This window comes from Triticum urartu, chromosome 5A, assembly GCF_056163025.1.
Source record: "Triticum urartu cultivar PI428250 chromosome 5A, HENAU_Tu73, whole genome shotgun sequence".
Taxonomy (NCBI): Eukaryota; Viridiplantae; Streptophyta; class Magnoliopsida; order Poales; family Poaceae; genus Triticum; species Triticum urartu.
The window spans coordinates 275,355,359-275,427,447 of record NC_141877.1 but is presented as its reverse complement, the minus strand read 5'-3'; the positions used below and the strand labels follow the sequence as shown (position 1 = coordinate 275,427,447).

The 72,089-nt window shown below is 46.0% G+C and overlaps 2 protein-coding genes and 1 pseudogene across 2 annotated transcripts; all 3 read right to left on the bottom strand.

Moving 5' to 3' along the window:
• Nucleotides 1-34,156: 34,156 nt before the first annotated feature.
• Nucleotides 34,157-37,761, bottom strand: LOC147971047 (uncharacterized; annotated as a pseudogene).
• A 1,626-nt stretch (nt 37,762-39,387) lies between these two features.
• LOC125508309 (transcription factor E2FA) lies at nt 39,388-44,354 on the bottom strand. Its single transcript, XM_048672968.2, has 14 exons — nt 44,000-44,354; nt 42,720-42,909; nt 42,587-42,643; nt 42,402-42,487; nt 42,239-42,327; nt 42,110-42,164; nt 41,930-41,982; nt 41,813-41,863; nt 41,648-41,696; nt 41,492-41,557; nt 41,329-41,405; nt 41,021-41,234; nt 40,081-40,147; nt 39,388-39,976 (listed from the first exon to the last, which is right to left on the bottom strand). The coding sequence occupies exons 1-14, from the start codon at nt 44,159-44,161 to the stop codon at nt 39,858-39,860; spliced, it is 1,335 nt and encodes a 444-aa protein (XP_048528925.1). The 5' UTR covers nt 44,162-44,354; the 3' UTR covers nt 39,388-39,857.
• An 18,417-nt stretch (nt 44,355-62,771) lies between these two features.
• LOC147971046 (uncharacterized) lies at nt 62,772-64,476 on the bottom strand. The gene is made up of 7 exons (XM_087523798.1): nt 64,462-64,476; nt 64,211-64,266; nt 63,999-64,112; nt 63,565-63,599; nt 63,129-63,307; nt 62,990-63,046; nt 62,772-62,858 (listed from the first exon to the last, which is right to left on the bottom strand). Exons 1-7 carry the CDS (start codon nt 64,474-64,476, stop codon nt 62,772-62,774), a joined length of 543 nt encoding a protein of 180 aa, XP_087379924.1.
• Between the last annotated feature and the right edge of the window lie 7,613 nt (nt 64,477-72,089).

Below are 72,089 nucleotides of genomic sequence, written 5' to 3'. Positions count from 1 at the left end.
ATTGGTTCCTTAATCAAATCTATGAAATTTGGGTGAACTCTAATCATTTTAAGATCTTCGTTGTTGCTACTAGAAATAGCACCCTTGTTCCTAGGAACATGAGTCTTGGGGAACATTGCATAGAAAACAAAAAAAATCTACGCACACGCAAGATCTATCTATGGAGATGCATAGCTATGAGAGAGGAAGAGCATCTACATAGAAGTGTTTATCAACGTGGTTGATGTAGTCGTACACCTTCACGATCCATTCCAATCAAGCACCGAACGCACGGCACCTCCGCGTTCAGCACACGTTCAGCTTGATGATGTCCCCGCCTTCTTGATCCAGCAAGAGGGGTGAAGTAGTAGATGAGTTTCGGTAGCACGACGGCGTGGTGACGGTGATGGTGAAACTATTCCGTAGGGCTTCGCCAAGCACAGCGGTTTAGAGCGGAGAACCAACTAGAGGGAGAGGGGCGCCCCCTCCCATTCTCTCATATATATATATATAGGTGGAACAGGAGGGTAGGCAGACCTAGGCGCACCCCAAGGGGGCCGGCGCCTGCCCTGGGCGTGCCCCCCTTTCCTTTCTTGGCGTGTGGGGAGAAGGCAGGAGGGGAAGCGCCCCCTCCTTTCCTTTCTTAGCATGTGGAAGAGAAGGCAAGAGGGGGACGGCCCTCGTCCTTCCTTCACTAGGGCCAGTGGCCATGAGGTGGGGTGCGCCAGCCTCTTTGTGGGCTGGTGTGCTCCCCTCGTTGGCCTGTTTGGCCCAATAACTCCCTGTGGCCTTCCAGAACCCGTTTCGGTGATCCGATAAATATTCAGTGCATTCCAAAACTCTTCCGGAGACCAAATACTATCATCCTATATATCAATCTTTACCTCCAAGCCATTCTGGGGCTCCTCGTCATGTCCGTGATCACATCCGGGACTCCGAACAACATTCGGTCAGCAACATACATAACTCATATAGTACTATATCGTCAACAAACATTAAGCATGCGGACCCTATGGGTTCGAGAATGATGCAAACATGAACGAGACGCTTCTCTGGTCAATAACCAATAGCTGGACCTAGATACCCATATTGGTTCCTACATATTCTACGAAGATCTTTATTGGTCAAACCTTTATGACAAAATACATAGTTCACGTTGTTTGTCGGTTTGTTACTTGCCCGAGATTTGATCGTCGATATCTCCATACCTAGTTCAATCTCGTTACCGGCAAGTCTATTTACTCGTTCCGTAATACAACATCTTGTAACTAACTCCTTAGTCACTTTGCTTGCAAACTTCTTGTGATGATGTATTACCAGAGGGCCCAGAGATACCTCTTCATCATACGGAGTGACAAATCCCAATCTTAATTCACGCCAACTCAACAGACACCTTCGGATACACTTGTAGAGCACCTTTATGATCACCTAGTTACAAGTGATGTTTGATAGCACACAAGGTATTCCTCTGATATCCTAGAGTTGCATGATCTCATGGTCGAAGGAATATGTATTTGACATTAAGAAAGCAGTGGCAATAAACTAAACGATCATATGCTAAGCTAACAAATAGGTCTTGTCCATCACACCATTCTCCTAATGACATGACCCCGTTATCAAATGACAACTCATGTCTATGGTCAGGAAACCTTAACCATCTTTTTCTCAACGAGCTAGTCCAGTAGAGGTTTACTAGGGACTTGGCATTTGTTTATGTATTCACACATGTATTTAAGTTTCCGATCAATACAATTATAGCATGAACAATAAACCTTTATCATGATTAAGGAAATATAAAAATAACCACTTTATTATTGCCTCTGGGGCATATTTCCAACAGTCTCCCACTTGCACTAGAGTCAATAATCTAGATTACATAGGAATGAATATAACACCCATGGAGTCTCGTGCTGATCATGTTTTACCCATGGAAGAGGTTTAGTCAACGAGTCTGCCACATTCAGATCCGCATGTATTTTACAAATTTCTATGTCTCCATCCTTGACCTTTTCACGAATGGAGTTGAAGCGTCGCTTGATGTGTTTGGTTCTCTTGTGAAACCTGGACTCCTTGGCTAAGGCAATTGCTCAAGTGTTGTCACAAAAGATTGTCATCGGACCCGATGCATTGGGTATTACACCCAGATGGAATATGAACTCCTTCATCCAGACTCCTTCATGCGCTGCTTCCGAAGCAGCTATGTAATCCGCTTCACATGTAGATCCCGCCACGACGCTCTGATTGGAACTGCACCAACTAACAGCTCGACCATTCAATTTAAATATGTATCTGGTTTGTGACTTAGAGTCATCCAGATCTGTGTCGAAGCTAGCATCGACGTAACCCTTTACGATGAGCTCTTCGTCACCTCCATAAACAAGAAACATACCCTTGGTCCTTTTCAGGTACTTTAGGATATTCTTGACCACTATCCAGTGATTCACTCCTAGATTACTTTGGTACCTCCCTGCCAGACTTATGGCAAGGCACACATCAGGTCTGGTACACATTATAGAACCTATGGTTGAGGCATAGGGAATGACTTTCATTCTCTCCCTATCTTCTGGCGTGGTCAAACTTTGAGTTTGATTCAATTTCACACCTTGCAACACGGGTAAGAACCCTTTCTTTGACTGGACCATTTTGAACTTCTTCATAACTTTGTCAAGGTATGTGCTTTGTGAAAGTCCTATTAAGCGTCTTGATCTATCCCTATAGATCTTGATGCCCAATATGTAAGCAGCTTCACCAAGGTCTTTCATTGAAAAATTCTTATTCAAATATCCTTTTATGCTATCCGGAAATTCTATATCATTTCCAATCAGTAATATGTCATCCACATATAATATTAGAAATGCTACAGAGCCCCCACTCACTTTCTTGTAAATACAGGCTTCACTGTAAGTTTGTATAAAACCAAATGCTTTGATCACCTTATCAAAGCGTATATTCCAACTCCGAGATACTTGCACCAATCCATAGATGGATCGTTGGAGCTTGCACACTTTGCTAGCACCTTTAGCATCGACAAAACCTTCTCGTTGCATCATATACAACTCTTCTTTAAGAATCCGTTAAGGAATGCAGTTTTGACGTCCATTTGCCAGATTTCATAATCATAAAATGCGGCAATTGCTAACATGATTCTGATAGACTTAAGCATCACTATGGGTGAGAAAGTCTCATCATAGTCAACTCCATGAACTTGTCGAAAACCTTTGCGATAAGTGAGCTTTGTAGACAGTAATATTACCATCAACGTCCATCTTCCTCTTGAAGATCCATTTAGTCTCAATGGCTTGCCGATCATCGGGCAAGTCCACCAAAGTCCACACTTTGTTCTCATACATGGATCCTATCTTAGATTTCATGGCCTCAAGCCATTTGTTAGAATCTAGCTCATCATAGCTTCTTCATAGTTTGCAAGTTCCCGTTGTCTAACAACATGACTTCTAGGACAGAATTATCATACCACTCTGGTGCGATACGTGTTCTGGTCGACCTACGAGGTTCTGTAGTAACTTGATCTGAAGTTTCATGATCATCATCACTAGCTTCTTCTCTAGTTGGTGTAGGCATCACGGGAACAGTTTTCTCTAATGTGCTACTTTCCAATTCAAGAGAAGGTACAATTATCTCATCAAGTTCTACTTTCCTCCAACTCACTTCTTTCGAGAAAAACTCCTTCTCTAGAAATGACCCATTCTTAGCAACAAAGATCTTGCCTTCGGATCTGTGGTAGAAGGTATAACCAATAGTTTCTTTAGGGTATCCTATGAAGACGCACTTCTCCGCTTGGGGTTCGAGCTTATCAGGTTGAAGCATTTTGACATAAGTGTCGCATCCCCAAACTTTAAGAAATGATAGCTTAGGTTTCTTGCCAAACCATAGTTCATACGGTGTCGTCTCAGCGGATTTAGACGGTGCCCTATTTAAAGTGAATGTGGATGTCTCTAATGCATAACCCGAAAATGATAGCGGCAAATCGGTAAGAGACGTCATAGAATGCACCATATCTAATATAGTACGGTTATGACATTCGGACACACCATTGCGCTATGGTGTTCCAGGTGGCGTGAGTTGTGAAACAATTCCACATTGTCTTAAATGAAGGCCAAACTCGTAACTCAAATATTCACCTCCGCGATCAAACCGTAGAAACTTTATTTTCTTGTTACGATGATTCTCCACTTCACTCTGAAATTCTTTGAACTTTTCAAATGTTTCAGACTTGTGTTTCATCAAGTAGATATACCCATACCTGCTCAAATCATCTATGAAGGTTAGAAAATAATGATACCCGCCGCGTGCTTCAACACTCACCGAACCGCATACATCAGTATGTATTATTCCCAAAAAGTTATTAGCTCTCTCCATTGTTCCAAACAACAGAGTTTTAGTCATCCTACCCATGAGGTATGGTTCACAAGTATCAAATGATTCATAATCAAGTGATTCCAAAAGTCCATCCGCATGGAGTTTCTTCATGCGTTTTACACCAAAATGACCTAAACAGAAGTGCCACAAGTATGTTGCACTATCATTATCAACTTTCCATCTTTTGGCATCAATATTATGAATATGTGTATCACTACGATCGAGGTTCAACAAGAATAGACCATTCATTAAAGGTACATGACCATAAAAGATATTGCTCATATAAATAGAACAACCATTATTTTCTAACTTAAATGAATAACTGTCTCACAATAAAGAAGATCCAGATATAATGTTCATGCTCAACGCTGGCTCCAAATAACAATTATTCATATCTAAAACTAATCCCAAAGGTAGATGTAGAGGTAGCGTGCCGACGGTGACCACATCAACCTTGGAACCATTTCCGACGTGCATCGTCACCTCGTTCTTAACCAATCTTCGTTTATTCCGCAGCTCCTGTTTCGAGTTACAAATATGAGCAACTGAACCAGTATCAAATAACCAAGCGCCACTATGAGCATTAGTAAGGAACACATAAATAAAATGTATATCAAATATACCTTTGTTCACTTTGCCATCCTTCTTATCTACTAGGTATTTGGGGCAGTTTCGCTTCCAGTGACCATTTCCTTTGTAGTGGAAGCACTCAGTTTCAGGCTTGGGTCCAGCTTTTGGCTTCTTCACAGGACCAGCAGCTTGCTTGTCAGTCTTCTTGAACTTCCCTTTGTTTCACTTGCCTTTTTTCTTAAAATTGGTGGTCTTGTTACCATCAACACTTGATGCTCTTTCTTGATCCCTACCTCTGCCGATTTCAGCATCGCGAAGAGCTCGGGAATCATTTTTGTCATCCTTTTCATATTATAGTTCATCACGAACCCTTTGTAGCTTGGTGGCAGTGACTAAAGAACTATGTCAATAACACTATGAACTTGAAGATCAATTCCAAGCTGAGTCAAGTGGTTGTGGTACCCAGACATTTTGAGTATGTGCTCACTGGCAGAACTGTTCTCCTCCATCTTATAGCGAAAGAACTTGTTCGAGACTTCATATCTCTCAACCTGAGCATTAGCTTGAAATATCAACTTCAGCTCTTGGAACATCTCATATGCTCTGGGGCGTTCCACGCCGTAAAGCATGGCACACTGAACTATCGAGTAGTCATCAGATCAAGCTTGCCAAATGTTCATAACATCTGCATCAGCTCCTGCAGCAAGTCTGTCACCTAGTGGTGCATCAAGGACATAATTCTTCTGTGTAGCAATGAGGATAATCCTTATGTTATGGGTTCAGTCCATGTAGTTGCTACCATCATCTTTCAACTTAGCTTTCTCTAGGAACGCATTAAAATTTAAGGGAACGGTAGCACGGGCCATTGATCTACAACATAGATTTGCAAAAACTATTAGACTAAGTTCATGATAAATTTTAGTTCAAATAATCAAATTACTAATGAACTCCCACTTAAATCAATATCCCTCAAGTTGTCTAAGTGATACATAATCCAAATCAACTAACCCATGTCCGATCATCACATGAGATGGGGTAGTCTTCAATGGTGAACATCTCCATGTTGATCATATCTACTATATGACTCACGTTCGACCTTTCGGTCTTTAGTGTTTCGAGACCATGTCTGTACGTGCTAGGCTCGTCAAGTTCAACCCAAGTATTCTGCATGTGCAAAGCTGGCTTACACCCATTATATGTGAACATAGAGTCTATCACACCCGATCATCATGAGGTGCTTCGAAACGATGAAGTTTAGCAACGATGCATACTTAGGAAGAATACTTTTATCTTGAAATTAAGTGAAGGGATCATCTTATAATGCAACCGTCATTCTAAGCAAAATAAGATGCATAAAGGATAAACATCACATGCAATCAAAAATGTGACATGATATGGCCATCATCATCTTGTGCTTTTGATCTCCATCTCCAAAGCAACAGCATGATCTCCATCGTCGCCGGTGAGACAACTTGATCTCCATCGTTGCATTGGGGTCATCTCGCCAACTATTGCTTCTACAACTATTGCTAATGCATAGCGATAAAGTAAAGCAATTACATGGCGCTAAGTGATTGACACACAAGTCATACAATAATTAAAGACAACCCAAAGGCTCCTGCCAGTTGTCGTACTCATCGACATGCAAGTCGTAAACTTATTACAAAACATGATCATCTCATACATCAACATATATCATATCACATCTTGACCATATCACATCATAACATGCCCTGCAAAAACAAGTTAGACGTCCTCTACTTTGTTGTTGCAAGTTTTACGTGGCTGCTACGGGAAACTAGCTAGAACCGTTCTTACCTACGCAAAACCACAATGGTTTCTATTTAACCTTCTGCAAGGACCACCATAGTCAAATTAGATTCAACTAAAGTGGGAGAAACACACACCCACCAGTCACCTTTATGCAAACCAAGTTGCATGTTAGTCGGTGGAACTATTCTCATGTACGTGGACATGTAAGGTTGGTCTGAGCCGCTTCCTCCCACAATGCTGCCGAATCAAAATAAGACATTGGTGGGAAGCAATATGAACATCACTGCCCACAACTCCTTTGTGTTCTACTCGTGCATATCATCTACGCATAGACCTGGCTCTAATACCATTGTTGGGGATCGTTGCATGGAAAACAAAAAAATCTACGCACACGCAATGTCTATCTATGGAGATGCATAGCTACGACAGAGGGAGAGCATCTACATACCCTTGTAGATCGCTAAGCGGAAGCGTTTATCAATGCGGTTGATGTAGTTGATACGTCTCCAACATATCTATATTTTTTGATTGTTCCATGCTATTATATTATTTGTTTTGGATGATAATGGGCTTTATTTTACACCTTTATATTATTTTCGGGACTAACCTATTAACCGGAGGCCCAGCCCAAATTGATGTTTTTTTGCCTATTTCAGTGTTTCGCAGAAAAGGAATATCAAACGGAGTCCGAACGGAATGAAACCTTCGGGAGCGTGATTTTTGGAACAAACGTGATCCAGGGGACTTGGAGTGGACGTCAAGAAACAATCGAGGAGGCCACGAGGCAGGGGGCGCGCCCTCCACCCTCGTGGGCCCCCCGTTGCTCCATCGACCTACTTCTTCCTCCTATATATATTCATATACCCCGCAAACATCCAGGAGCACCACGAAACCCTATTTCCACCGCCGCAACCTTCTGTACCCAAGAGATCCCATCTTGGGGCCTTTTCCGGAGCTCTGCCGGAGGGGGCATTGATCACGGAGGGCCTCTACATCAACTCCATGGCCTCTCCGATGATGCGTGAGTAGTTTACTTTAGACCTTCGGGTCCATAGCTAGTAGCTAGATGGCTTCTTCTCTCTCTTTGGATCTCAATACAAAGTTCTCCTCGATTCTCTTGGAGATCTATTCGATATAATCTTCTTTTGCGGTGTGTTTATCGAGATCCAATGAATTGTGGGTTTATGATCAAGTTTATCTATGAATAATATTTGAATCTTCTTTGAATTCTTTTATGTATGATTGGTTATCTTTGCATGTCTCTTCGAATTATCAGTTTGGTTTGGCCTACTAGATTGATCTTTCTTGCAATGGGAGAAGTGCTTAGCTTTGGGTTCAATCTTGCGGTGCTCGATCCCAGTGACAGAAAGGGAAACGACATGTATTGTATTGTTGCCATCGAGGATAAAAGGATGGGGTTTATATCATATTGCATGAGTTTATCCCTCTACATCATGTCATCTTGCTTAAGGCGTTACTCTGTTCTTATGAACTTAATACTCTAGATGCATGCTAGATAGCGGTCAATGTGTGGAGTAATAGTAGTAGATGCAGGCAGGAGTCGGTCTACGTGTCACGGATGTGATTCCTATATACATGATCATACCTATATATTCTCATAACTATGCTCGATTCTATCAATTGCTCGACAATAATTTGTTCACCCACCGTAATACTTATGCTATCTTGAGAGAAGCCACTAGTGAAACCTATGGCCCCCGGGTCTATTTTCCATCATACAATTTTCCAATCTATTTTATTTTGCAATCTTTACTTTCAATCTATATGATAAAAATACCAAAAATATTTATCTTATCATTATCAGATCTATCAGATCTCACTCTTGCAAGTGGCCGTGAAGGGATTGACAACCCCTTTATCGCGTTGGTTGCGAGGTTCTTATTTGTTTGTGTAGGTACGAGGTGTGTCACGCGTGGTCTCCTACTGGATTGATACCTTGGTTCTCAAAAACTGAGGGAAATACTTACGCTGCTTTGATGCATCACGCTTTCCTCTTCAAGGGAAAACCAACGCATGCTCAAGAGGTAGCAGTAGTCATACACCTTCACGATCCGTTTCGATCAAGCACCGAACTCACGACACCTCCGCGTTTAGCACACGTTCAGCTCGATGACGTCCTTGCCTTTTTGATCCAGCAAGAGGGTCAAAGTATTAGATGAGTTCCGGCAGCACGACGACGTGGTGACGGTGATGATGAAACTATTCTGCAGGGCTTCGCCAAGCACAACGGTTTAGAGAGGAGGAGGATCAAGAGGAAGAGGGGGCGCCGACACACGGCTTGGGATTTGTGGTGTGTGGTGCCCCCTCCCCTCCTTCATATATATAGGTGGAGGAGGAGGGGAGGCAGCCCTAGGCGCACGCCAAGGGGGCTGGCGGCCGCCCTAGGGCGCCTGCCATAGGCGTGCCCCTTACTTTCTTGGCGCGTGGGGAGAAGGCAGGAGGAGAGGCGCCCCACCCCTTTCCTTTCTTAGCATGTGGAAGAGAAGGCAAGAGGGGGCAGCCCACTTCCTTCCTTCCCTAGGGCTGGCGGCCATGAGGTGGGGCGCACCAGCCCCTTTGTGGGCTGGTGTGCTCCCCTCGTTGGCCCGTTTGGCCCAATAACTCCCCGTGGCCTTCCGGAACCACTTCCGGTGATTCGATAAATACCGGTGCATTCCAAAACTCTTCCGGAGACCAAATACTATCATCCTATATATCAATCTTTACCTCCGAACCATTCCGGAGCTCCTCGTCGTCCGTGATCACATCCGGGACTCCGAACAACATTCGGTCACCAACATACATAACTCATATAGTACTACATCATCAACGAACGTTAAGCGTGCGGACCCTACGAGATTGAGACTGATGCAGACATGACCGAGACGCTTCTCCGGTCAATAACCAATAGTGGGACCTGGATACCCATATTGGTTCCTACATATTCTACGAAGATCTTTATCGGTCGAACCTTTATGACAACATATGTAGTTCCCTTTGTCTGTCGGTGTGTTACTTGCCCGAGATTCGATCATCGGTATCTCCATACTGATACGTCCATTTTGCATCATGTTTTCCTATTGTTATTTATAGTGTTTTAATGCATAATAATGCTTTATAGAGTAATTCTGATGCCTTTTCTCTCATAATATGCAAGGTTTACGCAAAGAGGGAGAATGTCGGTAGCTGGAATTCTGGACCTGAAAATGCTACGTCAGAGTCACCTATTCTGCACATCTCCAAATGAGCTAAAAAAATTACGGAGAATTGTTTTGGAATATATGAAAAATACTGGATCAAATAACTACTGAAGGGGGCCCACCAGGTGGGCACAACCCACCTAGGCGCGCCCTAGTGGGTTGTGCTTAGCCCGGCCCACATCCGGTGCCCATCTTCTGGTATATAAGTCATTTTCAACTAGAAAAAATAAGGAGAGGACTTTTGGGACGGAGCGCCACCGTCTCTAGGCGAAACTTGGGCAGGAGCACTTTTGCCCTCCGGTGGAGCCATTCCGTCAGGGAAACTTCCCTCCCGGAGGGGGAAATCATCGTCATCGTCATCACCAACAAACCTCTTATCTTTGGGAGGCCAATCTTCATCAACATCTTCAACAGCACCATCTCCTCTGAAACCCTAGTTCATCTCTTGTGTTCAATCTTTGTACCGGAACCTGAAATTGGTACCTGTTGGTGACTAGTAGTGTCGATTACATCTTGTAGTTGATTACTATATGGTTTATTTGGTGGAAGGTTATATGTTCAGATCCATTATGTTACTTGAGTAGTTACTTTTGTTCTTGAGGTCACGGGAAAATCTTTTTGCAAGTAATCATGTGAACTTGATATGTGTTTGATATTTTGATGATATGTATGTTGTGATTCCCTTAGTGGTGTCATGTGAACGTCGACTACATGGCACTTCACCATACTTGGGCCTAAGGGAATGGATTGTGGAGTAGTTATTAGATGATTGGTTTCTAGAGTGACAGAATCTTAAACCCTAGTTTATGCGCTACTTCGTAAGGGACCGATTTGGATCCAAAAGTTTAATGCTATGGTTAGATTTTATATTAATACGTGTCTCGTAGTTGCGGATGCTTGCGAGGGGGTTAATCATAAGTAGGAGGTTTGTTCAAGTAAGAACAGCACCTAAGCACCGGTCCACCCACATATCAAATTATCAAAGTAGCGAACACGAATCAAACCAAGATGATGAAAGTGACTAGATGAAACTCCCGTGTACCCTCAAGAACCCTTTGCTTATTATTAGAGACTGTTTTGGCATGTCCTTTGCCACAAAAGGATTGGGCTACCTTGCTGCACTTTATTTACCGTTATCGTTACTTGCTCGTTACAAATTACCTTGCTATCAAACTACTTGTTACCGACAATTTCAGTGCTTGCAGAAATTGCCTTGCTGAAAACCACTTGTCATTTCCTTGTGCTCCTCGCTGGGTTCGACACTCTTACTTATCAAATGGACTATGATTGATACCCTAAACTTGTGGGTCATCAAGGCTCTTTTCTGGCGCTGTTGCCGGGGAGTGAAGCGCTCTTGGTAAGTGGAAATTGGTAAGGAAAAATTATTACTACGTGCTGGAATTTATTGTCACTTATTACTATGAAGAACCATCCTTTGAGGGGTTTGTTCGGGGTATCTTCACCTTGACCGGAACCACGATTAGTTTCCCCTCAACCTACTGCACCTATTGAAAATATTGGTTATGAAATTCCTATGGGTATGATAGAACAACTGCTAGCTAATCCTTATGCAGGAGATGGAACTGAACATCCTGATATGCACTTGATATATGTGGATGAAATTTGTGGATTATTTAAGCTTGCAGGTTTATCCGAAGATGAAACTAAGAAGAAGATTTTCCCTTTATCTTTAAAGGGAAAAGCATTGACATGGTATAGGCTATGCGATTATATCAGTTGAAAATGGAATTTCACCAAAAATATTATCTTATGCATCTAGTCCATCATGATCGGAATTACATATATAATGTTTGTCCTCGTGAAGGAGAAAGTGTCGCTCTAGCTTGGGGGAGTCTTAAGTCAATGATATATTCATGCCCCCATCATGAGCTCTCGAGAGAAATTATTATTTAGAACTTTTATGCTCGGCTTTCTCGTGATGATCAATCCATGCTTGATACTTCTTGTGCTGGTTCTTTTATGAAGAAGACTATTGAATTCAGGTGGGATGTCTTAGAGAGAATCAAACGCAACTCTGAAGATTGGAAACTCGACGAAGGTAAAGAGTCAGGTATCAAGCTTGAATTTGATTTGTTAAATATTTTATGAATACCCATGCATTTCAAAAGTTTAGCACTAAATATGGACTTGACTCTGAGATAATAACCTATTTTTGTGAATCATTTTCTACTCATGTTGATCTCCCTAAGGAGAAGTGGTTTAACTATCAGCCCCCTATTAAAGAAGAAATTAAAGAACCTATAATAGCTAAAGATGAAACCATTATTTACAATGTTGATCCAGTTGTGCCTACTACTTATATTGAAAAACCACATTTCCCTGTTAGGATAAAGGAACATGCTAAGGTTTCAACTATGGTTCACAAAAGTAATATTAGAGCACCCAAACCTGCTGAACAAATCGAAGTAGAACCTAGTGTTGCTATGGTTAAAGATCTTTTGGTAGAAAATATTTATGGGCATGTTACTTATTTCTGTGATGAAGCCGCTAGAATTGCCAAACCCGATGAAAAAGATAAACATAGACCTGTTATAGGCATGCCTGTTGTCTCAGCCAAAATAGGAAATCACTTTTATCATGGTTTATGTGATTTAGGTGCTAGTGTGAGTGTTATTCCTTTTACCTTATACCAAGAAATTATGAATGACATAGCACCCGTTGAAATAGAAGATATAGATATAGATGTTACTATTAAACTTGCTAATAGAGACACCATCACACCACTAGGGATTGTTAGAGATGTTGAAGTCTTGTGTGGGAAAATAAAATATCCTACTGATTTTCTAGTTCTTTGTTCCTCACAAGATGACTTTTGTCCCATTATCTTTGGTAGGCCTTTCTTGAACATTGTCAATGCTATAACAAGTATCCTTCAAATTCCCTCCTCCCCTTTGATTAAAATTGAGAACTTCATTCTCAGGGGTACATATAGTAGGTGAAGAACTAGCTGTAGCGATAAGATAGGCAAGCAAGATCTCAAACAAAAGGAGCAAACGAGGAAAGGGTAAACAAAAAATATTTTTGTATTTTTGCAAAAATGTTTTAGAAGTGGGGGAGATGAAAACAAGAGGCAAATGGAAAATAAAGTAACTGCAAGGAGATGAGAGTTTATGCGTGGGAACCTGATAGATGTTGATAATGTCTCCCTAGCAACGGCGCCAGAAATTCTTCCTGATTGCTTGTATCTGCATTGGTAATTCCCCGAAGAGGAGAGGATGATGTAGAACAACAACGGTAAGTGTTTCCCTTAGTTATGAAACCAAGGTTATCAATCCAGTATGAGAACCAAGCAAAACTACGTAAACAGCACCTGCACACAAACAACAAAAACTTGCAACCCAACGCGTAAGAGGGGTTGTCAATCCCTCCTCTATATTGAGATAGATTAAATTGTATGAGTTTGGATAGCAGATCTAGCAAAAACAAATAATAAAATAAAGAAATAAAAAGTGCAGCAAGGTATTTTTGGATTTTTCGATTAATATATCTGAAAATAATATGATAGGAAATAGACCCGGGGGCCATAGATTTTACAAGAGGCTTCTCTCGAGAAAATAGCATACGGTGGGTAAACAAATTACTATTGGGCAAATTGACAGAAGAGCAAATAATTATGATGATATCCAAGGCAATGACCATGTATATAGGCATCACGTCCAAGATTAGTAGACCGACTTCATCCTGCATCTACTACTACTACTCCATACATCGAGCGCTATCCAGCATACATCTAGTGTATTAAGTTCATGGAAAACGGAGTAATGCAATAAAAACAATGGCATGATGTAAACAAGATCTATTCATGTAGGAATAGACCCCATCTTTTTATCCTTAATGGCCATGATACATGTGTGTCATGTCTCCTTCTGTCACTCAGATTGAGCACCGCAAGATCGAACCCATCACAAAGCACCTCTCCCCATGGCAAGAAAAATCAATCTAGTTGACCAAACCAAACCAAAGTTTCGGAGAAGAAATACGAGGCTATAACAGTCATGCATAAAATAGTTCAGCAAAGACTCAAATAATATTCATGGATAGATCTGATCATAAACTCATAATTCATCGCATCCCAACTAGCAAACCGCAAAAAGTCATTACATCAAATAGATCTAGAAAAAAAATAGGTTAGTCCCAAAAAATGATATAAAGTTGCTAGTAAATGAGTATAAAACATCAAAAAATTATACTTTAATAGCATGGAACAATAAAAAATTATAGATACATTGGAGACGTATAAAATGCCATGTCACCAGGCTTGCTAAGCTAAATTACCACTTGTCCCAAAAAAATCAAAGACAAATTCAAATTTAAATTTGCATGTGAAATTATTATTTTTACGAACAACAAAACAAAAATGATCGCATTATTCTATAAATCCCCCTAATCATTTTCATGTTGAAACCAACCTCATTTGAGTCACAAATAAATTCCTAGGGAATTAATAAGTGGTCCAAAAGCAAATAAAATGGAATTTTCAAAATAAATAACTATTTATACAATTCAAATTGACCTCAAACTTTGTGGGCCTCTTGAATATGTTACATAGTATTTATGTGCCAATTGTCACATTTAACAAAAATAATTTAGTTGCTAAATTTAATAGAAAAATAAATATAAAACAGAAAAGATAAAAGAAAAATAAAAGTCCCTGTTGTGCACTTGGGCCTCAAGTGCACAGTGAGCCCCGGCCCACCAGGCGCCCCTATCTCCTCCTACCTCTGTTCACAGAGGCGCGCTCGACGTGCGTGTGACGTCCATGCCGCCGATGCACACGCGGCATCCATCCGCGACTCCCCGCGATGGATAAGGTCTACCCCAAGCCACCTGGACAACCCTAGCACACTTCCCTCCCCTCTCCTCGCACGCTCCACTCAATTCGAGAACACCCGAGCGCTTCCATCATCGTCGACGGGCCGATACCGTGGCCAGTAGCCACCCCACGTCGTCCCACCATGTCCACGAGCTCCGCCTCGCTCCTCTACTCCTACTACGCCGAACGGCTCGAGCTGGGCGCCTCTACATCGCTAAGATCGAGCGCTCCTTCCTTCTTTGGTCGCCGTCGTCTGCCGCTCGATTTGCCCATCGCTGACAAGCTCGAGCCTCCCCGACCCCCCATGAGCTTAGCGATGTTGTCGCTGCTCGAGTGCTCCACTGTTGCCGCCGCTTGTAGCTAGCCCCCCCCCCCCCCCGCGTGCGTGCCTGCCTTCGCCGGCCCGCGCTCACACGTGTGCGCGCCCGGGCTAGGCCTCGCCCCGCCTCTGCTGCTCACCCTCATCGTCCCCTTCTGTTGCTGCTGTCTTGCTACGCTGCTGCTTGAAGTTGCCCCCCGCGCGCCCGCTGACGCCATCCCGTGCCATGTTCCACGCTCGCCGCTACTCCTTGTCGTGGCAGCCGGAGCCCTCTGCTCCCGTGCGCGCCCAGCCACCGGAGGGGCACGGCTTGTGCCCTACCAAGTGGGGCCCGACCCTTGTTTAATTAGCAATAGGTTTAGATTAGGATTTGTTTATTCCTTAGTTATCATATAGTCAATGACATGTGGCCCCACTAGTTTAAATTAGTTTAGACTAATTAATTTGCCCCTATGACACTGACAGGTGGGGCCCATTAACCCCTGATGACTAGTCAACATTGACTCGTCAACTGCTGACGGGGCTAGTTGACTGGGCCCCTAGACCCCACTGTCATACACTTAGGCTAGCCCACTTGTGGGTCTAAAAATTCATCCGCCATATTTTAATATTTGATTTAACTAGATAAAGAAAACTAGTAAATGTTATAAACTTTGTAAAATCGTAGAAAAATATCCGTAACTCGGATGAAAATAATTTATATATGAACGTTGATCAGAAAAATAAGACGAATCTGAATATGACATCCACATACCTGCCACATGCCTCTAGCACTGCAAACATGGAACCTTCCTCTCCGGTTCGTCTATCCGATAGCTACCTAAAGCTGGGAAAATATTAATAGATATTTTCCTGCTACGTCTCTAACGCGTAGCACTGCATTAGGTCACCCCTAACACAACATATTGTCATGTCATGCATTGTGATGCATTTGTTTGCTTTATAGTTATTGCCCCCCCCCCTCTTCTCTTAGGTACACCCCTAGACTGACGCTGCTCCCGAGTACGACTACACTCCTGATGACCAACCCCTTTCAGCAGAGCTTCCAAGCAAGCAAAAACCCCTTGATCATTCCTATATTGCCCATTCTTTCTCTCTCATGCTTGCATTAGAATTTGCTACTATTGTTCGATAGCTCCTGTGTTGATGCATAGCGTGCTTTTGTAACCTGCTATTGTTACTTTACCTGTTATCCGATATGCTTAGTATAGGTTGGTTAGTGATCCATCAGTGACCCCTTATCATTATTGCCCCGCTTTGTTACCGATGACTCGATCAATGAGATCAACGAGCAGAGACCGACACATCACCGGCACCTCCCCCTTAGTTGTACGACTCTGCAGAGCTACGATGAGTGCCGAGGGTGATCGTATCCCACTTACGATGATATCTCTGTAGTGTAGCACCTCATGCGTGGATTACTGAGGGTGATTCCTCATTCACCACTCCCGATGATGACTCTATCGTGCAACACCTCAAGTGTGAACCCTTCGAGGCTGATTCCTACAAGGTCACCTTGAGGGTTACATCGAGTAGGAATCCAGTGAGGGTGATTCCTCAGATTACCACTTGATGTTACGGACACATAGTTACTTTAACCTTCACCTCAGTCCTTTGTTGAAGTCGGGTTGACCCAAGGGGTACCCGCGAGAGTTATGGAAGTCGGGTTGACCATGAGGGCCACGAGATAATGACACGGCACGACTGTCGATGTCAAAACCGGCGGATCTCGGGTAGGGGGTCCCGAACTGTGCGTCTAAGGCGGATGGTAACAGGAGGCAGGGGACACGATGTTTACCCAGGTTTGGGCCCTCTTGATGGAGGTAATATCCTATGTCCTTCTTGATTGTTCTTGATGATATGAGTATTACAAGAGTTGATCTACCACGAGATCAAGGAGGCTAAACCCTATAAGCTAGCCTATGGTATGATTGTCTGTTGTCCTATGGACTAAAACCCCTCCGGTTTATATAGACACCGGAGGGGGCTAGGGTTACACAAGGTCGGTTACAAAGGAGGAGATATACATATCCGTATTACCTAGCTTGCCTTCCACGCGAAGTAGAGTCCCATCCGGACACGGGACGAAGTCTTCAATCTTGTATCTTCATAGTCCGACAGTCCGGCCAAAGGATATAGCCCGGCTGTCTGGAGACCCCCTAATCCAGGACTCCCTCAGTAGCCCCTGAACCAGGCTTCAATGACGATGAGTCCGGCGCGCAATATTGTCTTCGGCATTGCAAGGCGGGTTCTTCTCCAAATCTTGAATATCTGTCAAGTAGTGTCCGGCTCCCATAAATGTTGGAATTCTTGGCTTCTGTGCCCAATAAGGGCCATCTTCCACGCGTCGAGCGAATGTGAGGAGCCAGGGTGTTTTTACATTCGCCCCCTAGCCAGGTAAATAAATGGTCTATTAAAGGGATGGGGATTCTTAGATCCAATCCATACCATCCTCCCACGGCGAGAATCCATCGGAGCGTGCTCGGAAAAAATCCATTCCAACATGGCGGACCACCGCAGCTCCTTCTCCCGCCCCCGTAGCCCTAAGCCCGGTGATTGGGAGAGGTGTTCCATCATGCACAGTCGATTAGTAGAGCTGCAGACTCAGGGATTTCTCCCTCCAGCGTATATGGTCCCCGTCCGAGTCGGGCTCGCCACTTATAATGGCGGGGAGCAAGCGGAGAGCTTCCCCAGCCCCTCTAAGGGGGAGTCGGTATGCCTCGTCCCTTACTTACTAAGGGGACTCGGATTTCCCATCCATCCATTCCTCCGCGGGCTCATGGAGTTCTACGGCCTCCAACTGCATAATTTCACCCCGGCTTCCATACTACACATCGCCGGTTATGCTGCCCTTTGTGAGCTATTTCTGGGTTGCGAGGCTCATTTCGAGTTGTGGAAGAGGTTATGTTGCCTTGTGCCCCGCACACAGAAGGGGTCACTTTATCAGGTGGGCGGAGCCGAAATATGGCGCATCACCGAGACCGGATACCTATCCGGCACTTCGAAGAAGACGTCCGAAGACTGGCCTTCGGAGTGGTTTTATATGGAGGACGTTCCCCTTCCAGACCCTGTTCGGTGGGGTCTTCCTGAGTTCAACAATGCTCCTCTGAAGAAGCACCGAAGCTGGTGCCCACGGAGTCCCCAGGAGGAAGACAACGGAGAAGTCCTTTACCTGATGAACCGGATTAAAGCGCTAGCTCAATCAGGATTGACAATAGTCGAGGTTATGTCAATATGCATAATGCGGGGAGTGCCGCCACTTCAATATCGAGGGCACCCCCTGTGGTGTTTTAACGGGGAAGATGATGCCACCCGCTGCGGGCGTAAGGGACCGGACTCCGCTGTTGCTTTAGCAAAAATTATGTCCGAGTTGTTCAAGGGAGAGGAAGAGGAGTTCATCCGTATCAAGCCACGGGATGGATTCTCCATGTACAACCCTCCAAGCTGGGTGAGTTGTACCTCTTTACTCTCATTCTTCCCGCATTCTTCGTCGTAGGTACTCACCTTGCCATTTTACGGCAGGAACTGCGAAAAGCTGTAAGGGAGGTCAACAGCCCATCTCCACAACCAAAGGACCCTGGCCGGGACCTCGGTCCCGGACTCGAAGAGGATCCGAACATATTCGTGGAGCTGATAGACAGGCAATTCTATCAATTGAGCTGCGATGACGCCATGGTGGCCATAACGGCCGACTATCCCGGACTGCTCCCTGCGACGCACGTAAGAAAAACCAAAATCCCAGCTCCAAAAATAGGATCCCCTTTTAGACACTATACCTACCGTACACATATGGTGTTTCACAGGGAAGGCATTCGGAACGCCGTGCCGAACCCACGGCAACTCGCCAACAAGAGGCACCGAAGCCGGGTAGGCCAAAAAGGAAGGTGGTCAGGACGGAGACGCCGGAGCAGAGGTATGACACAAAACCTCGCTCCGTGGTTGTCATCTTTCTCAAAATGTAATGATGTCCATGTTTCTTTAATAGAAAAAACACCCGCCGGACTATATCCGGAGAGGCTGCCGATCACGCCTCCACCAGTCGGGCTCCAGGGCCGGACATAGAGGTGGAAGCCAACATGGGGCGGACGCCGGATGCTCCTCCTATAGAGGATGCGGATAGACTATCCGCTACAAATTCAGAAGTGGAGAGCTCCATGAATCACAGGCGTCGCCGGGCCATACTCCGTGACGCTTGTTTCTCACCAGAGGCATTTGATGCCTTCAATTCCGGAGACGCATACATCCGTGCTGCTCAAAATGGTCTAGCCAGAGCCACAGACCAGTATGTAAGGGATATACGGGTAAGCAAATCTGACGATCATATGTATCAGTAGCCCCTGAGACTTGAAACAGTTGACGCAACTGATTTAAGGATCATTATTTGTGCAGGTTCTTACGGAGAAGAATTCCCAATTGTCTCAAGAGCTGGACGAGTGCAAGGCCCAGCTGGAAGCCACTGTTGCCGCCTTGAAGGAGTCCAAAAAGGGTCCCCATGGTAACTCTTTTGTCTATTGCAAAGAATATGGGTACCAGATAGTATCGGCATGTATGCACACCTAACAATAGATGTTGCAGGTGGCCCCAGAGTGAATCCGGAGGCCATGGAGGCGGATACGGCACGTGAGGATCGACAGCAAAATGCTGGCAAGCGCGTGCTGACACGAGTCAGGCGGGAGAAAAATGATCTCCAAGACGCCAATATCCGGCTGGGCGTGGAACTGAAGGATGTCCGAGCCCAGCTTGCGAACTCCGTGAAGGAGAATAAACGGCTTTGGCGTGGCATTTTTAGTAAGTGCTTGAACGAACTTTTTAAAGGAGTTCGGTGAGGAAGCCTGCTAACAGCGTTATGTCTGTAGGTATGCTGACGGGTTGTCCCGCGGAAGAGATGCCCGGTGAAGGAAATATGCCCTAGAGGCAATAATAAAGTTATTATTTATTTCCTTATATCATGATAAATGTTTATTATTCATGCTAGAATTGTATTAACCGGAAACATAATACATGTGTGAATACATAGACAAACAGTATGTCACTATTATGCCTCTACTTGACTAGCTCGTTGATCAAAGATGGTTATGTTTCCTAACCATAGACATGAGTTGTCATTTGATTAATGGGATCACATCATTAGGAGAATGATGTGATTGACTTGACCCATTCCGTTAGCTTAGCACTTGATCGTTTAGTTTGTTGCTATTGCTTTCTTCATGACTTATACATGTTCCTATGAATATGAGATTATGCAACTCCCGTTTACCGGAGGAACACTTTGTGTGCTACCAAACGTCACAACGTAACTGGGTGATTATAAAGGTGCTCTACAGGTGTCTCCGAAGGTACTTGTTGGGTTGGCGTATTTCGAGATTAGGATTTGTCACTCCGATTGTCGGAGAGGTATCTCTAGGCCCTCTCGGTAATGCACATCACCTAAGCCTTGCAAGCATTGCAACTAATGAGTTAGTTGCGAGATGATGTATTATGAAACGAGTAAAGAGACTTGCCGGTAACGAGATTGAACTAGGTATTGAGATGCCGACGATCGAATCTCGGGCAAGTAACATATCGATGACAAAGGGAACAACGTATGTTGTTATGCGGTTTGACCGATAAAGATCTTCGTAGAATATGTAGGAGCCAATATGAGCATCCAGGTTCCGCTATTGGTTATTGACAGGAGACGTGTCTCGGTCATGTCTACATAGTTCTCGAACCCGTAGGGTCCACACGCTTAACGCTACGATGATAGTTATATTATGAGTTTATATGTTTTGATGTACCGAAGGAGTTCGGAGTCCCGGATGAGATCGGGGACATGACGAGGAGTCTCGAAATGGTCGAGACATAAAGATCGATATATTGGACGACTATATTCGGACATCAGAAAGGTTCTGAGTGATTCGGGTATTTTCGGGAGTACCGGGGAGTTACGGGAATTCGTATTGGGCCTTAATGGGCCATACGGGAAAGGAGAGAAAGGCCTCAAAGGGTGGCCGCACCCCTCCCATGGGCTGGTCCGAATTGGACTAGGGAGGGGGGCGCCCCCTTCCTTCCTTCTCCTTTTCCCTTCCCTTTCCTTCCCTCCTACTCCTACTACTTGGAAGGGCTCCTAGTTCTACTAGGAAAGGGGGAATCCTACTCCTGGTGGGAGTAGGACTCCCCTAGGGCGCGCCATAGAGAGGGCCGGCCCTCCCCCTCCTCCACTCCTTTATATACGGGGGCAGGGGCACCCCAAAGACACAACAATTGATCTCTTGATCTCTTAGTCGTGTGCGGTGCCCCCCCTCCACCATAATCCACCTTGGTCATATCGTAGCGGTGCTTAGGCGAAGCCCTGCGTCGGTAGAACATCATCATTGTCACCACGCCGTCATGCTGACGAAACTCTCCCTCAACACTCGGCTGGATCGGAGTTCGAGGGACGTCATCGAGTTGAACGTGTGCAGAACTCAGAGGTGCCGTGCGTTCGGTACTTGATCGGTCAGATCGTGAAGACGTACGACTACATCAACCGCGTTGTGCTAACGCTTCCGCTTTCGGTCTACGAGGGTACGTGGACAACACTCTCCCCTCTCGTTGCTGTGCATCACCATGATCTTGCGTGTGCGTAGGAAATTTTTTGAAATTGCTACGTTCCCCAACACCCGGGTCTTCGGGTGATCTTCTACCAGAGCTCTCACAACTGCACGAACAAGTTCGGCAGGTGATGCAGGTTATTGCTCAAGCCTTGTGGCCATCTGCGTCCCCGCCAGGAGGCATGGGGGAGCTTATAGAGAAGCTCAAGGGAGCGCGACGGCGCTTTCGATTATGGAAGATATCCGCCTGCCGACAAGGTGCAAGGGAAGCCTGGGCTATGGTGAAGACACGATATACCAACGCGGACCCAAACCACATGGCCATAGTTGGACCTGTGGGGCCCGATGGGAAAGAGATCCCTGTCAGTTTAGTGTATGATCAAGTAGAATTAGCCGCAAAGTATTCCCAACAGGATTGTAGGCTAGACAGTCTGTTGGATGGTATAGAAGAAGAATTTAATCAGTCTTAGTGACTGTGTACTTCAAGTGACATATGCAATGTCCCTAGCCGGATTGTAAATCATTTGTCATGGCGGACCTTTTCGCTTCGACCTCTGGACCCGATAGTCCGGAGTGTATCCGAATACCCACTCGGTTATGTAAAAACCGGGGTATGCGAGGAAACCAGGCGTAGGGGTCATAAGTGCTTGAATAGACAAGTACCCAACTAGCTATATTATATTACATGGATAGTAAGAAACATCTTTCAGGGAGAATAGTTTCGTTAAGGGTTCCTTTCCCTGGGTACGCATGCCCTAATGTGCATGTCTGAACTACGAGACGCAGGCTAAAAACATCTGGGGGCGTGTAGTAATTTAAATGAAAATCATCTTTTATTCACCGACTGAATATTCCCTTAAGAACGCTAGCTTTCGGCTTCACCCAGTCTGAGGTACACATCCGGCTGACCCGGCAGTAACAATCGCAGAGGTGCTCCCCTTATGCCCTAGCCGAATTAACGGGAACGTAGGGCATAAATACAAGAGCCAGGCAACCCAACTTGGCCAAAACTTTAGTCATATCGATGCATATAATGGCAAAAAAAGGTACATGCGGAAGAATAGCACATGTGCGGGGCATAAAGCCCGGAAGGGTAATTAGATTGAGCTTCTGTATAAGAAGCCCCCAGGTATATTGAGCGCGATTAGCGCGTCAAGATTGTGTAACCAAGACACAAGTGTAGCCCTTTAGGGCCTTGAAGAGAAAAAAGATAAAGAAAGAGAGAGAAAACAGATGTGTAAAAAATTGATGGAGGTAAGGAGACGAACATAGAGTCCGACGCTAGGCGTAGAATCTTTGGAGTCTGGCTGCGTTCCATGGGTTTGGCTCGAGTCGATTATCCAATGCATCCCGCAGACGGTACGCTCCACCGGTCAGAACCTGGTTGATAATGAAGGGACCTTCCCATTTGGGCTTGAGCTTGTTCTTTTTCTTCTCCGGCAGGCGTAGAACTAGTTCGCCAACGTTATAGGTTTTGGCCCGCACTTCTCTGCTTTGATACCTTCAAGCCTGTTGCTGATAGAATGCAGAACGGGCTTTTGCCACGTCGCGCTCCTCCTCCAGGGCATCCAAACTGTCCTGCTGATCGAGCTCGGCCTCTCTTTCTTCGTACATGCGCACTCGAGGTGAGTCATGAATTATGTCGCAAGGCAACACCGCCTCAGCGCCGTACACCATAAAAAACGGTGTGTATCCGGTAGTGCGGTTCGGCGTGGTCCGCAGCCCGATAGTACGGAGTCGAGCTCCTCTACCCAATGAGTGTCTGATTCCTTTAAGGATCAGACTAATCTGGGTTTAATGCCGCTCATGATAAGACCATTCGCTCGTTCGACTTGACCGTTAGTTTGCGGATGATAGACAGAAGCATAATCGAGCTTGATGCCCATGTTGCTGCACCAAAGTTTCACCTTGTCGGTTGTAAAGTTCGTGCCGTTGTCAGTGATGATGCTGTGGGGGACGCCATAACGGTGTACAACCCCGGATATGAAGTCTATCACCGGTCCGGATTCAGCCGTTTTGACAGGTTTGGCTTCTATCCATTTGGTGAATTTATCCACCATGACCAGTAAGTATTTTTTTCTTATGGGTTCCCCCTTTAAGGGGTCCGACCATATCAAGCCCCCAGACCGCAAAGGGCCAAGTAATGGGGATTGTTTGGAGGGTGGTAGGTGGCATGTGGCTTTGGTTTGCAAAAAGCTGGCAACCGACACAATGTTGTACCAGATGCTGTGCATCTGCCCGGGCCGTCGGCCAATAAAAACCTGTACGGAAGGCCTTGCTTACAAGGGCCCGGGCTGCGGCGTGGTGGCCGCCCAGTCCGGCATGGATTTCTGCCAAAAGCTTCCGCCCTTCCTCTTCGGAGATGCACCTTTGAAGGACTCCGGTTGTGCTTTTCTTATAAAGCTCTCCCTCGTGGACTTTGTAGGCTTTAGATCGCCGCACTATGCAACGTGCCTCATTTTGGTCCTCGGGTAGTTCCTGCCTAGTTAGGTAGGCCAGGAATGGTTCTGTCCACGGGGCGATGACGGCCATTATCACGTGGGTTGAAGGTGTTATTTCGGTGGCAGAGCCTCCGATTGTGTCAGAGTGTTCGGTATCTGGGGTTGTGGTCGGGTTTGGACTATTTTTGCCGGTGTCCCCTTCCCATACCACGGATGGTTTAAACAGTCTTTCCAGGAAGATGTTCGGTGGGACGGGGTCGCGTTTAGCACCGATACGGGCGAGGATGTCCGCCGCCTGGTTGTTTTCCCGAGCCACACGGTGGAATTCAAGCCCCTCGAACCGAGCTGACATTTTGAGAACGGCGTTGCAATATGCCGCCATTTTCGGATCCTTGGCATCGAAGTCTCCATTTATTTGGGATATTGCGAGGTTCGAGTCCCCACGCACCTCTAGGCGTTGGATGCCCATGGAGACTGCCATCCGGAGACCGTGTAATAGGGCCTCGTATTCGGCTGCGTTATTGGAGTCCGTGTATAGTATTTGGAGTATGTATTGCACTGTATCTCCGGTGGGGGACGTCAGGACGACGCCAGCCCCCAGACCAGCCAGCATTTTAGAGCCGTCGAAGTGCATGATCCAATTGGAGTATGCGCCGTACTCTTTAGGGAGTTCGGCTTCCGTCCATTCGGCGACGAAATCGGCCAATACTTGCGACTTAATGGCTCGTCGTGGTTTGTATGTTATGTCGAACGGGAGGAGCTCGATGACCCATTTGGCAATCCGGCCTGTGGCATCGCAGTTGTTTATTATGTCATTGAGTGGTAATTCAGAGGCCACCGTGATTGAACACTCTTGAAAGTAGTGTCATAATTTCCGGGGTGCCATGAATATCGCGTATGCTATCTTTTGATAATGTGGGTACCGTGATTTGCATGGAGTGAGGATGGTGGATACATAATATATCGGCTTTTGAAGTGGGAATTTATGTCCGTCCATCTCTCGTTCGACGACGAGCACTGCGCTTACAACTTGGTGAGTTGCTGCTATATATAATAGCATTGGTTCGCCAAAAGTTGGCGTGGCCAAGATTGGGTTGGTGGCCAGGATGCCTTTTATTTCTTCCAGTCCGGCCGTGGCTGCGTCTGTCCACTCGAAGTGTTCGGTACGCCGAAGAAGGTGATAGAGGGGAAGTGCCTTTTCTCCTAATCGGGAGATAAAGCGGCTTAAAGCCGGCACACATCCAGTTAATTTCTGGATTTGCTTGAGGTCAGTTGGGATAGCCAACTGCGACAGGGCTCGGATTTTAGCCAGGTTTGCTTCAGTTCCTCTACTGGAGACGATGAAGCCCAGGAGCTTTCCGGCGGGAACGCCGAAAACGCATTTTTCCGGATTGAGCTTAATGGCGTATGTTCGGAGATTGGTGAACGTGAGCCTCAAGTCGTCTATTAAAGAGTCGACGTGTCTGGTTTTAATGACCACATTGTCAACATATGCCTCCACAGTCTTACCGATCTGCTTTTCCAGACATGTCTGGATCATGCGCTGATATGTTGCGCCGGTGTTTTTAAGCCCGAAGGGCATTGTGTTGAAACATAAGGGGCCGTATGGCATGATAAATGCCGTTGCGGCTTGATCAGACTCCGCCGTCTTAATCTGGTGGTAACCGGAGTATGCATCGAGGAAGCACAATGATTCGTGTCCCGCGGTAGTGTCGATGATTTGATCGATGCGAGGGAGTGGGAAGGGATCCTTTGGGCAAGCCTTATTAAGGTCTTTGAAGTCGACACATAGGCACCAGGATTTGTCCTTCTTTGGTACCCTCACCAGGTTTGCCAGCCAGTCCGGATGTTTTATTTCTTTAATAAATCCGGCCTCCAGTAGTTTGGCCAGCTCCTCTCCCATGCCTTGTCGCTTAGGTTTAGAGAAACGCCGAAGAGTCTGCTTGACCGGCTTGAATACTTTTAGAATATTAAGGCTATGCTCGGCCAATCTTCGTGGGATTCCTGGCATGTCTGAAGGATGCCAGGCGAATATATCCCAATTCTCGCGCAGAAACTCCCGTAGTGTGGCATCTATAGCGGGGTCTAACTGTGCCCCAATGGATGTTGTTTTTGTGGGGTCCATTGGATGGACTTGGAATTTAACTATTTCGTCCGCTGGTTTAAAGGAGGTGGACTTGGATCTTTTGTCTAGTATCACGTCGTCCCTGTCCACCGTGGAGCACAGCGCGGTTAACTCCTCCGCCACAAGGGCTTTGGATAATGCCTCGAGGGCTAATGCGGCTGTTTTGTCTTCGGCGCGGAGTGCGATGTCCGGATCACTAACTAGAGTGATGATTCCATTGGGTCCGGACATTTTGAGCTTCATGTACCCGTAATGGGGTATGGCTTGAAAAATCGTGAATGCCTCCCGCCCTAGAAGGGTGTGGTATCCGCTACTGAACGGGGCCACTTGGAATGTAATTTCTTCGGACCTGTAATTCTCCGGTGTGACGAATACCACATCAAGTGTGATTTTCCCAGCGCAACGTGCCTCCCAACTAGGGATGATTCCTCAGAAGGTCGTACTGCTTTGCTCAATACGGTTGATGCTATTTCCATTTTTTGGAGAGTTTCCTCATAAATGAGGTTTAATCCGCTGCCGCCGTCCATGAGCACCTTAGTGAGCCGAAAGCCGTCCACAATTGGACTGAGGACCAAAGCGGCTGGTGTTCGGGCTGTTTGGAATTTAGGCTCGTCACTGGCATTGAAGGTGATAGTCGTGTTGCTCCATGGATTTATTGCTGCCACATGGCAGACTTCGGCAAGGCTGCGGAGTGCTCGCTTGCGCCTATTATTTGAGGCGAAGATCTCGAAGACCGTCAATACTGTATTGTTATCCGTGGGAAGGTGCTTTGAGGTATTTTGGGTGAGGAGATCCTCACCGCTTTTGGCCACCTGCCGGAGTACCCAACATGCTCTAAGGCTGTGTGTTGATATGGTATCCGCTGTACTATGGATTTTGCAGGGCCGGTTAAGCCATCCCTCCAATACGGTTCCACGCCCTGTAGTGGGCTTTTGCTTCTTTGTAATTGAGTCGGGTGACTTATGAGAGTGCACCCTTTTAGTCCGTACTGGGGTTTTGTCAGAGCCGGATTATCCCAAAATTGCGTTTGGGTTTTCCAGGTACTTTCCATCGCACAGTATTTCCGTACTATGGCCGCCAAGTCATCGAAGTGTGCTATGTCACGGCGACTTATGGCATTGAGGACTCCCTTGTCCGTGCAACTGTTGCAAAAGAATGAAATTGCGTCTTCCTCGCGACAGTCCTTAACCTTGTTCATTACAAGGAGGAATCTGGCCCAATAGTGATGTACTGTCTCTTGGGGCGCTTGCCTAATGTGGGAAAGATCGTTTGTATCTGGGTGGGTGGGTGGATTTAAGTCTAGACCTTGACCCAATCTGTGGTCCCGGGGCAGGGGAGTTTCCGATCTTGGAAATTCGGGCTTCAGGATGTTGCCCTGTGGGTTCGCTATGCGGCCTGATTCTGGATTCAGGGTTAGGGCGGTGTCCTCCCGTGAGCGAGTATCCGGCTTGGGGAGCTCGGGAATCCGGACATAGTTCGTCCTCAGGATAGAGGGAGAATCGCTGCATTGCTCCTCCACCACCGCTATCTGATGGGTGACCGGCGGAGAGTTAACCTCCCTTTGGTCGGGTTTAAGCCCGATCCGATCGTAGTCCGTAGTGACTCCCAGAGCGGCGATGCGATCCAAGAGCTCGTTCAAAGAGGAGAGCTCCATCGGATCCATCAGCTCGGCAAATTTCGAGCCGATGTGAAGGCTATTTTCGATGACCCGAGAAGTCATCGTCGGCGCCGCGGCCGAGCGGGCGGTCATGACAAAGCCGCCTAGTCGGAGAGTTTGGCCTACAGCCAGGGCTCCCCCAGAGGTGATGTTGTCCTTGAGAACGAGGCGAGCCATCCTTCTTATGATGACGACACAGTGGAACTCTCAATGAAAGCACCAATGTCGGTGTCAAAACCGGGGGATCTCGGGTAGGGGGTCCCGAACTGTGCGTCTAAGGCGGATGGTAATAGGAGGCAGGGGACACGATGTTTACCCAGGTTCGGGCCCTCTTGATGGAGGTAATACCCTACGTCCTGCTTGATTGTTCTTGATGATATGAGTATTACAAGAGTTGATCTGCCACGAGATCAAGGAGGCTAAACCCTAGAAGCTAGCCTATGGTATGATTGTCTGTTGTCCTATGGACTAAAACCCCTCCGGTTTATATAGACATTGGAGGGGGCTAGGGTTACACAAGGTCGGTTACAAAGGAGGAGATATACATATCTGTATTTCCTAGCTTGCCTTCCACGCCAAGTAGAGTCCCATCCAGACACGGGACGAAGTCTTGAATCTTGTATCTTCATAGTCCGACAGTCCGGCCAAAGGATATAGTCCGGCTGTCCGGAGACCCCCTAATCTAGGACTCCCTCAGCGACCGGGCAGGCAGACCGCCCTAGAGAGGGATGGGCCTGGCCCTTGTCGTAAGTCCGGGAGACGGGGCGGCAGGATCACCGATCGTCTCCGCGCACTCCCAAGACACTAACGGGTTTGGATATGTGATCTGAGTAGGCCTCTGGCCTTTTCGCACTGACCACCACGCGGGAATAAGTATGGGAACTCGGCGTTGTATGATTCTTCCAAAAGATCTCAAACGTTAGCAGTTAAGCGGTGCGCGCCTGGTTGGACGGTAACCACATGCGCTTGTATAAGGGGGTGGGTCTGCTCCAGGCTGCGTTCGCAATGCGCAGGATTGCAAAGGACGATTGGCCCATGACCCCTTCGCATTTAGGATGTAGATCGGCATGTTGGCCTCTCAGTCGAGCCTAGGTAGGACTATGGTTTGTCAATCAGCCGAGGCTAGGCATGACCAAGAAAAGTGTGTCCGACCGGAGTTAATCGATCATGTTGGGTAAGTTGGTGCACCCCTGCAGGGAAGTTTATCTATTCGAATAGTCGTCTCCACAGTAACGGATGCTCAGTGTTGTATCCCGGTCTACTACAACTAGAACTGAATACTTGTGACACTAAATGGATATGAGGGCTCCGGGATCGCCTTCTCATAGGGAGTAGAGGAAGGATTTCTGAGTGTTACTAAACTATACTTATTACTATATGATATGTTACTCTACTCTCTTCTGTTGCTACAAGACGATGCAAGAGGCTAGTCTTCGTTAGGCTAAGTATTCCCTTCTATTCTAGCATTTCTACAGTATAGTCCACAGATACAACCCCTTCCCATTGATATTGATGCATACTTAGTATAGATCTGATGTAAGTCTTGCGAGTACTTTCAATGAGTACTCACGGTTGTTTTGCTACCATTTTCCCCTTTACCCGATTGCTGCAATCAGATGACGAAGCCCAGGAGCCAGTTGATCCCGCCAACGACTACTACTACCCCGACGGCGCCTACTACTACGTGGAGACCACCTACTTCTATCTGGAGATCACCGACGACCAAAAGTATTTAGGAGGCTCCCAGGCAGGAGGCCTGCGCCTTTTCAATCTAGATACTGTTTTGCTCGGCCTTCTTAAGGCACACATGTTATCTTATGTCTGTACTTAGATGTTGTTTCTTCCACTGACTTATGTCTTCGAGCCTTTGTGGCCTTGACTTGTAATATAAAGTTGTATGACTTTAATTTGTGTTTAGAGTTGTGTTGTGATATCTTCCTGTGAGTCTTTGATCCTGATCATGCGCATTTGTGTGTATGATTGGTGCACGATTAAGTCGGGAGCGTCACACCAGGTACATGAGACGTTGCATCGAAGCGAGGCGAGGACCCGGGTCCGGATCCATGCACGATAAAGATCGGTGGCTTGGAAGAGGGTTGTGTCTAAGTGCGGCCAGTGCGAGCAAATGGTTGCTATGATCAAGGGGTTGTAACCATTTTTGTGATGTATTCATACTTAGATGCCTTTAATTATAGGTCGAGTCTAAGAAACTAGTGTTGCCAACTATGTGATTTAGGTGGAGTGTTACTGTTTCGATGGTTCAGGGCATCTGTCGTGTGGATTGCGGTTGGCCTTACTATCGATTGGCAAATAACAATACATATTTTTTTTTTGAAAATGTGCAGCAATTGCTGGCTATTTCATTGATTCATAGCAGGGAGACAAGGTGATAACAAAAAGGGGTGTCGGGTGGTCAGAGACCAAGGATGAAAAGAAAAGAACATGAAAAAAGACACCTAAAAGTCGATAATCTCATAGCGGTTCCCCGAAGGGGCTCTCAATACATTTTTCTCCGGCGAGTCTCCATAGCTCCATTGAGTTTCTTATTTCCCTCACAATGTCAGTGGTGGAGGCGGTCTTGTTTTGGAAAGTGCTTCTATTCCATTCGCGCCAAATCTCCCAGCATGCTACCAGCAGTATAGTTTTTGCTCCTTTCCTCGCCCTTGGTGCTGCCTTGTTGGTGATTTCTCTGATGATCAGCAACGGCCGTTTCTGGCGCCACTCGTCCTACGGCGTGAAGGCGGAGCAGCCGCGCCATGATGCCACCTGTTGCCACACGCTCCATGCCGTGGGGCATTCCCAGAAGATGTGCTTGCTCGTTTCAAGACTCTTGTGGCAGAGTTGGCAGAAGTATTAGTTCGGCCAGCCCCGGCGTTGGAGTCTGTCATTGGACCAAACTCGGTTCTACATTAGCAGCCATATGAACATCTTGATCTTCCCTAGAGCCCAAGTCTTCCATATGATGCTATCAAAATACGATAGGTGCCGGCCCTGGAAATGCATTTTGTAAGCAGAGTTTGATGTGTATTCCCCCTTCGCCTCCAGGTTCTAGCGTATTTGGTCCCTTTCATCTCCATTTGGTATGATGTTTTCCTCTCTAATTCTCCAGTGGAGACGCATGAAGTCCTGCAATAGCTGGTTGACATCACCATGCTCTACGTCTTTGATCCAAGTGGAGTTGTGTAGCGCTTCATAGACTGTCCTGTTCTTGCGCCGGGAGTGGTGGAACAGTTTTGGGTAGCTCTGAGCAAGGGTTTTGGGTCCTAGCCAAGTTGATTTTCAGAAAATCGTTGTCTTGCCATCACCAACTGTAACCGTTGTTGCTGCAGCAAATAATGCTATGTCATCTTCATCGCATGGCGGTGGTGTGCCTACCCATGGTCTGTCCGGGTCCTTCCATGCAATCCATAGCCATCAGAGTCAGAGGGCTCGGCTGAAACTTTGCAGGTCAAGGATTTCGAGCCCCCCCCCTCCCTCTCTGTTGGGGCACACACCGTTGGCCAGTTAACCTTGCAGTTGGCCCTGTTATCTCCTCCTCTTGCTTGCAAAGGAATCTTCTCCTGCACTTGTCAATCTCCTTCAGCAGCTTTTGTGGCACCCGCGGTACTGAAAGAGCGAAAGTGGGCATCGGGCTGAGCACGCTTCGGACCAGCACTCTTCTGTTGGCAAAAGGGAGAAGCCGGCCCTTCCATCCCGCTAGTTTGGCCCTAATTCTATCGATGAGGAATTGCAGATGCACTATCCTAAGCCGCGTAGTCGTCAAGGGAAGGCCTAAATATTTTATGAGGAAGGAGGTAATGGATCCGCCAAAACTACCAAGGATCTCAGAGAGATCAATGTTCTCGCACCTGGTCGGTGTTGTTGATTTTGCCGGGTTGACATGCAGGCCCGTGGCGTTTCCGAACTCACTTAGGATCTCCATGATGGTGTCTATTTCATGTCGGTCCGGGTTTGCGAAGATGACCGCGTCGTCCGTGTAGAGGCTGACTCTGAGCTTGATCTCACGGCCTGGCAATGGTGCAATCGGGTCTTGCTCTACCGCCGCCTTCAGCACTCTATGTAGAGGGTCGATGGCCAGGATAAATAAGAGCGGCAAGAGAGGGTCACCCTGCCGCAGCCCTTTGCAATGTCTAATCCTTGGCCCCGGAGTGCCATTGAGAAGGAAGGTCTACGAGGAGGTGGAGAGGAGGAGAGCAATCCAGTCTCGCCATCGCGAGCTAAAACCTAGTTGTTGAAGCAGCTCTAGCAGATATTCCCAAGAAACATTATTGAAAGCCTTTGAGATGTCTAACCTGAGGAGCAGGGTCGGCGTCTTCTTTGCATGAAGGGACTTGACGCAGTTTTACACGTAGAGGAAACTGTCATGGATGCATTTGGTTCGAAGGAACGCCGTCTGCGCCTGGGAGATCAAGTTTTGGATCACCGTTGCTAAAGGAGGGAGAGCACTTTCGAGATCAATTTGGCTATGGTGTGTATCAGACTAATGGGCCTATAGTCTGTGATTGTGGTTGCATCGTCTTTCTTTGGAAGGAGAACTACGACAGCTGTGTTGAGCATCTGGAAATTGCCCCCAACGAGATGGTAGAACTGGTGGAAGGCCACCATGATATCCCCTTTTAGGGTTTGCCAACAGGTTCTGAAGAAAACGCCGGAGAAGCCGTCTGGGCCAGGGGATTTTTCCGCCGGCGATTGCTTGATTGCTTGCCACACTTCCTGCTCAGTGAAAGGGTTGTCGAGCCCGCCACCTTGTACCCTTGGCATGTCGATGTAGCTCCAATCTATTGTGCTGGCTCGGCCCTGTCTAGTTCATAAAGATCGGTCGAAGTGGTTGTGGACTAGTTCCTATTTTGCATCATGTGTTGTGGCAACTCCAGCCGGTCCTTGCAGCGAGTGCATTAAACTTTTCCTGTGCCTGGCATTGATCTTGGCCTGGAAGAAAGCCGTTTGGGCATCGCCCGCTCGCAGCCAGGTTATCCTAGACGCCTGGCGCTTCAGAGCCCTTCCCACTGCCGCTAGCCCTAGGATACGCAGCTTCAGAAGTTTTCGCAGATGGAATTCTCCCTCTATGAGGGGCTAACATTCTTGTGCAATGTCCATGCGGAGAACAACCATCATGGCAAGCTGTTGTTGTAGTTTTGCGTCACTAAACAGCGATCTACTCCAGATTTTTAGGTCTCTAGCCACCCAATGCATCTTGATGTTCAGGCGAGCAAAAGCACAAATGGTTGGGGCGGGACGCTGCCATGCTCTCTCTACAGTCTCGTGAAAACGAGGAAACCTTGGCCAGAAAGATTCAAAACGAAAATGCGGCACCTGGCGAGGGGCTGCAGCTGCCGCGAGGAGCAGCGGGCAGTGATCCGAGCATGAGATGGATGTCGTGTGCAGCATGAAATCTAGGAACATGCCCTCCCATTCCACCGTGCAGAAGAACTTATCTATGCTCGCAAGAGTTGGGCCCTCGCGTTCGCTACTCCATGTGAAACGTCTATTTTTGCATTTAATCTCTCGCAGACCACCGACGTCGATTGCCGCCCTAAATTTTCCCATGATCCTCCTATTTATGTTGCTATTGTTCTTGTCGCGGGCCTCGTAGATAATGTTGAAATCTCCATTGGGGAGCCAGGGCTTGCCCTGAGGAGGGGCGATTCTCACCAATTCTGCCAAGAAACTATCTTTTCGCGCCCCCTCACATGGACCATAGACCGTTGTCAGCCAAAAACCAGACCCTGGGGAGAGGATTGACACTTTGGCCGTGATGGAGAACTCGCCAATCGCATGAGACTGGATGCAGACTGAGGTCGAATCCCAGAAGATGGCAGCGCCTCCTCTTGTGCCATTTGCTAGCAAGACGATGCAGTCGTCAAGTCTTTGCCCCCCCCCTATTTCCCTAGCGATCGCGGCCGTCCACTCTTCTAGTTTGGTCTCCTAAATGCAAAGAATGGCGAGGTGATGCGTGTTTGCAGTGTCGTGTACTACAGAGCGCCGGACGAGGTTGTTTAGGCCCCGGACGTTCCAGCTCATGATCAAGCAGTTTGTGCTACTCATTTGGAGCCTAGTTTATCCTCTTGGGGCAGGCCATGGAACGAGCCAGGCATGGACGACGACGACTATGATTTATTGAAAACAAAGACAGGTACACAATCCCTCCATCCGGGGGTTACCGGCTGCCACCAATAGGCCCAAAACCCCGCCGGCAAACAGCTAGCAACCGTGCCCAACTACTGCTACAACTCGCGAGCCCTAAGGCTGACATACTACAACCTAACTTCACCCAGCCCATGGCTGGTCGTCGTCGACTACAGTAGTGAACTAACATGGGGAAACTGGGCGGCCGGAGGCCTCTCCATCAGGGCCTAGCAGGCCAGCAGCTGCCTTGAGGGCATGGGCCTCCAGGCGGGTCAGCCGCGCGATCGCTGCGATGTCATCGTCCGTCAGAGGCTCGTCAAAACGGCGGATGAGCGCCTCTGCCGCAGCCACCGTCATCTTCTCCTTCGGTCCCAGGATCCCGAGGCCATGCACGAGGCGGAAAGTGGCCCTTTGCGCGTGGGGCACCGTCGACGGGTTACTTGCTTGACGAGCGCTGGCCCTGACAGGAACAATGATCGCTCTGGTCTTGGGGGAGCTTTGTCTCTGGCTGGAGGCTTGCCGACCACCGGAGTAGGCACGCTAGTGAAGAAAGGGAGGGCTGGCGGTCGGGGCACCCCTCGTCCTCCGTCTCCTCCAAGCTGCAGCTCGGTCACTTGCCTGGTCACGCCCCAGCTGGAGCGCGTGTGAGGTCGTGGTGGTGGGGGTGTGGCGTGCCAGGGACAGCGCCGGCCCCATGTCCAGAGACGCCCGCTGGCGCCATCTTCCTTAGTGAAGCTGAGCGGCTTGTTCAACTTGGCCGCGATCACCTCATCAAGCCCCGAAGCCATGGCGTCAGGCCGCTTGGGCGGGGTCAGCTGCTTCTTGGCTCCTTCAAAGAATTCGGGCACTGGGTCGTCCGCCGGGGCTGAGGAGGATGTAGCAATGCATATTCATCTTACATTTCCATCTAAATGGCACATGTGGTTAAATTAAACAAAACGGGAAATATAGACGACCCAAGAAAGCCGCACATGTGCGTGAGTCGGCGAGGACCCGCAGTGGCGACTGGCGATTACCAAGAAGGCAAAGGCCAGGTAAATGCGCCGCGCGCCTGGGTGTGCAGCGAGCGGCCAGCCATACGTAAGGTTGTGCCTAAGTGCATGCAGTCCGAGCAAACTGTTGTTTTTTGAGACAATGGGCAGCAGCCTCTCATTCATTCCTTAATTGTCCAGTACACATAGTTGCCCTGATAATCTCAGGAGGCTCATCTAACCAAGAGGATCCATGGTCATGTTCTGCCGACCTGGCCAGAACATGGGCTGCCTCATTACATACTCGACTAACATACTTAAAGGTACATGATACAAACTTTTTGGCTCTCAGTTTAATATCATGAACAATGGCACCTGTCGAAGTCCTATCCTGCCCCTGCTGTTGCAGCTTATTAACAAGTGAGAGACAATCAGACGCAATTTGAAATGACTGAACTCCTATGCTTTCGGCAAGCTTGAGCGCCTGAAGAATGGCTACTGCTTCAGCAACTTCAGGACATTGCACATGATCAACAGAGCCTCGACAAGCAGCCTGCATAACCCCTAGATGATTACGCATGATAACACCATACCCAGCTTTTGAAGTACTGGAGAAGATCGCAGCGTCTACGTTGATCAACATTAGTCCCTCTGGTGGCGGAGTCCATTTCTTGACTGACTTCAAGGCCTCACGCCTACTGACGCCTTCAGATCTGACATTGTTCAACAAGATAAAATCAATGTAAGCTTTAATCTGTCCGGAAACACGCAGGGGATGAGGTAAGGCCTCACCATTTCGGCACGAATTCCTATTGTCCCAAATGTGCCATAAAGCTACTGCAAATATCATGGAGTGGATCTCCGAGGCTTCAGATATCCAATCCAACACCCATTGCCTGATATGAGAAAAGTTTTTTAGATTCAGGCAGATACCATACTCCTTTTTTAGGTCCTTCCAAATTTCTTTAACATATTCGCAGTGAAGAAAACAATGTTCAACATTCTCCATGCGGTTACAAAAATAGCAGCCATACCTTGTTGGAATCGACCGCACCTGGAGTTGAGTTCCCGTGGGTAGACAGTTGTGGGATATCCTCCATAATACAACCTTCATTTTGTTTGGGCAGTTGATCGCCCATAATTTCTTCCAGGCTATCTCCATAATTCTTTGTTTTGAAGATGCTCCCTTGCCGTCAAAACTTTGAGTTTTCCAGAACAATTGTGATCTGGCTAGATTAAGCAGACCTGACAGAGTATATCCCATTTTTTGTGTACGGCTAAGAGGGAAAATCATTGCAGCCTTCAGAGCTTATGGGAATGCTGAGGATCTTCTTTGATATTTCTTCTAAAAAGAATTCTCTTACTGAATTTGTGTTCCAATGTTTCCCATTCTCCTCCATTAGAGCATTAACCGTTTGGTTGTCAGAAAATGCATGAGAAGTATTTAAAGTGCCAGGAGTCACCTACGGTATCCAAGTATCTCTAAGGATTTTAATGGTCTTTCCGTTCCCAACTCTCCACATGATACCTTGCTGCAGGAGTTTTTTACCATGCATAATACTACGCCAGGTATATGATGGTGATCTTGGGCACCGAGCCGACCAGAAATCCCCGTCTAGCAAGTAGCGTCCCTTCATCACCCGTGCACACAGCGACTGAGGCTCCGTTAGTAGGCGTCAACCTTGTTTTCCGAGCATAGCTTGGTTAAAGATTGCCATGTCACGAAAGCCCATGCCTCCCAAATATTTTGGGGTGGATAACCAATCCCATGATCTCCAATGAACCTTCTTCTTCCCATTTTCCATTCCCCACCAGAAGTTGCATATAGGCTTCTTCAATTTGTTGCACACTCCCATGGGAATCTGAAAGCAGCTCATCTCATATGTGAGAATCGCTTGAGCTACTGCTTTTAAGAGGACTTCTTTCCCAGCCCTGGATAGAGGCCGATCACTCCAACCATTTAGTTGTTTCCAAAGCCGACCAGTGAGAAAGTTAAAGCTATTCGATGGGGAACGTCCCACCCACATCGGCATGCCAAGATAAGTGTCCTGCAGTTTATCATCTTGTATCCCAACATTTTGTTTTATTCTATCTTTCACTAATTCCTCACAGTGAGGGCCAAAGAATATGGACGACTTTTGCATGTTGATTCTCTGCCCAGAACCATCACAATAGATATGTAATACAGATTTAAGCGCATTAACACTTTTATCGTCTCCCTGATGAAGAACACGCTGTCATCGGCAAATAGGAGATGTGAAATAGAAGGGCATGTTTTCCCATTGCGAATACCTTTCAACTCCCCTGATTCTTCTTTTTCCGAGTCGCAGAAACCTTCTGGAATGTCATGGCCCATAAGAAATCCTTTTACAGCAGCACATATGTCTTCTTCCAGTAGGTCCCAATGTTTTTGATAAAAGAGTGCCGGGAAACCATCAGGCCCTAGGGCCTTAGTAGGTCCCATTTGGAAAAGAGCAGCCTTGATTTCATCATTTGTGTACTCTCGACATAGGGCTTCATTCATTTGTTCAGTAACTTTCTTTGGTATAGCTTCAAGTACTGCATCAATTGAAACTGAGGGTTCAGAGGTGAAAAGTGAGGTATAGAAATCATATACCATGCCTTTGATGCCCTCAGAGTATTCACATCTAGATCCATCAACTTTACGAAGAAATTTGATTCTGTTATTTCTTCTTGCTGAAGCTCGAGCATGGAAGAAAGAGGTATTACGGTCTCCTTCCCTGAGCCATTCTACCCTTGACCGTTGTCTAGCCATGATCTCTTCTCTTTCAAACAACTCACTCAGTCTCTTCTCTATATTTCTTTCTTCGTCTGAGTTGTTGCACACAATATTATTTCTACGGATACTAGTTAGCCTTTTCTCTAGTTTCCTTATCTCCTTTTTAATTGAGCCAAAAGAGACTCTGCTCCACTCTTGCAAGCTGCATGACAATTTATTAAGAGCAGACCATGTGTTATCTATAGAAGTAATGCCTCCTTTGTGCACCTTCCAATATTCCTCAATCATATGATCATAATCAGAGGCTCTCATCCATGCTGCTTCAAACTTGAAGGACTGTTGGATTGGTTCATTGCGGACCTTTTCATCTCTTCTCGCTATTGTCACCAAAATGGCATAATGATCCGAAGTGGTGGTGATGATGTTCTCTACTGTGCAATCGTCAAAAATCTGCATGAAATCCCCATTGGCAACAACCCTATCCAATCTGACCCTGATATTACGTTTGCCCTCTTGTCTATTCAGCAAACTGTTGTCGTGATCAAGGGGTGGTTACCAGAATTGTCACGTATTCATGCTTAGACACCTTGAATAATAGAACGGATCTGAACTGACCAGTGTTGCTAACTATTACTACATAATGACCGCTAAGATATATGAGTAATGGAACTTATCATCGTTGGTAAATATACAAGGCAATTACAAACGCGATAGTTCCATCCGACCAGGGTCGCGACAATAAGTTGGTGGCATGCGCGCGCACGACCCTCGGCACGACCCAGCCACGCGGATGGTTTGTTATCCCCACTCAGGTACGTCGACCTGTTTCTTTCACAGAGAGAGGGAGAACAGACAGTCACATAGGGCAATATGTCATGGTGCAATGCATCGAGGGTGGCTTCTCCACAAGGAGCCCGACAGCAAGCCTACAAGGGAGCCCAGAAGGCCCAACAAGGAGCCGGCAACAGAAGAAAGCCCGGGGAATCAGATAGATGCCTAAGGATCATCTTGGACCCTAGTTTAAGATGCCAGCGGACAAGATTGAATCTCCCTCTTTGTAAAAACCTAGCCCTTATTGTGCATATAAGAGAACGGCTCTCAAGTAGATCTAGACTCCCAGTAGCATGTAATCCCTCGCACGAGGTATATCCGCCATGAATACAAACATAAAACATGATGTAGGGTATTAGTCCTCATCGAAGGCTCAAACCTAGGTAAACTATGCGTGCGGGCTCGGTTCTAGTACTAACAACCTTCCGCTCCGTCAGTTGGCATGCCTGGCACGGGCTTCGCTATTTGGAGAATAGACCGAGATCGAAGATCTGTGTATGCCCAACGACTTCATGCCACACGAGGCCATGGACTGCCCCAACCACCGACCGGGCCGCCATCCGCCAGATCCAATCGAGCCTCAATCTACCGCCATAGCCGCCGCGGTGCACCCCACCATGTGGCTGCGTGCCACGCCGCCTAATACCCCAGGAGCCATTGCCAAAGGAACCTTAGGAGGCAAGATGCCCACACTCTCTGCCGGCAGCAAGGAGGGACAGGAGGGCTACCAGCGGCTAGGGTCCCCTCCCCATCACCCACAGAAGAAGGGAATGAGAGCCATTTTCAAAAGAAACACCTGCAAGTGTTTGGTTCGATGAAAATCTCCAGGCTTTATTGTCCAGTTATTGCTAGCTAATAAGGCTCTATCTGAATTGGGGAAAAAAACATCTCTGCATTTCAATTTGACACTAGGCAAACACGATAGGCAGATGTCATCGAATGCTGACGGTTTGTGTTACAACTGCATTAGCTTCTAGTCTATGTTTTCAGTGCTACTCGAAATAATTAAGTCACGGAGCTTGCTGCCCTGTACATGTTTCTACTACAGTCCTAATGTTGTGAGGTACAACATGCAGCATACAAGCTACAAGCCTGAAAATGACCAGGTTGTCAGTAGATCTGAAAATGATCAGGTCGTTGGCTATTGGCATAGAAGCTTGACCCAGAGAGCTACTGACATGGCACTAGGTTGCCATCTGTATGTACATCACAGCAACCCCCCTGGAACATTCGCTCTCGGGTCTCTCTTCTGAATTGATTGGCCATTGATAACCCGGAGCAAGAAACAAAGAATTCTTCCCACGTATATGAATGGTACTTGCCACCATGCTTCAGGTCTTCTTCAGCTAATGCACGAGGGGTGATCCACCATTTCAGAGGGCGGCTGATCTTGCTGCCGAGGTGTGCCAACTTCCAAGAAATCCTCCGCGTTGATGTCGATTCCTTCCCACTCCACATCTGCTGTATTCAAGTTAAGGAGTCCAATGGTTTCACATCATAACATGGTATGCTATACTACAGCATAAGCACATCACAGGTTATATAGACTGTTAGAAAAAGGATACGTGCTGTCTTCCACATGTCAGTAATGCTAACCCCTGTGTCTGATAAGAGCCAGTAATCCGCATCAGTCTGCACAAAAAAATGGTTCTTGTTTTATGCAGTGCTTATCCAGGAAATTTTAGCTAACGATGGCAATAGTAGGGTATGGGTGGGTACAACCTCCTTCTGCCCAAAGCCATACCCACATAAACCTTCTATACCCACTCACTTCAATACCCATGGGGCACAAATTGGCACCCATGCCTATAACTATCGGGTATCCTATACCCAATGAGTATCCAGTGGGTACAGTATATAGCATTTGCATTCAAAGTAAGGTCGGGAAATGAGTCTATAATTCAAGTGATGATGGGTAGTCTAGCACTGGCGTGACCTCCGGGGTATCCATTGGGTTACACATGGGTGCAATTTTATACCCATGCTCTACCCATATATTTTATGGGTATGGATACCCATTACCCATGGGTGCAAAGTTTCACCCATGCCCACTGTTTTCAGTTAGGGTACCCATACCCATGGGCAAAACTGCCATCCTATTTCCAAATGAGCTCAACTGTGATATAAAAGATGCATCCATAGCAGATAAAAGTGCATTCTTTACTTTCTTTAGAACTAATTTGGGTATTCCTAATATTGGTCACGAGATGCTCCTCTCTCCATGTGCAATTGAATCTCGCAGTTTATCAGTTTTTCAGGGTTAATCTTACAATTATCAAAGAACAGGTGGTAGAATGAAAGAATAAGTAGCAGGACTTACAAAACACTAAGCAGAACAGAAAATACCAGAGCTAATTGTATAGGACAAGAATGACATAGTGAAGAGGAAGTAGTGAAGTTGAGCATTTGGTGCAAACACGTATTACTATAGTTAGAATAGGTTGTGGCCAAATTTACTTTTAGATAAATATGCTGCAAAAATTTATTGCATGGAAGTGAACTTACATCAAGTTCAGAAGGGACAATCTTCATCATCCCTCCAATATCCTGTGTAGTAGGAGCGTCAGGGGGCATTATCAGCCCTTGTTGAACATTCTCCATCTCCACATCTTTGTTAGATCCTGTAGCGAGTGGTGTCCTAGGATTCTCTAGATAATTCATGCTTATTGTTTGTGCAGGCCTTGGAGGAGTCTCCATGCCACTCATCTCCTCAAATTGACTTAAAAGAAATAGATAATGATATTAATATTCGCATCAAGTTAGAGCTCTAGATTCTGAAGTTTTGATGCTAGGGATGTTGAATGGGCATATACCTAACTAGGTACACATCTATCGGACCCATAGTGCTTCTTAGAACAATCCTATATCTCCTTTGAGGATAATCATTCACCTGCATGGGAACCGAAGATGCCGTCATTAACAAAATGTAGTATTCATCTAAGTCCTAAAGGTGACAAACATATTGTTAATACTCACCTCATCAGGATCTGGGACTTCAAGCGTTGTACCATGAGGTGCTTTTATTGCGATTAGTGTCTGATTCTGCAAATTAAAGCACAGTACTTTTAATTTACTTGATTTATAGAGATGATACCGGTCATTTAACAAGTATTGCTAGAGATCAAAAGGTACCTGAAAGCATGGCAAAGACTTGATATCATCTTCTGTGACATACAGCCATCTGTGGGAAACGAGGTGAAAGAATAGATTATAGACTTGCATTAAAGTCCTAAAAGTCTTAAGTAACTATACGACAAACATAAATACTCTTTTAGGGAGGAAAGGTGGGCCACTTACTTTTGGTTATTTTCGTCTTCAGTGAGCTCTCTTAACTTGTCTCGCATTTCACTGGAAGAAACAATCAAGTTAGTGAAAGAATAATAACATCAGGAACTTAAGTAACTCGTCGCCAACCTTATTTGTCCGTCTAAGCTATGCTCTTGCAGTGTGAGGGCTTCAATATCTCCCTGCAGATGACAGATATAAAGAATCATAATTTTTGAGAGCTGAGGAACTAAAGAATCTCCTTGTCCACAAATCATGTTGCATGTGAAGCAACATTTGTCATAACTAAAACGGCACAAAGCATGATACCTGTAAAATGGACATATCATCGCTAACTTCACCTGGTCGAGAGTCATCGATTCCTCTGCAAAAGAGCATACATAATGTAAGTGATGACCACAAAATACAAGTAATAGATATGGACACAGGATAACTTACTTCCAACGAATGTTGTTCTTAAGCTTCTTTTCTATCAGCCCTATTCCTTCGAGGACATTAGTAATGTCATATATACGTCTTTTTTGTACCTGCACAAAGGCAGCACATTTACATGACTAACACTAGAAAGGATCTCTTGAAACAAGAGAAGCAAACTACCAACCTCTAGCGTTTCTGCAGCATTATTCAAATCAACCATGCCACCAGGTGCACCCTTTAGCAAGTTCAGGAACTTTTTTGTCAATAACCCTAAATGGACAACATCAATAAATGATGATCAGCTAACAAGCTACTGATAAAATACCAGTCCAGAAAAACAATAGTCCAAAATTGAATGTTCCATCTAACCTAGGGAGCTATCATAACGGCAGCCACCAACAGGAGTAGCTGGATTGCCCGGAGAACCTAGAAATAGTATTAACATGAGCGACTTGGTCAAAGATGAATATGATTCATGGCTGACTGAATCCACATCACTCACCGGAAAACAAAGGGGTCTGAGGACAAGATTTCTGGCCTTTTGCAGCTTTAGGCTTGGCGGACATTTTAGAACCTTTTCCCGAAGGTGGTGTAGGAATTGGACTGTTTGCTGCATTAGCATATCCAGGGCTCATCATCCAATCATTTGATTCAGCTACCTCATTGTCTTCTCTGTTGTGTTTCCGCTTTAACTACAAAATGAAACACTGTTATTAGATTTATGAGAAAAGCACGCATTGCATCAAAAGCGTTAATGAAAACTGAATGTTGGTTAACAGGTGTTCTCCAAGCTTTCTGCAACTACTACAAGAATGCGGCGTCGATAAAGCATGTAAGGTTCAAGAGAATCGGCCAAGGGGGAAGAGAGCCATAAGCGAATAGGGTTCTGGAACAAAATATTTATAAAGTGTAACTGTTAGTAATGGATCCTAGGGAAGTTAGTGGAATATGATTTGACAGTTTTATAGCCTGGATTTGCACTTGTTAATCAATAAATTAAAAAAGACTCCGTATAAATAGGCAAGTCATAACAACTGTCATGAAACAGTAACGGGTTTTTTCAGTAAGAAGAAAGTGTTTTTGTTAAGTGTATATTATCTCTGTAGCTCTTTCAGTAAATTAAAATGTTCTGCCTGTTTTCACACAGTGTGGGGAATTTAGCTAAAAGATGAAACTCATAACATAGTCTGCACTTCAATTATGAGAGTTGTGGAGAATGTCTTAGCTTTGGGGTTTTCAAGCCAGCACAACATGTCACACAATCTAATAGCTTGAGCCACTATAAGTTGCAAGGAGCAGAATGGAGTAAGTCGCCAATTGAGAGCAGCGGGGAACATTATATGCTTTGTAGGAGGATGGCGCATATGAAAGTGTGACTAGGTAGAAATCAAGTTAAGAAACATGGGCCTTCCCATAAAATCGTATCGATTTCCACATAGTATTTAGTTCGTTCAGATTCCATCTTAGACACTCTTCTAGAAATAGCGGAACGCGTCGTAAATAAATGCTTTGTTGGACTGCGCCACAACCCACCGGGTAGCAAAAATTCAGCAATTTCGCCTCCAACACATCCAAAGACAACCATTCCCCTCCACCCCAGCTTGGCCGTTCCCAAATCTACAGTGACATGCTCCAGCATTGCTACGCTCGATCTACTGCGGCGGCTCAGATGAGCTCCCCTCGTGGCGAGCGGGACCGGTTGCGTCCTAAGAAGCGTCCAACTGAAGAACCGAAACAGTGAATCTATCGAGAAAGCTCCTTGACAAGCCCACCCCAACTCACTGGCGTCCTGAGGACGACGGCCTCCGTCATCTCGGCGGTGCCGCCGCCGTCGGCCGGGCCGAAATGGTGGTACTCGCCAGGCGGCGACCCGAACGGCTGGTAACGCTGCAGCAGCACGCGCGCCGCGCCCTCGCTGCTGGTCCCGCCGGCGGCGGCCGCCATGGTGATCCGAGGCGCGGCGCGGCGCGGCGCGACGGATGGATCGGGCCGGGCGCGGGGCGGGGCGCTTAGGGTTTGGATCTGAGGATTTTTGGCGGCAGAGGGGGAGAAAACGAGGGAAAGGAAGGGTGGAGGGGGGAGGAAGGGAGGGAAAATCGTGGTTTCGGTAGTGGAGGATGAAAGTTATGGCCTCGGACAGATGATGGGGGTACTGTTTTTGAGGACTGGGACGGGAAATGTAAGCGGTCATTCTTTTTTACATCTTCTTACGAGTGTTCGATTTATGATCACTCGAATGAAATAAGCCTTTGGCTTCTTCACTGGGAGAAGTGTGAGCATCGAACAAGACTGACTAGCGGTGTACTGGTACAACAGGAAAACGAACACATTCTTGACACGTCATGTGGCCTGGTGATTCTAATGTATCATGGGAGATAAAAGTGAAACGTGGCAGCAGGGAAAACGTCTCTGTTGAAAAAAATTAAAGCAAGGAAAACGCCCAACTGTGCGGGGCCCGGGTTCCGTGGAGAGATGCGCGCGCTTTTATTTTCCCGCCGCGCCGCTTGTGGCCTCCCCCTGACACGTGGGTCAACCGCCAGCTTGAGCGCGCGCTGGCTCTGGTTTTTGGCGCGGAGACTCCTGATTGGTTCAAGCCGGCGCGCCCAGGCTTAAATGAATGCGCTCGACATGCGACATGCTTTAGGACATCTCTGGACCGCAAATTTGCTCAGGTATCTATTCACGGTCAGGGATTAGCCCGCATATGGTCGGAGATCATTTCGCATATATTTCAAGCCGCATTTAAACTAGACGAAGTACTTCATGTAGACCGGTCAATGTTCATCAAAATTCGGATAAAAAATAGCACAAAGTATCCATAAATGGCATACAAATAAGTCTAATATAACAATGCCTCAAATTCGACGAGATAAACCGGATGTCCAACAAGTTTTTCATCAACGCATCATGTCGTCCCACACATACTGCCCCTTCAACTTCAACCAACATTGTGTGTATGTAAATGATCGTCCCTTTGTCATGTGGTACGTCACAACAACGCGTGTGGGCTACATAATATGTAGACCAACATTGAGTGAATGGATGATTTAAACAAGTCGGGCAAGAAGAATCAAAATTTACGATCTCCTCATGTGCCGCTTGCACTGGCCACCTTGCCTCCAGCTGACCAACCACACAACAAAACTTGATGACGCTGGTCTCGATAGCGTAAGCGATACGATAACGACCTCACATTGCGTTGTTGGATGATGCGCATGTCGTAGGGCGCATTATGTTTTCGTGTGTGAAAAAATTCTTGCACTTGCTACCAGAAAGTCCCATGTCTGCTCCTGCCTATGAAATCCACGGATATGGTCAACCACGCATCGCACAACAGCTCATCCTCCGTGGTCGAGTACCCCCCCCCCTCCCCCATTGTTCGAACTCTGAAAAACGACATGGCATCTGAAATTAAGCTAACTAGCATTTAGCCGAACACCTGCTGGGCGTGGTGTCCGTCATGGAGGTCGTCGACAGGGGAGCAGAGTGTACCTGGTTACAAACGGCTCAAGGGTGGACGATGCCGTCGTAAAGGCAAGTGGGTGTGTTGGTGCTGGTTGCGAACGTCTGGCAATGTATTTGTGACGACTGGAGAGGTACAGTGATGGCGGCAGAGGTGGAGGGTGCGAATGCAAAGCAAAGGGGGGAAGAAACGGAGTGGAAGGAAATGGGACTGGAAAGAGAATTTAGCAGGCCTTGGGTGTCGGGTCCTACGTGGTTGTTGTCTGGACTGCCGCAAACTCTTCCCACCACTTTGTCTCCATTTTACGGAAGAAAGCACGTTCAAACCGCCGAGCAAACCGATAGAGGCCCACGTTAGATGACACAACACACCCGGACCGCACGGTCCAAACGATTGCGGCCGGTTTGAGAGTCCGCGTTGGAGATGCCCTTACATGTAGACAAAGCTGCTCGTTGCATCCATGTTTAATTAACCTTTGATCTATTACTCCCTCCGCTTCATGAATATAAGATGTTCTAATTTTTTTTTCTAAATCAAATGTTTTTGGTCACTCGTTTTGATCTGTATATAATTCATATTGAAACATCCACATCGGGATTTGTGAACGAAGATAGCACTTCAAATGATCTGCCATGGCAACATAGAGAACATAAAAAATACTTCCTTCATCCATGTGTATAGGGCGTATAATAAAAATCAAATAATAAAAGAGTAGAAGTCATCGTGCATATCCCATTCCTCACTCGCCTCAAACAATCATTTCGCTCTTTTAAAATAAATCATTCAACACCCAACAAACCCCCCTCAGTTTGATTCCATACGCCCTCCAATGAAATTGGATAAACCATCAGGAAGGAGATCAGGCGTGGGGGCATTATTCCTAGTAGGGGTTACAAACGGTCTTGGAAGTGGATGTTCCGCCAAGGCCATGCGCTTCCGACCAGCAGCAACATTGACAAGCAAATTCTGCAGCTTCAGACCTCAATCCGAAGGATGCACGCGAGCAGCAAGAGACCGTCTTTAGTCCATCCGTATTAGGGGAAGATGAGAGCACCTACAGTCGGATGCCTCAAACCAGTCTCGAACGTCGGGACGGGAGGACCGGTGACTGACCGGTCAAAAAAACCTGACCCACCCTGTCGCCTTAAACTGGTCTCAAACTCGTAGGTTGTCCGACACCCCTCGTATCCAGCCTAGATGTAGAGTGGGTATGAGGCGGCCTGGGCACGTCCGCCACGTTAGCCCCGCCCACGTTGGCCCGCACCTACCCCCACAAAAAACCCATCCAGATCGAACCACTAGCCTCACTTCACTCTGCTCTTCTCCGTCTCTTCTCCTCCTTTTCTCCAATCCATTAATTTCGGTGAGCATGTCCAGCACCGATAGCCAATCTAACCGGGACGCATTCCTCCATGATGCATCCAACAACAAGGAAGAGTTGGCCCTCCACATCGCGTTGTAGCAGTCACGGGTGGACACCAGCGGCGGTTCCGGATCATGTGCTCCGCCGCCTGTCACCCACGGTCGCAACACCGATGCCGAAGCTGGCCCTTCACTCTCATGCTCAGCTCCGCGCAAGTAGCTCAATCAACGTCGCCCCTCGATCGACCTCGCCCCTCTGGCCGCTGGTCCACAAGGGCAGCGGTAGATTTTAGTGCCCGCTCTGTCGGCGTCGTGGATGCGCATGCTGGAATCAGAGGCGCATGCCACCTGTCGCGGTAAGCAAAGGGCAAGGGATATGGTGGTCGCGCAGTCCTCCCGCCGCTGTCGTCGATTGCCAGCTAACGGTGTCCTGGGCTAGGGGGTCCTAGCCCAACCGGACTAATGTATGGGCCGGACTACCAGCCCATTAAGGAAGCAAGACTTTGGAGACCCTCGAAGTATGGCGGCCGAAGACTTGGCATGTACTTCAAGTATATTTAGATTCGGCACGTGAATCCTTAGATGGAAACTGACCAGGTGTAGCCCTAGATACCCCTGGTGGCTATATAAACCAGGAGATTTAGCCCGTAGAGGGGACCCATCCATACACCCTAATGCGGAGCATCATTCCATCATCCCCATGGACCCGATGTAACGCCCTCGATGCTGCTATATCTCCCACGTGTCGAAGCACGACTTAGAGGCATAACCGCATTGAAAGCAATGTCGCAAGTGAGGTAATCTTCACACAACCCATGTAATACATGAGGGAAAGAGATACATAGTTGACTTACAATCGCCACTTCACACAAATACATGAATAAAGCATTACATCAACCAAATACAATCAGGGCCCGACTACGGAGCCAAAATAAAAGAAGACTACCCCAAATGCTACACAGATCCCTGATCGACCCCAACTGGGCTCCACTACTGATCAACTAGAACGAAGCAACACAAAGGACAAGATCTTCATCGAGCTCCTCCTTGAGCTTTGTTGCGTCATCTGCACGGTATCATCGGCATCTGCAAACTGGTTTTTGAAGTATTTGTGAGTCACGGGGACTCAGCAATCTCGCACCCTCGCGATCAAGACTATTTAAGCTTATGGGTAAAGTAAAGGTATGAGGTGGAGCTGCAGCAAGCGACTAGCATATATGGTGGCTAACCTATTCGCAAAAGAGAGCGAGAAGAGAAGGCAAAAGCACGATCGAACAACTATGATCAAGAAGTGATCCTAGAACAACCTACGTCAAGCATTACTCCAACACCGTGTTCACTTCCCGGACTCCGCCGAGAAGAGACCATCACGGTTACACATGTCGTTGATGTATTTTAATTAAGGTCAACTTTAGGTTTTCTACAAGCGGACATTAACAAATTCCCATCTGCCCATAACCGCGGGCACGACTTTCGAAAGTTCAAAACCCTGCAGGGGTGTCCCAACTTAGCCCATCACAAGCTCTCACGGTCAACGAAGGAATAGACCTCCTCCCAAGACATTCCGATCAGACTCGGTATCCCGGTTCTACAAGACATCCTCGACAATGGTAAAACAAGTCCAGCAAGACCACCCGCTGTGCCGACAAATCCCGATAGGAGCTGCACATATCTCGTTCTCAGGGCACACCGGATAAGCTAAGCGTACAGGAGCCGACGTAACCCAAGTTGCCAAGGGATGGCCCTGCATGGTGCTCTGGGTTGGACCAACACTCAGAGGAGCACTGGTCTGGGGGTTTAATAAAGATGACCCTTGAGCCGACCGACTCAAGGGAAAGAAAAGGCTAGGTGGCAAATGGTAGAACCAATGGTGGGCCTTGCTGGAGGAGTTTTATTCAAGGCGAACTGTCAAGGGGTTCCCATTATAACCCAACCGCGTAAGGAACGCAAAATCCGGGAACATAACACCGATATGACGGAAACCGCGGCAAGAGTGGAACAAAACACCAGGCATAAGGCCGAGCCTTCCACCCTTTACCAAGTATATAGATGCATTAATTAAATAAGAGATATTGTGATATCCCAACAAGTAAACAAAGTTCCAACAAGGAATGATCTCCATGTTCCAACAAGGAACAAACTTCAATCTTCACCTGCAACTGACAATGCTATAAAAGGGGCTGAGCAAAGCGGTATCATAGCCAAACAACGGTTTGCTAGGACAAGGTGGGTTAGAGGCTTGGCTTAACAATATGGGAGGCATGATAAGCAAGTGGTAGGTATCGCAGCATAGGCATAGCAAAAGAGCGAGCAACTAAGCAAGCAAAGATAGAAGTGATTTCGAGGGTATGATCATCTTGCCTGAAATCCCGCAAGGAAGAAGAACGAGTCCATGAATAAGACAAACGGGCGTAGTCGTACGGTTCCTCACAAACGCGACGTTACCGGAACCAACCCGAAGAAGCAACACCGGAAAGAAGCAAACAACATAGTAAACAGCCATCACATAAACATGGCACGATGCACAACTAGGAATGATGCATGTTCGGTTTAAAGAGGGCATGGCATGGCAAAGTGCACAAACAACCCTATAAATTAAGTGGAGCTCAATATGCAACTCCATTGCATATTGACGAAACACCACGTGACTTATTTAGTTCGATCTTGTTTATGTACCCAACAATATTAAATGTTGTTAAACATGTCAAGAGGGTGAAGCAAATGAAAACTACCTATCTAGTCAAGGTTAAATGAGGCCGGAAACAACGAACAACAATTCCGGTAAATCCCCATATGCATATATTAGGTTTGGTACTGTTCTGCCCTAAACCATATTTTATAGTTGTTAAACATGCAAAGTAAGGCCACCAAGTTAAACTAGGCATTTTTCTACCCCATTTACATATAAAGTTTGTTTAAAACCGAGCTACGGTTAATTAGTTATGAATTAAATCATTTTAACATGGCATAGGAGCAAATTTAACCAAACATCATTTTAAACTTTGCAAACATGCATGAAAGTGGCATAATATGAAAATAGATGAAAAACTAAGCATATTTCATATATAACTTATTTTAAACCGATGCACCATTTGTGAGTTATTAAATGAATGAAGTGCAAGGGTTTTTCTGCAAAACTGACGTTCTCTGGGAAAAATAGCTAAATCCGCTGGACAGGAAAAAAATAGAAACGGGCCGAAACAAGTTGGCCCAACAGGAGGAAAAAATAGAGGAGGGGCGCTGCGGGGGCTGCTCACCCTGGGCCTGGCCCAGTCGGTGGGAGGAGGGAGGCCTGCAGGGGCGATGCTGGGCCGGATGAGGCAGGCGGCTGGACTGGGCCGGCTTGAGCTGGCCTTGAAGGCCGAAGGAGAAGCAGGCGCTGCGCGTCTCAGGCAGCAGAGGCGAGGCGCTGGGCCTGGAATCGGGACGAGGCCGGTCCAGGCGCGGTGGATCTGGCGGTTGACTCGATCGAGTCAACATGGTCGAGCGGTCGCTGGCGCTGGTCGTCGTTCTGAAAGAGAAAAGGCAGCGACAGGTTCAGGGCGCCGCGGGAACAGGCAAGGGCGGTGCAGGGCCGGGACGGCGCGGGATCCAGCCATGGAGACGAGCTGGCGTCAAGGTGCGGCGGCGCTCGCGGGGTCCGGCGAGAACACGTCTCCGGTGAGACGCCAGATCCAGGCGGCTGCGAGGGAGCTCCTGGGGCTGTCCATGGTGGCCTGTGACTCTGGTCGACGGCGGGCACGTGCGGGCGGGGAAGACGAGCTCCGGCCACCACTGCTCATGGTTGGGCTCGGAGACGCCATGGCGAGATGAGAGGGAGTTGAGGTCGGGAACGACAGGGAGGCTCCATGGCTTCGGAGGAGGTCGAGGTTCGCCGGGGCGGATGTTGCTCCGGCGGTTGACGCAGGGTGGCGCTGCTCCCGATCCACCCTGGATCGAGGCACGGGAGGAGGGAAACAAGGTGCTCGGGACCTGCAGCAGATGAAATACAGAGAGAGAGAGGGAGACCGTGAGAGAGAGCCGGGGAGCACGAGGAAAAACAGAGGGGAGGAAGAAGAAAGCCACAGTCCTGCTGGTATTGCTCCGGCGAGGGGCAACAGGTGGTGATGGAGCTCCGACATGGAGCTGCTGCTACGCGGGTCAACGGGGAAACAACAACCATGGGGATCGGGAGGAGGAGCGGGGTTGGTCAGGCACGGAAACAGAGGAGGTGGGTGCCGAAGGATCTGGGCGATGTGATGGGGAGTAGTGGCGGCGGCTGAGAGGATCCCTAGGAAATAGGGTTAGGTCCAAAATGGACTAGGGATAGACTATATATATATAAGGGAAGAAGGGATTTTTTGGATCATCCGATCGAAATCCGACAGACGAGAATAAATATGCCAGGGAGTCCAATTAACAAAACGGAGACGTTTTGTAGATGTTTGGGGATGATCCGGATCCAACGGTGACGACTGCCCGGGTCGGGTCCGGGACAAATTTCGGACGCGCACGTGAGGGGTTCGATGCACTGTGCAGCGAGGGTATCGGGGCCTGGTGGTTGATAGCGGACTGTGAAGAAGTGCTAGGAGTGAGAGGAAAGAGGGGAAAGCTGCCCGGCGACTGTTTCCAGAGACCGAAAACGTCTGACGTTAGACCGGCTATACTGCCGCTATAGTTAATCGTTGGGGCATCAAACGAACTCCGAATGCGATGAAACTTGGCAGGCGGCCTACCTACACTATAATAAGACCGCACGCCAAATTTCAACCCAATCCGAGAACATTTTCCGGCCACTTATAATATACTATCTCGGACATGCCGCGGGCGCGTGCAAGTGTGTCTGGGCTCAGAACGGACAACAGAGAGAACTCGGAGAATCCGGACGAATGCAGGTTTTTGAAAAACATGATGATGCTATGCAAATGATGACATGATGAAATGCAACACGCAAGCAAATGACATGGCAACGCAGCGACTAACTGGAAGACACCTGGCACATCGGTCTCGGGGCGTTACAACACTCCACCACTACGAGAGGATCTCGTCCCGAGATCTAGAATGGCACCGGGGAAAACGGAAAAGGAAGAGAAGAGGTAAAACTAAGTTGCTTCTTTGACAAACGAGTGAAAAACAAAGAACCTTGAAAAGGTTAAGCCATTGCGAGAAAAGAATACAACAGAGACGACGAAGTTGAAAAACACTCCGTTCGGAAAAAGAACAAGGAAGAATAAATTTGGGCAGCACTTCGGTTGAAAAGAGATGCAAGAAAAGATAAGTAGAAAGAACTTTAAAAGGGGCACGACACTCCGGTTAAACGGATAAGCAAGAAAAAGAACATAATCTAGATCAAACAAGATGATGGGTCGAATAGAGCAACATCACAATGCCTCTAAAACAAAATAAAGAATAGAATTAAAAGAACGGAGGAGAGACCACATCTTCTACCTCAAATGAGCTTGAAAAAGCATCTTTAGGAGAAGGTTCGAACGGAGTTGTTTGAAAAAACCAACGACGAAAAGAGTAAGCTTGTAGTGGGCTTATGGAGAACATCTCAAAGCTATGAGGTGAAATTCTGCCACTAACGAAAAACAATAGATTGGATTGATATCAACAAGGAGGCGAGAACTTATTTCATCGGGAGGATAGATGAAGAACTTGGGTCATTTATAAGCACCATAGATAGCAACAATCCTTAGGGAAGGCTTTAGGTGAAACATGACACAAGATAACTCCAACGAAGAGATTGATGGATTTAAAATACCTCATTCTTAACAACATGTGAATCATGAAATATGAACTCAATTTATCAAGAATGACATAATACCACCTACAATGATACAGAAGAAGGAATTGCACTCTGGATAGCACAATGAAGAATGCTTGAACTCCTCTGAAAAGAATCTCGATGAACACTTCTAGAAGGAATTAAATCTTTTATGAACCATCATTTAGCGCCTCCATGAAGAACTCCGGTAACAAAAGAATGATCAAACGGAAGGAAAGAGAAGTTGAAAACACAAGGTGAATCCTTGTAATGATTTAGATAGATCTCCGTGATAATATAATTGAAAAAGGTTGGAACTCTGGGAAGAAGAGAAGATGAACAATTGAAACTAAGAATTTGATGAGCCTCCGGAATAGGGATTGAATAAACTCGATGAAACAAGAATAAGAATTACATTATGCTTATCCTTCACCAATTCAAATTGATGACAAGCAATGGAATTGGCATAATAGTTATTCTCGTAGAAAGGATTTAAGATAGATATATCGCAAACTTGAGAAAGGTCTTCAACGAACCACCGGTACGGTTGGAAAGAAAAAGTCAATTGAGATTATAACGAAGGAAGAAGAATCTTGGAAGAGCCACCGGTAGAATTGAAAAATGCACGAAGTAAAGGGATGAATCACCGGGTAAGAATTAAAAAAACGATTAAAACATGAAGAAACACCGGGAAGAGTTAGCCATGAAACGAAGATGCTTGAGAGAATTTAGATCCATGAGAACGAAGAGATTACGAGCTGATTAGAGCATCCTTGATTTAAGCACCGTATGATTTTGAAGAACGAGAGCTGAAGCTGAAATGGATAATCCCGAAATGATGGCCTTTGGATAAACAAACTAAAAAACTCTTGAAATGCTCCGGATAGGTGAAAAGGATTCTCACAATCAAAAACAATTATGAGATGATTTCCGAGAATGGGGCAAGATATGGAGGAAAACTCTTCTTCGGTCTTCAAATGATGAGAATGACAACGAGAAACACCACCAAGAATTATTGAGGCACACCGGAATAAAGAAGAATATAAAAGTTGAATCAACAATGAAATGAATTTGAAAGATCTTGGAGAAAGACATTTAACTGATGATAAATCATTCTTACGTCAAACTTCGAAAAGAAATTTGAGGATAGCTCCGGGAAAATAAGAAGAGTCAGGTAAGATCCTGGAAAATGATCTGTGGGTTAGGGCCCACTCAAAAGATACACCGTAGAACGATTGCTAGAAACTGAGATTGCACCGGTTGAATTAAATGGCTAGAATGAGATAACAACCTCGAGAGATCTTGAACGAATGCAGAATGGAAAACACGAATCTTCGAGATATCTTGAGCACTCCGGAACAAATGAATAGCGAGAAATGAATGGTTATGAGGTGCACCGGCACGAGAAAAGCATTTGAAATACAGAAAAAGAATATGATCAAACACCGAAAGCTTGAATTGGATCCACCGGAAAAAGAAAGAATGGAGAATGATGAACTTGAAGCTCCATTAGGATCTTCATGAGAATCACCGGATAAGAATATTGACGAAAAAGGATGGAGAGACTTCACAAGAATAAAAGGATACTTGATTAAGACATCGGATTCCTTGAAGAAAAAAGGGTGGGTGGGCGGGAAAACAAAGACAACTTGGGGACGGATGAAACAAACACCGTTCAGAAGAAACTGATACTTGATCTTGCGGATGTTGAAATGATCGGATCCACTTGAAGAGAAGCACACCGGTTGAAAAGGTTTGACATGACAAACTCGATGATTGAGAAGGATTAGTATTCACATAGAAATATGAGAACACCGCTTAGGAAAAGGTATGGAATCAACATTTGACTTCGAAGCAACTCGAATACCACAACTCAAAACAAAACAAAGGATTGGCTTGCAAAATAAGCCGGAACAAACATATGATAGAGATTTCGTCCGAAGTTTTCGTGGTGGGGCCTACACGGGCTCGATCGTACAGCACCATCATGTACAAGGCAGTGCACATGACATACGAAGCATCCCCGAGTCGGCATAGCAAAGGACTCTTTAAGACACAACGAGACCATTGTAAAACCGACCTTGAATAGGCGGACCACTAGACGTTGAACCCCAATTTCATATCATACATCTGTCGGAAAAATATCCTAAGAGCTACTTGAATTCCCACTTATAAACTCCCGAAACTTTCCGGTTATGCAGTCAGGTGTTGGGGATACAGGGGAAGCATAATATCTCACCCAAAACAAGCAAATCCTACATCCAGCTGTATCCATCCTTCAACACATAACCAAGAAACCTTCGGAAATCGTCTACCTCAACCTTCGAAAAGCATCCGTTATACAAGTTATGGCAATACTCCCGAACCCCCGCCCCAGTACTGGGTGGCGTCGAGGTTATCTCACCAACGAACTGCATAAAAGAGATTTTCGATGTCGGCGAAACTAATCTCAGGTATTCCAGAACTGCAACGATAAAATTATGACGACAACACCTCGGAGCTCAACTCCCCAGGACAGTTCCACAAAACCCCTGACAGGAGGCACCAAGACAATGTTCTTGTCACAAAACCATCAGAACGATTCCAAGATACCCGCGTGATCCTAATTTTTTTTAGTGAAATTTGAGAAGAGAAGAGTCAAAACTCTATGTCAGGATGCCTTACCAGAGCGATGAGGAGACTGGGAAGTAAAAAGAATTCCTAAACTCTCCGATATATAATTCCTAAATGACTCAAAACATTTTTCTAGACACAACTCGGCCGCTAATAACGATCAAGCAATGGGGCTCCTAAGGTCGGGGAAGGCTCTAATTACCAACTTGTAACGCCCTCGATGCGGCTATATCTCCCACGTGTCGAAGCACGACTTAGAGGCATAACCGCATTGAAAGCAATGTCGCAAGTGAGGTAATCTTCACACAACCCATGTAATACATAAGGGAAAGAGATACGTAGTTGACTTACAATCGCCACTTCACACAAATACATGAATAAAGCATTACATCAACCAAATACAATCAGGGCCCGACTACGGAGCCAAAATAAAAGAAGACTACCCCAAATGCTACACAGATCCCCAATCGACCCCAACTGGGCTCCACTACTGATCAACTAGAACGAAGCAACACAAGGGACAAGATCTTCATCGAGCTCCTCCTTGAGCTTTGTTGCGTCATCTGCACAGTATCATCGGCACCTGCAAACTGGTTTTGGAAGTATCTGTGAGTCACGGGGACTCAGCAATCTCGCACCCTCGCGATCAAGACTATTTAAGCTTATGGGTAAGGTAAAGGTATGAGGTGGAGCTGCAGTAAGCGACTAGCATATATGGTGGCTAACCTATTCGCAAAAGAGAGCGAGAAGAGAAGGCAAAAGCACAGTCGAACAACTATGATCAAGAAGTGATCCTAGAACAACCTACGTCAAGCATTACTCCAACACCGTGTTCATTTCCCGGACTCCGCCGAGAAGAGACCATCACGGTTATACACGCGGTTGATGTATTTTAATTAAGGTCAACTTCAGGTTTTCTACAACCGGACATTAACAAATTCCCATCTGCCCATAACCGCGGGCACGGCTTTCGAAAGTTCAAAACCCTGCAGGGGTGTCCCAACTTAGCCCATCACAAGCTCTCACGATCAACGAAGGAATAGACCTCCTCCCGAGACATTCCGATCAGACTCGGTATCCCGGTTCTACAAGACATCCTCGACAATGGTAAAACAAGTCCAGCAAGACCACCCGCTGTGCCGACAAATCCCGATAGGAGCTGCACATATCTCGTTCTCAGGGCACACCGGATAAGCTAAGCGTACAGGAGCCGACGTAACCCAAGTTGCCAAGGGATGGCCCTGCACGGTGCTCTGGGTTGGACCAACACTCAGAGGAGCACTGGCCCGGGGGTTTAATAAAGATGACCCTTGAGCCGGCCGACTCAAGGGAAAGAAAAGGCTAGGTGGCAAATGGCAAAACCAATGTTGGGCCTTGCTGGAGGAGTTTTATTCAAGGCGAACTGTCAAGGGGTTCCCATTATAACCCAACCGCGTAAGGAACGCAAAACCCGGGAACATAACACCGATATGACGGAAACTAGGGCGGCAAGAGTGGAACAAAACACCAGGCATAAGGCCGAGCCTTCCACCCTTTACGGAGTATATAGATGCATTAATTAAATAAGAGATATTGTGATATCCCAACAAGTAAACGAAGTTCCAACAAGGAACGATCTCCATTTTCCAACAAGGAACAAACTTCAATCTTCACCTGCAACTAACAACGCTATAAGAGGGGCTGAGCAAAGCGGTATCATAGCCAAACAACGGTTTGCTAGGACAAGGTGGGTTAGAGGCTTGGCTTAACAATATGGGAGGCATGATAAGCAAGTGGTAGGTATCGCAACATAGGCATAGCAAAAGAGCGAGCAACTAAGCAAGCAAAGATAGATGTGATTTCGAGGGTATGATCATCTTGCCTGAAATCCCGCAAGGAAGAAGAACGAGTCCATGAATAAGACAAACGGGCGTAGTCGTACGGTTCCTCACAAACGCGACGTTACCGGAACCAACCCGAAGAAGCAACACCGGAAAGAAGCAAACAACATAGTAAACAACCATCACATAAACATGGCACGATGCACAACCAAGAATGATGCATGTCCGGTTTAAAGAGGGCATGGCATGGGAAAGTGCACAAACAACCCTACAAATTAAGTGGAGCTCAATATGCAACTCCGTTGCATATTGACGAAACACCACGTGACTTATTTAGTTCGATCTTGTTTATGTACCCAACAATATTAAATGTTGTTAAACATGGCAAGAGGGTGAAGCAAATGAAAACTACCTATCTAGTCAAGGTTAAATGAGGCCGGAAACAACGAACAACAATTCCGGTAAATCCCCATATGCATATATTAGGTTTGGTACTGTTCTGCCCTAAACCATATTTTATAGTTGTTAAACATGCAAAGTAAGGCCACCAAGTTAAACTAGGAATTTTTCTACCCCATTTACATATAAAGTTTGTTTAAAACTGAGCTACGGTTAATTAGTTATGAATTAAATCATTTTAACATGGCATAGGAGCAAATTTAACCAAACAACATTTTAAACTTTGCAAACATGCATGAAAGTGGCATAATATGAAAATAGATAAAAACTAAGCATATTTCATATATAACTTATTTTAAACCGATGCACCATTTGTGAGTTATTAAATGAATGAAGTGCAAGGGTTTTTCTGCAAAACTGACGTTCTCTGGGAAAAATAGCTAAATCCGCTGGACAGGAAAAAAATAGAAATGGGCCGAAACAAGTTGGCCCAATAGGAGGAAAAAATAGAGGAGGGGCGCTGCGGGGGCTGCTCACCCTGGGCCTGGCCCAGTCGGTGGGAGGAGGGAGGCCTGCACGGGCGATGCTGGGCCGGATGAGGCAGGCGGCTGGGCTGGGCCGGCTTGAGCTGGCCTTGAAGGCCGAAGGAGAAGCAGGCGCTGCGTGTCTCAGGCAGCAGAGGCAAGGCGCTGGGCCTGGAATCGGGACGAGGCCGGTCCAGGCGTGGTGGATCTGGCGGTTGACTCGATCGAGTCAACATGGTCGAGCGGTCGCTGGCGCTGGTCGTCGTTCTGAAAGAGAAAAGGCAGCGACAGGTTCAGGGCGCCGCGGGAACAGGCAAGGGCGGTGCAGGGCCGGGACGGCGCGGGATCCAGCCATGGAGACGAGCTGGCGTCAAGGTGCGGCGGCGCTCGCGGGGTCCGGCGAGAACACGTCTCCGGTGAGACGCCAGATCCAGGCGGCTGCGAGGGAGCTCCTGGGGCTGTCCATGGTGGCCTGCGACTCTGGTCGACGGCGGGCACATGCGGGCGGGGAAGACGAGCTCAGGCCACCACTGCTCATGGTTGGGCTCGGAGACGCCATGGCGAGACGAGAGGGAGTTGAGGTCGGGAACGGCAGGGAGGCTCCATGGCTTCGGAGGAGGTCGAGGTTCGCCGGGGCGGACGTTGCTCCGGCGGTTGACGCAGGGTGGCGCTCCTCCGGATCCACCCTGGATTGAGGCACGGGAGGAGGGAGACAAGGTGCTCGGGACCTGCAGCAGATGAAATATAGAGAGAGAACTCGGAGAACACGGACGAATGCAGGTTTTTGAAAACATGATGATGCTATGCAAATGATGACATGATGAAATGCAACACGCAAGCAAATGACATGGCAACGCAGCGACTAACTGGAAGACACCTGGCACATCGGTCTCGGGGTGTTACACCTAACACCAACACATCAAGCACCACGTGGATCCATGACAAGAGCTTGAACACGCGCCATTGAAACCGAGGTGAGCTCACTCCTGCTCGAGATCAATATGGATATAGATGGAACTTGGATGCTTCCTCGCAAGAACATGTTATGTGTCATTAGGTACGAAGACCAACACCGCCAAGAGGCTAAAGGACACCCCAAAAGGAGGAGGGGAAGCAACCCAAGGCCTCGAGGAAGGAAAAGGAGCTCAAGAAGATGATAACAACACCTCCCAGGCGACCCCGTGCGCATGGGCCCTCCAAACGCCATGCCCACGGATTACCCAGGGGGCTGCTGAAGTTGAGATGCGCACCCCCATGCGCATGGGCGTGTACCGTGCACACAGGACCCCCCTGCGCACGGGCCCATCAGGATGGTCGGCCGAGGGCTGCTGTTTGGGCCTCCACTTCGTCCCCCTCTCCCACATACCTATATATTTTGTACCTAGGGTCATGTTTAGGGTTAGCAAAGTATATGAGAGATATCTAGAGAGCTTTGCTCCTTCTACCTCCTTAGGAATGGGAAGAACCTTACCTTTGTGCTTGTTTCCTTGGATTGTTCTTGTATTCTTGTGGATCTATGTGTTTTCTATTCTAGTGGATGTGAAATTGGGTTTTGTTGGAGTGAATTCCTCTTTGTGTTCTTGGTGTTCATCCCTTTTCCCCCTTCAAGTGTGAAAAGATCCCTCTTAGGGTTTCACCCTACAACATCTTGGTATCATGAACCATGGTTGATTCACATCTTGGAGTCCCTACCCCCCCATATTCTAGCTTTATTTTGTTGTTTTTCGTCCTAATTCGGAAATCCCCACCAAAAATAGCGCCAATTTTTTTTCTTGCAATTTGTTAGATATTGTGAGATTTGGTTGATTTGATCCACGAATTTGGTGTTTGACAAGTAGATCCACCCTTTACCACCATTCCTCATCCACCCCACCATCGATCCAAAGGTGTTCTTGCGCTCCCAGAACACCCCGTGTGCACGGGCCATCGGGACCCCGTGCACACGGGCTTCACTTACCCCGTGCACACGGGCCCTACAGAACTGTTCGGCCACTTTCATTTTTGCACCATTTTGCCTTTCCACCACCACATTTGGTCTTCCGCAATAATTCCCATGAGTGTTTGAGTTTCGAAGTTGCGGTTTTCACGTGTCCTAAGGTGTTTCGGCTACTTAGGCACGACTTGACTTTAACATGACCGCCACTCGCCATCGACTCAGACTCCACATCGACTTTGACCACTTCATCATCATACCCCGTAAGCAAGGACGGTAACCTCGACGACATCCTAACTTCATACCTTGCCATTACCTTGATAGCATCGAGCCTCTTTTGCGTTACTTACCCATCGAGACTAGCAAGTTGAGAATTGTCGGGCCACGCTTTTAGTGCGCCATTAGTGTTACGTCTCTCCCGTGCATATCACACTTGTTATCTCATATTCCGGCTCGAATATCAAGCATTGTGGCATAGTAAAAAAAGCAAAGCTTTTAAGCAAAAGAAGATAAATAAAGAGCTTGTAAGCATTAGTATTGAGCCATTTTTCCTATTATCATCATCCCGGTTCATACTTACATAAGCATACTTGGGATAGTAGACGACCTGTTTCTCTCATAGGTTGGTGCACTAGCATATCTAGCCCATTTGAGCAATCGAGCTAGCATCTCTCTAGTATCCATACAACAAGAGCATTTCCGTGGTTCCACCTCTTAGAGCTCATTCCTTGGTTGTGCGGATCCCATCTATCTTCCGTGTGTGTGTTCCTAGTGATATCCTTGGGTTTAATCTATTTGTCGTACTTGTGATTTGTGCATCTTTTCAACTTTTTCGACATCTTGACTAACATTTGCTTGAATTATTTGTGCCACTTCCTAACCGAGATCCTCCATAAGCCTTTTATTTGTAGGTGTGAGAAAACAAAACCCGGTACCAATTCTACTATTATAGCATCACGTGGGATCATACTTGATACATCCACAATATTCGGAAAAGGTAACTTTGGTATTGTTCTATCATTTCCCTACTCACCACCACCTCCACACAATGGATAGGTCTACTTCTTTGGTGAACCCGCTCTTCGAGGGTCAAGATGACGAACGCGACTTCGTCATCAAGAATCACTTCTTAATCGCACAACGAGCTCTCCATCAAGAAAGTGAAGCTTTGGGCGCCCGCATCGAGCAACTCGCCACCGACCTATGCCAATCGAAAGCAAGAAATCGGGACTACCTCGATGCCAAGCTCTCCAAACAAATGGAAGAATTCCGCAACATGATCATGAGCCATGCATCTTCCTCAACCTCTTCACCAAGACGGTGCTACTCTAGTCGCCAGTCAAGTCGCAACTCTTCGACCTACTCTTCTTCGGAAGTGAGTCCTCCTCACCGCACCGACACTCAAGATCGCCAAGCTCAAGAAAATCTATTTCATGGAAATGGTTTGCAAGACCACGTCCGAGCACGTGAAAGAGCGAGATGCCAAGACCAAGACGCCGTACACCAGGAGCAACCTCCACAAGCGCCAAGGCAAGCCCCTCCCGACGCGCCTCGTCAAGCCCCTCCCGACAGCGATGCAATACAACAAGAACAAATGAGCCGTGAAGAACAAGCGCTTAAAGCTCAACACACACTCCATGAGTCCACTCGAGCCGTCGCCGAGCGCAACCGCCAACTGCGTGAATAAGAAGAAGCACTTCGCCAGGAAATACAAGAGGAAGCCGCTCGACGTGAAGAGCAACAAGAAAGAAGGAACCAGACAAACATGTCGCGTCCTAATCGGCAAGTCCGTCAGCATGAAGTTGAAGACATTCCTCCTCGCCAAGCGAGACGCAACCCTCGTCCACATGATGAAGAACAATGCTAAGACAAGCTCAAGTTCACCATGCCTAGGTTCTCCGGAAGCAAAGACCCTGAGGAGTATCTCTCACTGGTATCGTAAGGTGCTATACAAATGATTTTTAACCCCTTTCCGCAATGGCATTCTAAATCGTCGCCAAGTGACTAACTGTGATATTGGGGGTCCTTCCCACACGACCCAGAAAACGTCGGGGATAGGCAAGGGGCTACTGACGATCGCCATAGAATAAACGTATGAGAAGCCGCCCCAGTCCCACATGTTACATCTCGACGTTACGTTTCTGATCCGAGAGAGATCCCAAACGATTAGCCGCTATAGTCGTGTGAAAAAGGTGGACATCAACATTTAATCTACCGATATGTTTCCGATAGGTACATTACTACACACAGTTCAAGAATATAAAATGTACGTGGTGCCTCTACTAACGCCAACGTGTTCAATTTCATAATTGTGCGTGATAGATATTCCTATCACACACGCACACTAGTTTGAAACGTTTGCCATATTACCATGAATCGCACACGCATATGAGACGAAACCGTGTGTGCGTCCGTCGGGCATCGCAAACGTTTCACGTCAAAGAACCGTCTGTTTTCTATTTTTCATCACACGTTGTTTTCTTTCTAACCATGTGCACATTAGTTTATTCGCTCCTGTATAATTTTATTTTTCCCTGTAATTTATTATTCGAATTGGAAATTTTGAAATATGAAACGTGGAATTCAAATTCTCAACACAATGGTTCAAGAACAAATTCATAAATAAAATTGTCAGTACAATATGTTCAGTAATTACAGGATTATACAATAATTAATTATGATGAACCATAATATTTAGAGGCGGTAAAGGTGAAGAGACAACTGTAAATCATTTTGGCTGCCGATGATGTAGAAAAAGCGGAATGCCCATAATGTGCCCTCCTGCATGCCATAGGCACGAACAACTTTTGTCCAACCCTTGTGACGATCGTCCGCCCATACTTCGCCTTCTTCAGGAAGGCTTCTAGAGCATTATCATGGTAGCATGAATTTTATAATTTAACCTTACTTGCCTCCATTCCGGTCATATAGTTTGCAAGGTAATCATCAGTAAATAGCTTCGGAAACCACTGAAAAGAGAAAAAATTCAGATACTGAGGTCTAATAGAGTAACTTGTTATGGGCAGGGGGAAAAGGCAACACATTACTTACCATCCTAAAGTTCACTGTTGTCTTGGACAAAGTGTAAATAAAGAGCTTAATTCCCATGACCCGTTTCTTTCGCCTAACAATTTTTCTTAGTTTCCTCACTTGACATTTGTTCATGAATATCTCATTGCCCCATACGCAAAAGGGATCAAAGCATGGATCAGTACCGCTCATATATGTACCTGCAAGCAACCAGTAAATGTTAGAAGCTAGACTGAGATTGCACAAATGATGTAAAATACAACTACCTACATTCCTAAGTACAAGTATTTTTAGAGATTTCAATATGAACTACATACGGATGTATATAGAATTATAGATATAGTTTAGATTAAAATCTAGATTCACCTATTTTGCTCTGTATGTAGTCTATATTGGAATCTCTAAAAATACTTACATTTAGGAACAAATGGTGTATAAAACATGAGATGGAGCTAACCTCGATGGCAAACAACAGTGTCGCCCATTGTAGCCCTGTGTAAGTACATGGAAAGCCAATGTTAACTACGACAGTGTTAACATCCACCAAAAATAGCAAATGGTAATAAAACGACAACATCTGTAGTGATATCTTCATTCCAAAAGAGTAGCATGGTAGCAAATGGACGTATTAAAAAATGGATAGAATTGTTTGCTGCAACAGACAACCTAGTATAGCCATTGAAACTGGTACTAGTAGAAATGAAATTGTTAGAGTTAAACATCGCAAGGCAAGTGCTATTAGAGCAGAGAATGGTCCTATTATCTATTAAAAGGTAGGAAAAATAGATAAGACGGGCTAGGCGTGTTTACTACAACATGCTTAATACATGAACCGTACAAAACATGGCCATTGCAACTGGTATTGATAAGATTCAACTGGTGAGTTCATACTTGGTAAGTCCTGAGGGGTAGTGGCTGGGGCACTTCATATGGACAAGAGCCCGCGCCAAGTTGGCCGTAGCGGAGGCGAGGTGTTCATCCGGGTCAAAGAGTGGATCTGTGCCGCTGACATGTGTACCTACAAGAAGCAAGTAAATGTTAGAAGCCAAACTACACTTGCAAAAAATGATGTAAAATATTGTAAGACATGGAATGCAGCTAACCTCGATGGCAAACAACAACATCGCCTGTTATGGCCCTGCGTAAGTACATAGAAAGGCTAAAAATAGCAAATGGGCAGCATCTCTAGTATATCTTCATTGCGGAGAGTAGCACGGTAGCAAAGGGACATATTAAAAAAATGGGTACAACTGTTAATTGCAAAAGTATTAACAACATTCTAAGTCATGTTTTGTAAGTTTTGTAGCCATTGGAATACAACTGTTTAAAAATGGACACGACTGTAAATTGCAACAGGCTTAATAGCCATTTAAACCGGTACTCATAAAAATGCAATTGGTAGAGTTAAACATCGCAAGATAGGTGCTGCTAGAGCAGAGAATGGCGTAGTTGTCTATAAAAAGGTAGGGAAAATAGCTAAAACATGTTATGCATTTTACTACAATATGCTTAATACATCGACGTTGATAACCCACAAGTATAGGGGATCATAACAGTTTTCGAGGAAGAGTATTTAATCCAAATTTATTGATTCGATACAAGGGGAGCCAAAGAATATTCTCAAGTATTAGCAGCCGAGTTGTCAATTCAACCACACCTGGAAACTTAATATCTGCAACAAAGTATTTAGTAGCAAAGTAATATGATGGTAGTGGTAACGGTGGTAAAAGTAATATTTTTGGTTTTATAGTGATTGTAACAGTAGCAACGGAAAAGTAAATAAGCGAAGAACAATATTTGAAAAGCTCGTAGGCATTGGATCAGTGATGGAGAATTATGTCGGATGCGATCAATCATGCAACAGTTACAACATAGGGTGACACAGAACTAGCTCCAGATCATCTATGTAATGTAGGCATGTATTCTGAATATAGTCATACGTGCTTATGGAAAGAACTTGCATGCCATCTTTTGTCCTACCCTCTCGTGGCAGCGGAGTCCTATTGGAAACTAAGAGATATTACCACACCAAAGCATTAACACATAGTGAATACATGAACTCCTCAAACTACGGTCATCACCAGTAAGTATCCCGATTTTTGTCACTTCGGGGTTAACGGATCATAACACATAATAGGTGACTATAGACTTGCAAGATAGGATCAAGAACTCACATATATTCATGAAAACATAATAGGTTCAGATCTGAAATCATGGCACTCGAGCCCTAGTGACAAGCATTAAGCATAGCAAAGTCATAGCAACATCAATCTCAGAACATAGTGGATACTAGGGATCAAACCCTAACAAAACTAACTCGATTACATGATAAATCTCATCCAACCCATCACCATCCGGCAAGCCTATGATGGAATTACTCACGCACGGCGGTGAGCATCATGAAATTGGTGAAGGAAATATGCCCTAGAGGCAATAATAAAGTTATTATTTATTTCCTTATTTCATGATAAATGTTTACTATTCATGCTATAATTGTATTAACCGGAAACATAATACATGTGTGAATACATAGACAAACAGATTGTCACTAGTATGCCTCTACTTGACTAGCTCGTTGAATCAATGATGGTTATGTTTCCTAACCATAGACATGAGTTGTCATTTGATTAATGGGATCACATCTTTAGAGAATGATGTGATTGACATGACCCATTCCGTTAGATTAGCACATGATCATTTAGTTTACTGCTATTGATTTCTTCATGACTTATACATGTTCCTATGACTATGAGATTATGCAACTCCCGATTACCGGAGGAACACTTTGTGTGCTACCAAACGTCACAACGTAAATGGGTGATTATAAAGGTGCTCTACAGGTGTCTCCAATGGTACTTGTTGAGTTGGCATAGATCGAGACTAGGATTTTTCACTCTGATTGTCGGAGAGGTATCTCTGGGCCCTCTCGGTAATGCACATCACTATAAGCCTTGCAAGCAATGCAACTAATGAGTTAGTTGCGGGATGATGCATTACAAAACGAGTAAAGAGACTTGCCGGTAACGAGATTGAGCTAGGTATTGAGATACCGACGATCGAATCTCGGGCAAGTAACATACCGATGACAAAGGGAACAGCGTATATTGTTATGCGGTTTGACCAATAAAGATCTTCGTAGAATATGTAGGAACCAATATGAGCATCCAGGTTCCGCTATCGGTTATTGATCGGAGATGTGTCTCGGTCATGTCTACATAGTTCTCGAACCCGTAGGGTCCGCACGCTTAAAGTTCTATGACGATCGGTATTATGAGTTTTTGTGTTTTTATGTACCGAAGGTAGTTCGGAGTCCCCGATATGATCACGGACATGACGAGGAGTCTCGAAATGGGCGAGATGTAAAGATTGATATATTAGATGACTATGTTCGGACACCGGAAGGGTTCCAGGAGGTTTCAGACATATACCGGAGTACCGGGGGTTACCGAAACCCCCCCCGGGAAGCTATTGGGCCTTATGGGCCTTAGTGGAGAAGAGAGAGGGCAGCCAGGAGGTGGCGCGTGGCCCCCCTTGCCCCAATCCAAATTAGACAGGGGGAAGGGGCGGCGGGCCCCCTCTCCTTCCTTCTCTCCACCTCCTCCTTCCCCCTTCTCCTTCTTGGAATAGGAAAGGGGGGGGACAAACCTACTTGGAGTAGGTTTGCCCCCCTTGGGCGCGCCTCTCCCTTGGCCGGCCCTCTCCTCCTCCCCCTTTATATACGGGGCAGGGGTCACCCCAAAGATACAACAATTGATTTGTTGATCTCTTAGCCAGGTGCGGTGCCCCCTCCACCATAATCCACCTCGGTTATATTGTAGCGGTGCTTAGGCAAAGCCCTGTGTCGGTAGCTTCATCAACATCGTCACCACGGCGGCGTGCTGACGAAACTCTTCCTCGAGCTCTACTGGATCGTGAATTCGCGGGACGTCACCGAGCTGAACGTGTGCTGAACGCGGAGGTGCCCTACGTTCGGTGCTAAGGATTGGTCGATCGTGAAGACGTACGACTACATCAACCGCGTTGTTAGAACGCTTCCGCTTAACAGTCTACGAGGGTACACGGACGACACTCTCCCCTCTCGTTGCTATGCATCACCATGATCTTGCGTGTGCGTAGGAATTTTTTTGAAATTACTACGTTCCCCAACAGTGGCATCCGAGCCAGGTTTATGCGTAGATGTTATATGCATGAGTAGAACACAAGTGAGTTGTGGGCGATACAAGTCATACTGCTTACCAGCATGTCATACTTTGGTTCAACGGTATTGTTGGATGAAGCGGCCCAGACCGACATTACGCATACGCTTACGCGAGACTGGTTCTACCGACGTGCTTTGCACACAGGTGGCTGGCAGGTGTCAGTTTCTCCAACTTTAGTTGAACCGAGTGTGGCTACGCACGGTCCTTGAGAAGGTTAAAACATCACTAACTTGACAAACTATCATTGTGGTTTTGATGCGTAGGTAAGAACAGTTCTTGCTCAGCCCGTAGCAGCCACGCAAAACTTGCAACAACAAAGTAGAGGACGCCTAACTTGTTTTTGCAGGGCATGTTGTGATGTGATATGGTCAAGGCATGATGCTATATTTTATTGTATGAGATGATCATGTTTTGTAACGGAGTTACCGGCAACTGGCAGGAGCCATATGGTTGTCGCTTTATTGTATGCAATGCAATCGCCCTGTAATTGCTTTACTTTATCACTAAGCGGTAGCGATAGTCGTAGAAGCAATAGTTGGCGAGACGACAACGATGCTACGATGGAGATCAAGGTGCCAGGCCGGTGACGATGGTGATCATGACGGTGCTTTGGAGATGGAGATCAAAGGCACAAGATGATGATGGCCATATCATATCACTTATATTGATTGCATGTGATGTTTATCCTTTATGCATCTTATTCTGCTTTGTTTGATGGTAGCATTATAAGATGATCTCTCACTAAATTTCAAGGTAAAAGTGTTCTCCCTGAGTATGCGCCATTGCCAAAGTTCGTCATGCCGAGGCACCACATGATGATCGGGTGTGATAAGCTCAACGTTCATCTACAACGGGTGATCAACATAGTAGATATGATCAACATAGTGATCAACATAGTGATCAACGGGTGAGACCGAAAGGTCAAGCGTGAATCATATAGTAGATATGATCAACATAGTGATGTTCACCATTGAAAACTACTCCATTTCACGTGATGATCGGTTATGGTTTAGTTGATATGGATCACGTGGTCACTTAGATGATTAGAGGGATGTCTATCTAAGTGGGAGTTCTTAAGTAATATGATTAATTGAACTTAAATTTATCATGAACTTAGTACCTGATAGTATTTTGCTTGTCTATGTTATTGTAGATAGATGGCCCGTGCTGTTGTTCCGTTGAATTTTAATGCGTTCCTTGAGAAAGCAAAGTTGAAAGATGATGGTAGCAATTACACGGACTGGTTCCGTAACTTGAGGATTATCCTCATTGCTGCACAGAAGAATTACGTCCTGGAAGCACCGCTAGGTGCCAAACCCGCTGCAGGAGCAACGCCAGATGTTACGAACGTCTGGCAGAGCAAAGTTGATGACTACTCAATAGTTCAGTGTGCCATGCTTTACGGCTTAGAACCCGGACTTCAATGACGTTTTGAATGTCATGGAGCATATGAGGTGTTCCAGGAGCTGAAGTTAATATTTCAAGCAAATGCCCGGATTGAGAGATATGAAGTCTCCAATAAGTTCTATAGCTGCAAGATGGAGGAGAATAGCTCTGTCAATGAACATATACTCAGAATGTCTGGGTACCATAACCACTTGACTCAGCTGGGAGTTAATCTTCCACTTGATAGTGTCATTGACAGAGTTCTTCAATCACTACCACCAAGCTACAACAGCTTTGTGATGAACTATAATATGCAAGGGATGGATAAGACGATTCCCGAGCTCTTCGTAATGCTAAAGGCTGCGAAGGTAGAAATCAAGAAGGAGCATCAAGTGTTGATGGTCAACAAGACCACCTGTTTCAATAAAAAGGGTAAAGGGAAGAAGAAAGGGAACTTCAAGAAGAATGGCAAACAAGTTGCTGCTCAAGAGAAGAAACCCAAGTCTGGACCTAAGCCTGAGACTGAGTGCTTCTACTGCAAAGGGACTGGTCACTAGAAGCGGAATTGCCCCAAGTATTTGGTGGATAAGAAGGATGGCAAGGTGAACAAAGGTATATGTGATATACATGTTATTGTTGTGTACCTTACTAGAGCTCGCAGTAGCACCTGGGTATTTGATACTGGTTCTATTGCTAATATTTGCAACTCGAAACAGGGACTACAGATTAAGAGAATACTGGCTAAGGACGAGGTGACGATGCACGTGGGAAATGGTTCCAAAGTCGATGTGATCGCCGTCAGCATGCTACCTCTACATCTAACTTCGGGATTAGTTTTAGACCTGAATAATTGTTATTTGGTGCTAGCGTTAAGCATGAACATTATATCTGGATCTTGTTTGATGCGAGACGGTTATTCATTTAAATCTAAGAATAATGGTTGTTCTATTTATATGAGTAATATCTTCTATGGTCATGCACCCTTGAAGAGTGGTCTATTTGTGTTGAATCTCGATAGTAGTGATACACATATTCATAATGTTGAAGCCAAAAGATGTAGAGTTTATAATGATAGTGCAACTTATTTGTGGCACTGCCGTTTGGGTCATATTGGTGTAAAGCGCATGAAGAAACTCCATACTGATGGACTTTTGGAATCACTTGATTATGAATCACTTGGTACTTGCGAACCACACCCCATGGGCAAGATGACTAAAACGTTGTTCTCCAGAACAATGGAGCGGGCAACGGATTTGTTGGAAATCATACATACTGATGTATGTGGTCCAATGAATATTGAGGCTCGCGGCGGGTATCATTATTTTCTCACCTTCACAGATGATTTAAGTAGATATGGGTATATCTACTTAATGAAACATAAGTCTGAAACATTTGAAAAGTTCAAAGAATTTCAGAGTGAAGTGGAAAATCATCGTAACAAAAAAATAAAGTTTCTACGATCTGATCATGGAGGAGAATATTTGAGTTACGAGTTTGGTCTACATTTGAAACAATGTGGAGTAGTTTCGCAACTCACGCCACCCGGAACACCACAGCGTAATGGTGTGTACGAATGTTGTAATCGTACTTTACTAGATATGGTGTGATCTATGATGTCTCTTACTGATTTACCGCTATCGTTTTGGGGTTATGCTTTAGAGACATCTGCATTCACGTTAAATAGGGCACCATTGAAATCCATTGAGACAATGCCTTATGAACTGTGGTTTGGCAAGAAACCAAAGTTGTCGTTTCTTAAAGTTTGGGGCTGCGATGCTTATGTGAAAAAGCTTCAACCTGATAAGCTCGAACCCAAATCGGAGAAATGTGTCTTCGTAGGATACCCAAAGGAAACTGTTGGGTACACCTTCTATCACAGATCCGAAGGCAAGACACTCGTTGCTAAGAATGGATCCTTTCTAGAGAAGGAGTTTCTCTCAAAAGAAGTGAGTGGGAGGAAAGTAGAACTTGATGAGGTAACTGTACCTGCTCCCTTATTGGAAAGTAGTTCATCACAGAAACCGGTTCCTGTGACACCTACACCAATTAGTGAGGAAGCTAATGATGTTGATCATGAAACTTCAGATCAAGTTACTACCGAACCTCATGGGTTAACCAGAGTAAGATCCGCACCAGAGTGGTACGGTAATCCTGTTCTGGAGGTCATGTTACTTGACCATGATGAGCCTACGAACTATGAGGAAGTGATGATGAGCCCAGATTCCGAAAAATGGCTTGAAGCCATGAAATCTGAGATGGGATCCATGTATGAGAATAAAGTGTGGACATTGGTTGACTTGCCCGATGATCGGCAAGCCATCGAGAATAAATGGATCTTCACGAAGAAGACTGACGCTGACGGTAACATTACTGTCTACAAAGCTCTACTTGTTGTGAAAGGTTTTTGACAAGTTCAAGGAGTTGACTACGATGAGACCTTCTCACCCGTAGCGATGCTTAAGTCCATCCGAATCATGTTAGCAATTGCCGCATTTTATGATTATGAAATTTGGCAAATGGATGTTAAGACTGCATTCCTGAATGGATTTCTGGAAGAAGAGTTGTATATGATGCAACCTGAAAGTTTTATCGATCCAAAGGGTACTAACAAAGTGTGCAAGCTCCAGCGATCTATTTACGACCTGGTGCAGGCCTCTCGGAGTTGGAATAAACATTTTGATAGTGTGATCAAAGCATATGGTTTTATACAGAATTTTGGAGAAGCCTGTATTTACAAGAAAGTGAGTGGGAGCTCTTAGCATTTCTAATATTATATGTGGATGACATATTGTTGATTGTAAATGATATAGAATTTCTGGATAGCATAAAAGGATACTTGAATAAGAGTTTTTCAATGAAAGACCTCGGTGAAGCTGCTTATATATTGGGCATCAAGATCTATAGAGATAGATCAAGACGCTTAATTGGACTTTCAAAGAGCACATACCTTGATAAAGTTTCGAAGAAGTTCAAAATGAATCAAGCTAAGAAAGGGTTCTTGCCTGTGTTACAAGGTGTGAAGTTGAGTAAGACTCAACGCCGACCATTGCAGAAGATAGAGAGAAAATGAAAAGTGTTCCCTATGCTTCAGCCATAGGCTCTATCATGTATGCAATGCTGTGTACCAGACCTGATGTGTGCCTTGCTATTAGTTTAGCAGGGAGATACCAAAGTAATCCAGGAGTGGATCACTGGGCAGCGGTCAAGAACATCCTGAAATACCTGAAAAGGACTAAGGATATGTTTTTCTTTTATGGAGGTGACAAAGAGCTTGTCGTAAATGGTTACGTCGATGCAAGCTTTGACACTGATCCAGACGATTCTAAATCGCAAATCGGATACGTGTTTATATTGAATGGTGGAGCTGTCAGTTGGAGCAGTTCTAAACAAAGCGTTG

Coding starts and splice junctions, on each gene's coding strand:
- LOC125508309 (XM_048672968.2), bottom strand. CDS start 44,161: ATGGCGGCCGCCGCCGGCGGGACCAGCAGCGAGGGCGCGGCGCGCGTG. Junction 41,235..41,328: donor ATAGATGTGTACCTAGTTAG/GTATATGCCCAT, acceptor ATTTCTTTTAAG/TCAATTTGAGGAGATGAGTG. Junction 39,977..40,080: donor TGACATGTGGAAGACAGCAC/GTATCCTTTTTC, acceptor ACTTGAATACAG/CAGATGTGGAGTGGGAAGGA.
- LOC147971046 (XM_087523798.1), bottom strand. Junction 64,113..64,210: donor TGTTGTTGTTTGCCATCGAG/GTTAGCTGCATT, acceptor TACACATGTCAG/CGGCACAGATCCACTCTTTG. Junction 63,308..63,564: donor CACTGTTGTTTGCCATCGAG/GTTAGCTCCATC, acceptor GGTTGCTTGCAG/GTACATATATGAGCGGTACT.